At 39.3% G+C, this 69,495-nt stretch overlaps 1 protein-coding gene across 1 annotated transcript; it reads left to right on the forward strand.

Annotated features, from left to right (window-relative positions):
* Window positions 1-31,189: 31,189 nt before the first annotated feature.
* LOC125373310 lies at window positions 31,190-60,523 on the forward strand. The gene is made up of 7 exons (XM_048384314.1): window positions 31,190-31,227; window positions 33,984-34,048; window positions 55,403-55,462; window positions 56,637-56,702; window positions 57,235-57,533; window positions 58,932-59,036; window positions 59,927-60,523. The coding sequence occupies exons 1-7, from the start codon at window positions 31,190-31,192 to the stop codon at window positions 60,521-60,523; spliced, it is 1,230 nt and encodes a 409-aa protein (XP_048240271.1).
* Window positions 60,524-69,495: the final 8,972 nt, after the last annotated feature.

The following is a 69,495-nucleotide window of genomic DNA, read 5'->3' on the forward strand; positions in this document are numbered from 1 at the left end:
TTCGTGACTATGACGCTCAACCAGAAACCGTACTTACTGTGTAAATATTTTCATTATCGCATTCTATCATCTAGTATACACCAATGATGCTAATAAAGTTATTTTCAAAATGAGAGTGGTTCATTGATGTGTAGCAACCACGTCATGGTGTTGGTTGTTGGTTGGTTTGTTATTTAACGCCACACTCAGCAATGTTCCAGCTATATGACGGTGGTCTGTAAATAATCGAGTTTGGATCAGACAATCCAGTGATTGACATCGTGAGCATCGATCCATGCAATTGGGATCGGTGACATGCATCAACCCAGTCAGCGAGCCTGACCCCCCGATCCCGTTAGTCGCCTTTTACGTAATGAGGTATATACGTGCTAAGAACTGATTATTACTAGACCATCGAAGTTTCGTTCGCTGCATTTTGTTTAACCAACACTAAATCAACTATAATTCGTACTAGATACAGATATTACTTTACTCTTTTCATCTCTTTCATATTTGTAGTTATATGAACTTACGAATGGCTCCGAAGAAGCGTAATATAAAGCTTGGGAATGTGATGGGAACCTTTGAAAATGAAATGTGTTATACCGTGTTAGTTTGTTTGTTGTTAAACGCAGTACTAAGCAATAATCCAGCTGTATGGCGGTGTTATACGATGTAAATATGTTCATTATGTTGAACTCCCTTTTATATACCATTTGTTAAATGATCACATATAGTTGCAATATGAGATAATTTCCTTTTATGAACAAATATCACTTGTATAAATGGTTCATATGAGTATGCATAAGTAAGTTAATGTTTATTAATTCTAGTTATAAGTCCACAAATAGTTTGATTCCCACAAGTAGCTTTTTTTTACTCAGTAAATTCATAACCATGCTGGACCGAAGTCATCGTGAACAGTACAATAATACACATATTCCGAAAAGTTGTATGACTTTCAGGCTTAATTAATGCATATGACAACGGCGAGGAAGGTGCCCTGATCATGATGCTAGAGAAATAGTGAAGCTGTGTCATGAGATTAAGAGATAGCAAGAAGTTTTAGTCGAAGCCTGGGAATGTCACGATCTGTTCATGTTTTGGCCGTTTTGCCATCATATAGAGGTAATTATGTAAGGTTTCGTTAGCGGGTTCCGGTATATAATACAGTAATAAATCAGAATAATAAAAGTGGCAAAACTACCTCCATAATCATAAGAAATATCCACTTAAACCGGTTTCCACTATATAATAAGTATGTGTTTATGAATCGGCATTAAAAAGGGATGAGGTGTTGGAGAAACAATGAGCCTATCCTGCACACACGTGGCAAATAATCAAGACAGTAATCACATGGATTTTAGTCGACATTTTATTTAGTGTAAGGACAAAAGCGTTACCTTTGTAGCCAATTTGAGTATGCAAGCACATTCTACGGGATAGAACGCCAGGACACAGTAAAAACGTATACTCTCTTTTCATGTATAAACATCTGCGTATGAAATGGAGTGTATGGAGTGTATGTGTGATTGAGTGAGTTGCGTGAATGAAGTGAGCTTAACAGTAGTTTGGTTATATTATGGCGATTTCTACGGTGACCCATAAGGGACATGGATTCTGTTTTTCAATAGTTTGATAGTTCACTTACTTTTATCGTAACCTATTGCAAATTAACACAATTTGTCATATAAATATGTGATAAATCATGTATAAAAACAACCGAAAGCATGGATAATGTACTTTCAAGCAGCTATTGAATTGCTGAAATGTGAACATTTATGACTCTGTTGTTTAATGTTATTTTTGATTCAGCTTACTTTCCTTCTAGTTGGTATCAAGGTGTGATAGTTCCCTTGCATAAGAAAGGTGATATGGACATGCCATCCAACTATAGAGGCATAACGATTTTGAGTATTTTCCGTAAAGCTTACATTTCCATTCTGAATACAAGATTACGGTTTTGGACCGAGGCGTATGATGAATTAGTTGAATCACAGGCAGGGTTTCGCACTGGTTACTCTACAACAGATAATATGTTTATCCTCGAGTCAGTTGTTCAACGGCACTTGGGTAAGAAAAGGGGTAAGATCTATGTTTTATTTGTAGACTTCGCCAAAGTATTTGATAGTATTAACATATCTAAACTATGGAATGTTCTAAATGATGGAGTTTCACCTAAAATGTTTGATAGTATTCGGTCTATCTATAAATGTGTTTTTTCTTGTGTTAAATATGATAACCATTTATCAGAATGTTTTGAATGTAAGCGTAGTGTCCGTCAGGGATGTGTCCTCAGTCCTTTTCTATTTGATTTATTCATAAATGACTTAGCAAAAGAAATTGAGTAAGGCTGTTCACCAGGAGTTCAGTTCCATCTAGGGTTGTTTCAGTTGTTTCTCTTGTTGTTTGCTGATGACATCACTCTTTTTGCTGATATTGTCTACAGTTTACGGAAACGTATTAATTTTCTCAAAGATTATTATAATAGGTATTCATTGACTGTAAATCTTGATAAAACAAAAATTGTTGTGTTTAAAAAGGGATGAGTTTTGTCTAAACATGAACAATGGTATTATGGAGATAGTCCTATAGAATATCTATCTTCTTATAAATATTTAGGTATAATTACGTTTACTCAGAATTTAAATTGAACTTAACATGTATCTAATGCATCATTACAGGCTAAAAAAGTTTTGTGTGTGTGTTAAAATCACTAAGGAATGTAAAACCTTATGATTATAATGTATTTTTAGGATATTTGATGCTAAAGTGGCCCCGATTCTATTCTATGGATCGGACATTTGCGGAGTAGATAATTACAAGGAAATTGAATCTGTCTATGTGTTAGCATGTAAGCAGTTTTGGGGTGTTAAAGCTTCCACATTAGACCATACTGTCCGGGGTGAATGTGGACGATATCCTTTATATCTCTCAATTTATCAACGCTGCATTTTATATTGGTGGGTGTAAGATTTTAAATATGCCCGATTCCCGTTACCCTAAAAAGAGCTACAATATGTTGTTTCTTGAAGCCTCTAATGGTAAATGTAATTGGGTGTCTAAAATCAAGTTGCTCTTGTAGATTTGGGTTTGGCTATGTTTCGGAAAATCAGGGTGTTGATTCCCCAAACTTGTTTATTACTGAATTTATATCACTCTAAAATGTATTTTTGTTAATTTGCAAAGCCTATGATAATTTAAGACAATAATATATCCATGAAAAGTTTTATGACCATCCTACCCTGGATAAATTTAATATGTTAATGTCTGACTGTAGCCAAACTAAAATTCGAAATAACGCAATGTATTTGTATTATGCCTTTATCTACCGTGAGTCAATAATTAATACTGTGGACCAATATATGTACCATGGGCCGTTGGCCTTCACATGTACGAAATAAAGAAACTGAAACTGATTTGTTTGTTTGTTTGCTTGTTGTTTAACGCCTCACTCAGCAATATTCCAGCAATATGACGGCGGTCTGTAAATTATCGTGTCTGGATAAGGCAATCCAGAGATTGACATCATGAACATCGAAATACGCAATTGGGATAAAATGACATGCATCAATCAAGTTTGCGAGCCTGACCGTTCGATTCCGTCTGTCGCCTGACGACAAGCATGGGCTTCTGGAGACCAATTCTAACCCGGATCGTCACGAGTGGTGCAAATATGAAAATGGATGCAACTTGAACATGAACACAGTAAAAGCTCTGTAGAATGAACATACTGCATGTCTTCGTGAAAACCAGTGAGCAAGTGAGTAACAGTGAACATTGATGTCAGCAGCAATTCAGCATTATCACGGCTACAAGCACATGATCGAGTCTTCACTAGACTAATAGCTGACGACTGTGTACACAGCTCATTACACCAGCTAGTATCCATGGGCCCAGCAGATATTAACCCCTATACCGTGACCATCTGTCCATACTTCAAACATGCGCATCGTGCATTTTTGTTATTATTTTGTATAATGGCCTTTGGTGATGGCCCCATTCAGCCAGCATACTTTGGCCTATATGGAATTAACTGCTACTATTAACCCCGTGGACAGTCATGTCCTACTACCCACACGTGCAGATTGGACAAAATGTATAAAGGAATAACAGGCAAGCATTGATTAAAATCTTCTAAACCTGACCTGGCTGACCGTTATTTCCAAAAATAAAATGAAAGTGACAGCCCTTGAAATGAAAGTGAGAGATTGATTAACCTCCTGTTAATGGGTTTAGAAAAGCGTGAAACTTGTAAATGTTGGGTATGACGATTGGAACGTAAAAACAATACAAACGGAAGTTCAACATGATCTGAAAACTATACAGACTAAGTCTAGAATTCCGAGGGTTACCGGGTTAGGCGCCATCGTCCACTGATAGCATCATTCATATATAGTTCCATTGAGCATTTGTCAGTAAACGTCGTGACCATAGATGTAGTTACATCTCTAGTTGAGGATAATGTGTCAAAATTAAAGAAAATTTCATCTGGAATATACGAAGAAAATAATATGTCAAATGTTTGACTTCCACGAAGTTAACATTTTTCTGAACTGTGGGAGTAGGACATTTAGATATTAGAGAAGTTGGCATCCCCATGGGTACCGGTTGTATTCCCCTCCTTGTTAATCTGTTTCGTTATGCAGAATTACTGCCTTGTTTGGCAAAGTCAAAACAAGGGAATTTGGCTAGATTCGTTGTTGTATTTTACTCTGTTTTTATAAAATATGATCGTCACGATATGGCTGAAATATTGCCGATGTGATGTACAATATTAACTCACTCACTATCAAATATGGCTCCCATCAGAATACGAGTCGTGATAACAACATGTTGCAGTGGGTCCTGGGGTTCAATCTGGTATATCTCGCGTACACAACGGTACGTCAACCTTTAACATATCATATAAATGTTGACTTTTTAATAAGTTGCAACTTCCAATTGGATGTCTTTGCCGGGTGAATGGAATGGAACAATCAGTGCTCATGGTTTGTATATTTCAGCTTTGTAAATGCCAGAGAATAACCAGTTTATCCGCCGAAACAGATTGCACTTCGCATTAAGGGCACATAGCTATGGAAATTGCATGAATTGACCACTAAAAATCAGGGATGACACCAGGCGTTCGTAAAAAAAGGGTCAGCATGTTCTGCCCTACCGCTAGCACCCGCCATTCACACAACTTGTATCTGAAAGTAAGTAGTTATTGATTGACGGTATTCCTGCCATCCGACGGAGGCCTGTAAAACAAACATGTTTAACATCAAGGATGTGAATATTCATAGCTGCTGTGACCCCATTCGTAAAGCAGCAGAAGAAAATATTTAGCATATATCACAAACCACACCCTACCTCACCCCAAATCTAAATTTGCCCGTCCTTAATATGCAAATGTTTTAACCTTGAAATCACAACAAGTGACTGGTTGAGATGGTCGCTCACAACACACACGAATGAACTTTTTTTAAATCATCCTTCGTGTGGTTTTGAACTTTTATATAATTATGTTTTTCATGTTCACCTGTTACAGATGGAGGAGAAGTCGATGGTTTCTTTTGTTGTTGCATCCACTGTCGTTTCCTCTGTTTTAGTTCATTTGTCTGATGGGAGAAAGAGACGATAGAACAAATACTCTCGGTGTGCACTGCGTGGGGCATTGATTTGTTTAAACATGTGTATTCCGTTTTGATGAATTTTAGATCTTTTGAACCTTTTGAAATTATGTTCTAAGAAGGATATTTCAGAAAGATTTAATATATACTTAATGAAATAAATTAGTTGAAATATATTATTATTTGCTACTAATCTCATGAGTTGTAACGATGCAGCGTGAACGATTCAAACTACTGTATACATAATTACTGCAAACTGTTGAGCAATTACTGACCCTGCTCAAGACTTAACAGCAGAATGACCAATGAATAAACCAGCTATCGTGTTGTGACACCGTATCATTTATTATGCGTAAGTTTGTTGGGTATGAGAATGAAGTGTTATATGTACATAAATAGAATAGGTGGACTGGTTTGACACATAACCATTGTTTCTTTTCCGTTCCATCAAATAAAATCAGCTTTGATGTCATGTTGAGAGACTATACAAAAAGAAATTAAGTGGAGTGGTAACACAACAAGTTTAACCATTTAATATCTAGGATAGAACAATAAAAGAAATATCAATATCCTCAAATTCTTTTCAGAAACCACATATTCGTTGATGACAAAAAATGAACGAAACATAAGATAAATAAAGAACACTGATCCATGTCTCTTGTTATGACACGTCACTCCTCACACGAGTACATTAGCTGTTGATTTATTTCCAAATCATAAAGGTTACACTCGTAATAGTGTACACATACCTAAAACATAACTTACACCTTTAGGTCGCTGAAATGTATATGTAAATTCTGCATACAGTGCAGCGTATTTGTTTTTAAATTGGATTACCAATTAGCTTAGAAATAGTTTCCCTTTTCTCAAATAACAATCATTGATATCAAGAAAACTTAAATATGAATAAATGGCACTGGCCCATGCCACTTGTTACGCCACACAATTCAAACTAGACATTGCTGACAGACCCAGAGTTGCACACTCAAAGGATTGAAAATAGGAAGTGGGATTAAAACGGTGTTCCAAGTTCTTGAAGACAAATATTTATCTCATTACCAGATTTGAAAACCGCAGGACTGTGGAAGGCGAACATAGCCAGGTGAGATCGTTTCTCTTAAATAACTTTCAATGCTCGCAGTTCGTTGCTGCAGATTTGCTTAACATGACCAATAACATTCATTTCAAGTAAGGCATGTGTGGAATCTAGTTGTCCTAAACCCAAAACCAAAACACCTGACGAAAGCCTGAACAATGTCTTGTCCACCATGTCAGGACTGAACCACGAGGATCTCATCCTCTTAATGGGCTATTCCCTGAGACCCCTACCGGCAGGAGGGTGATGTTCGTCACTGCCGCTTCCGACAACCACAATGAGTCTCAGGCTCTGATCAAGAATCTCCATCAGTAGGTCTTCCCAATGATTAATAACTACACATTTGCGTTCTATGGTGATATCATTACCATTGCAACAATGACAAATCTAGTAATACATCTACAATAAAACAAAAAATATTATTTCCCACAACATATGTGTAAATACTTCATAACTTTTCTAAGGCTAACTGAGTAGCATGTTAAAGACTGCATACTTAATAGAAGGTACGCGTGCCACTTGTTCCACCTTACCATGCAAAGGCAAAACAATAAATATGCAGACATCAAGGCTAGTTTGCCATTATCTTTACATACTGATGTCAAATATGTTTTACTTCTGCACTGTTATGAATAGGTTCATTTAGTTTTGGTTCTGTGTAGTCATTTCGGTTGCATACAACAGTGATGAAAAGATTCACACCGAAATGACAACGGAGAACCAAAACTAAATGCACCTATGTATAACAGTGCAGAGCCAAACATATCTAACCTTAAATCAAAAGAATTAATGCAACGCAATGCAAAAGGAATACACAGTTGTACAGTCCAGTCTGTAAAAAAACAGTACATACATCAGCAGCATGAAGAAGATACCATAATGTTTACAATCCCTATTCGTGTATGAACAGAATGCCTGGGCAATCCTTATCAGAAGCTCAATAGGGTAAAGAATAGGGTCTGGAGCTGACTCATGAGGCAGTAGCTGAATAATTCTACTGAGGAATAAGACATTATGACAAAGAAATATAACGAGGTGGCTTCTGGTATGGGTCAATAAAAACAATTCATCATAACATATGTAATATATGTGAACGATGGGTTCCTAGAATGCCATCAGGATGCAATGAAGGCTATATGGGTCACTACATTTTTATGCCCTGTTAACCAGACATAATTTTCATTTAAGGCTTGTTTGTTTTGTTTGTTTCTTGTTTAACATCACTATCACCCAAAGAGCAGATAAGAATCCATAAAGTGGAAACACTTAGTCGGGTCTCCTTAAGTTTAAAGTTCACAAATATATTAGGGCGATCTGAATACACATCGATTGTTTACCATGGTGAATATCATGCTTATTTCAAATAAGCGCGAGTCTGTCAAAGAAAAGCTTTTAACTTCGACGCGGTGTTTTCATCCTGTACAGTTATGTGGATACGAATGTCTATCCCATCCACCTTATTTACCAGATCTTGCCCCTAATGACTACTGCCAGTTTGACATAACGGGGACCAAGGTTACTGCTATTGACAGACCAGGATTTGACCTTCTACGAAGAGAGATAACTGAGATGGAGAATTAGTGAACTATATGGGAGACTGTTGAAATATAATCAAAGCTCACGACAAGTTTAAGTTCTATGCAAGCTAGGCTCAACTCGTTTTGATAACCCCTCGTTGAGTGAGTTGGGTTTAACGCCGCTTTTAACAGTATTCCAGTTATATCACGGCGTGTCAGAGGGGCACTGATCTAAAGCAATTCCCCGGGACTGGTGTTGCGTTTGTTATTGTTTTTTTATTGTACCCGGATGATACGCAACGCAACTGAGCGTGACAAGAGACTGGGCTACCGTTTGCAAGGACAGCTAAATAAACTTGGAGGCAATATTTGTTTTACGCATTTTTGAACACTGATTGGTTACCCGTGATCTATAAAGATTTCGACTTCTTCAGCCTAAACAAACAGACAAAAAGAAAGAGCTCATCTGATGTCGTCATTTGGAAATACCCCAGATGGTTATAGTTTTATAATCAAAAAAAATATCCATGCAGTGAAAGCATTTTCGGATTTCGGATTGCGTCGATAATACGATTACTACTCCCTAGTTGTCATCCACGTTTTCTGGTATAACCCTACACGGTATCTTCCCAAAACGTAGACCTGCCAAAACGCAGACCCGTTAAAACAACACCCGTTATGGCTGGTTGCATCAGTAATTAGTACCCTGTACCCTTGATTAAGTAAAATGGTATTACCCATGTAAAAAGAAAGAAAGCTGGGTAGATTTCACAATTTCTTATTCAGATGTTATTTCATTGTCATTTATGATTATCAGTCATTTTCACTGGTTTATCTTCAGTGGACCAACTGCATCCAGGTACTGAAGGGGTGTCTTTTCACGGTGATGAAGCTGTTCCCTGGGTCGGACAAGGCGATTTATCATCCCAAACTGGCCCCCACCGGAGATATCGCTTGGATTAGATCAAGCGATATCTACACTGTAGATATCGCTGCAATGAAATTACATCGCAATGCTTTGCAGACCATTGTGACGTCACTGGTTAGCATGACGTCACAATCAAATGCCATAACTAATGGCTCTGGTCTTTCTCTCTGTAGACAACCTTCCTGGGTGGCGGTGCTGCTCCAAATTGCATCTGCGCTAGTTTCGCTCTCTCCGAAATTTCTACCTTCTGGATCAGTTCGATAATGTTTGGATGCTTGTGCTGGATGGACTTGACTTCTAGGTTGTTGTTTGTACGGGGCCCTTGTGTCGCATGGTGATCCCACAGTCGAGGTGGGAACCGGGCATCGTCATCCACCCATGTCGTAACGATGTAGTCGTTCATGGCATCAGATTGGCGCACGTCAGGGCACTGGTTCATGGCTTCAAGCCAGGCATCTTGGATCTGATAGGACGACTGCCTTTGCTTCCGGGAGTTCCGGTATGAGTTTGAGTGCATGATGAATTGCCTCCAATTCAGCTGTGAATACTGACTGACCATCAGGCAAGCGAACTGAATGTGCTTGGGGTTTGGAGCTGTGGATATGGATCCCGTAACCAGCACTGTTCTTGATAGGATTCTTGGATCCATCAGTGTATATATGGGCCCAGCTATCCCAGGTAGTTTGAATTTTAGTGATAGCTACTGATCGTAGTAGGGTTGGGTTTTCTCTTTTAGTGACTTCTGATGTTAAAGCAGTGTCAACTTTGGGAGTTTGTAAAGTCCAGGGAGGGTGTAACCCTTTGTAGTGACTTTCTGGAGGCTGAATGTCATCGCAATTGTGACTTCGAATGAGTTCACGTACAAATATCCCAGATGGCTTTAGTGAGGGATTTTTTCGAGCTAGGGCTTCATCTCGAGTGTCTTTGTCTTGCCATATCTTTTTAACCAAAGGGTTTGATGTTCGTCCCCTGAACGATAATATTGCCTGCTCTCTTCTTAGTTTCAATGGGAGTTCTCCCGTTTCTACTTGTAGTGCTTCTAGTGAGGTGCCTGTTGCTGCGCCTGTGGCCAGCATTAGGGCTTTGTATTGTATTCTGTCTAGGCGCCTCAAGACAGTATTTGATGCTGAATGAAAAGCCTCACAACCATAGTCAATTTTTTTATCTGATAAGAGCTTTGTAGAGGTCCAGCTGAGTGTCCCTCGATGTGCCCCAAGATGTGCCTGAAATTGCCTGTAATACGTTCAGGTCTTATTGACATCTGTTTTCCACATATTCTATATATATATATGCTTGCGCCATTGTCCAGTGCCATTACTTACTTATGTTGGAGATTTAACGTGCGCTTTCCGACTGCAAGCGTATGTCGCACACGGGCCCGGCCAGGCCATTTAATGTGTTTCCAAAAAGGGGAAAGTGAGGTTGTTGGAAAGAATGCCAAGAGTGGATGGGGGACGAACTAAGGGAGCTGTGTGTGTTGGGTGGTTGTTAGATAAGGTAGTTTTGGTTTTAATATTTTATTTGGGGTTTAAATGCGACTAATTAGTCCTGTTTTAATTAGGTATATGCCTAGGGCTTTGAATTTTTCTAATTTATTTTGTGGATTTAGGATTGATTCTAGTGTAAGTCCCGTTTTAAGATTAAGGGTGGTCTGTAGTGTTGTTCGGTGTGTTTGGTAGTGTGTGCAGTGAATGAGTACGTGTTCTGGTGTTTCTTGTTGTTTGCAATACTGTGCCCTTTTTCCTATTTTGTAGGACGTGGAGTAGTTCTTCCATTGTGAGATGGAGATTAATTTCTAGGTTATTATCTTTTGGCTCTTTGGTAAATTTGGTTTCTGATTTTAGTTGTTCCTGGAATTTTTGGTTGAAGTTGCTATTGCTACTGACGGCCGAGAAGTGATTTGCTAGGTTATTAGCTTTTTGAGTGGGGTTTGTTGGATTGTTTATGTTGGGAGTTTTCTTATGACGTTTAATGCCCCTAATGGCGTGGATTTTGCGCCAAACTGTTAATGCGTCTGTATGATGGTTAATTTCTTCGCAAAAAAATTTCCAGTCTCTAGTTTTAGCTGTTTTAACTAAGCTTTGTACTTTGTGATTTAGTTCATGTGCTATATTTAGGTGTTTGAAGTCACGTTTGGCTTTATTGAATGCGGATTTGCGTTTACGTCTAGCTTGTTCTATCTCCTCGTTCCACCAAGGAACCGAGGGTTTGCCTATGTTGGTTGTTTTGAAAGGAATGGAGTTTTTAGCTGCGTTTATTATATAGTCAGTGAGGTTTTTACAGTAGATTTCGGGGTCGTTACTTTCTAGGTCAGCTAGGTTAACCTGGTTGCAAATTTCCTGAATTTTGTCCCAGTCGGCTTTGTTGTAGTGGAATTTAGGTTCCTGGTTTTGGGTTGGTGTTGGGATGTTTACGTCTCCTATAGTTATATTTATGGGGAAGTGGTCACTACCTAGTGGTACCCCGTGTACTTCCCATTGAATACTTTGGGCTAAATCTGGGGTGCATATGGTTAAGTCGATAGCCGACATTTTGTGGTGTATTTTGTCGTATCTAGTAGGTTGGTTGTTATTTAATAGTATTAGGTCATTTTGTTCTATCCATTCTGAGATGAGTTTTCCGTGTTTATCTATTTTATCTTCTATACCCCAGGTACCAGTGCCATAGTATTGTTCCCTATTTTAACTGATAGCGACCACGAAGCTGTTCTTGGTTCCTTACTTACTTTGGAGATTTAATGTGCGCTTTCCGACTGATGCGTATTTCGCACACGGAAATACGTACTTACTTACTTTGGAGATTTAACGTGCGCTTTCCGACTGATGCGTACTTCGCACACGGGCCCGGCCAGGCCATTTAATGTGTTTCCGAAAGGTGCGAAAGTGGTGTGTGCAACCCAAGAGGGGGCTTTAGGGGTTACTTATATAGAATTTGGGAATTTTGAGATTTAGAATAGATGCCGATGGGATTGGGGAGGAGGGTAAGGGAGCTGGGTATGGTGGATGTTCGTTTGTTTATGTAATTTTGATTTGGTAGATTATAGTGTTTTTAGATGCGTTTTATTAGTTCCGTTTTAATTAAGAATACGCCTAAGGCCTTGAAGTTTTCTAGTTTATTTTGTGGGTTTAGTATTGCTTCTAGAGTGAGAGCCTTGTTTAGATTGAGGGTGGTTTGTAATGCGGTTCGATGTGTTAGGTAGTGTGTGCAGTGGATGAGTGCGTGTTCTGGGGTTTCTAGTTGTTTGCAGTGTGGGCAGTTACCTGTAGTATGTTTTTTTTTTAAATGTTAGGTGGTTATTTAGGTTGGTATGTCCTGTTTGGAGTTTAGTAATTACTCTGTCGATTTTTTTGGACGGATGTAGAATTTTTGGTTTGGTTAGGTTTTTTTTTAGAACCTTTTTGATTTGGCTATTTGAGTTTAGATATAGGTTATTCCATTTTTTGGCGATTATCTGACCTTTGAGACCTATTTTTTGAAGTTTTTGTATTAGCCCGTCGTGCCATACCATGTCGAAAGCTTTAGAGAAGTCTAAGAAGATGCCTGTGGTATATTGTTTATTTAGTTGTCCTGTCTTAATATCTTGCCCTAGTCGGGCGAGGACACGGACATACAATAAGGAGGGCATTTATATGTTATACCATACGCAAGAGAAGGAAGTATTAGAACTACTTCCGTAGGGCTAAAAAGAAATTTAAGAAAACTAACACTATTGAAAATAGAAAGCTTTTCCGAGAGCAATCGAAGGCATATAAGAAATGCTTAATAGACAAACATATCAAGAAACATAGAAACGATTTATGTAATTTATTCAGAGCCAATCGAAAACATAGTCAACGTGAATTCTGGAACGCTCTGAACAAAAATAAGAGTAAGGTAAATACGATGAGCCTGCTATCGAAACGTTTTATGAATTCTATAAAGATATAAATAAAGACATGAATACAGACACAATTATTGATGAAGAATATCCAAATTCTACTATGCACGATGATGAAATGCTCAATAGTGATATCACAATAGAAGAAATACGCAAAGCTGTAAAAAGCCTGAAAAATAATAAAGCTTCTCGTATAGATCGCATTGCAAATGAGTATATAGTAAACTCCTTAGAATTATTAGCACCCGTATATCTTGATTACTTTAATGCCGTGTTCAATACCGGAAACATACCAGATGCATGGCTAACCGGTGTGATCAAACCAGTATTTAAAAAGAAAGGTAACCCACTAGATCCAAACTCCTACAGACCAATCACAATTTTGAGTTGCTTGGGGAAACTTTTTACGAGAATACTAAATACACGATTGTCATCTTTCACTGATAACAATAACATCCTGTCTCCCGTACAAGCTGGATTTAGGAAAAACTACTCAACAGTAGACAACATGTTTATCATCAATATGTTAATGCAGAGCCTTAAGTATAGCAAACAAAAGTTGTATTGTGCTTTTATAGATTTCACCAAGGCTTTTGACAAAGTGTGGAGAATAGGTCTTTGGCACAAACTGTTGAATAGTGGCGTCAGGGGTAAATTTCTCATCCTAATTAAAAATTTGTACAACAGTATTAAATCGTGTGTTGTTGTTAACAACGAAATATCAGCTTTTTTCCCAAGCCTTTCGGGAGTTAGACAAGGGGTAAATTTATCCCCATTACTATTTTCATTGTACATAAATGACCTCGAGCAATCTCTATTGGAACATAACTGTCACGGTATAAATGTTGATTATAATCTTGGTGATGACGCAAACGTATTATTACAATTTATAACTTTACTGTTTGCTGATGACGCAGTCTTATTTAGTCGATGCCCCGCCGATTTACAGAAAACCCTTGACTCGTTTAAATTATACTGCACTAAATGGAAACTAGATGTTAACATTTCAAAAACAAAAATTATTATATTTGGCAGTGGTCCTGCTAAACGAAGTAAACTCAAGTTCATGTTTGGTGGAAAACACCTCGAGATAGTAGATAGCTATGTTTACCTTGGCATAACATTCCATAGAAATCGAAGGATGATAAGCGCAATCAAATCTATTGCCTCTAATGCCAAGAAAGCTATGTTCTGTCTCCTGAAGAGAGCACGAAATATCAATCTACCTCTCGATTGCGTTATATCGGCGTTTGATTCTATGGTATCACCTATCTTGTTATATGGTACAGAAATATGGGGGTACGAAAATTTACAAATTATTGAGCGTGTCCATTTAACATTATAAAATTTGCTACTGGATTAAGAGCATCAACTCCAAACTTTATGGTTTATGGCGAATTAGGCAGGGGACCTCAACGCATAACTATCTCAAAACGTGTAATTAAATTCTGGCATAACATCGCAACACCTATGTGTGATAAGAAACTTTCACAAATGATTGATCACATTGTTGAAAGGAATCATGATGTAAGCAATCCCTGGCTAGAATGGATTAAAACTATATTAAATAACTGTGGACTAACTCATATATTCTATAACCTTTGTACTTGTAATACCACATGGCTGGTTGCAAAGGTAGGCCAGATACTACAGGATCAATTCCTACAAGAATGGAGATGCAATATGGCATTGAGCAGTAAAGGCTACTGTTATCAGTATCTGACAGAAAAACCAAAATTTGAAAGATACCTACTAATGACAAAAAATATGTATATTCCAATCTTAAAATTCAGAACTTTAACCATAATCTACCTATTGAAACCGGCCGTTGGAATAATGTAAAGAAAGAGGATCGTGTATGTGAACTGTGCAACTCTCCTTCAGTTGCAGACGAATTCCATTATCTGTTTAGATGCCAGGCTCTGTCAAAACATAGAAGTGTATACTTAATTACCAACTGCTTACCAAAATAATTGGTCTAATTTATATACAGTCAAGAGGTGATTATCCAGCCAAAACACGAGGTATCTTAAAAACCTATCGAGATTTATTGATAAAATATTTAAAGCAGTAAGAAAACACAAAACAGAAAAGATATAACATATTCATGCATGACATACTGTCATCTTGTCACAAATTAATACTTTGTTTACATGCTTGTACTTTTGTACTCTTTTGTACCACCGACGCTGGTTTGGAGAATAATAAACTGAACTGAACTGAATTAGTGATTGAGAACATTTGGTATATTCTTACACAAATCCCACAACTTGTTTAAAGGTAATGTTTGAATAAGATTTGTGATGTACCGGGAGCAGATTAAAGAAAGGAGGAGTTTTTTTAAGACAATGTTGTTGTTGTCAAATACTGCTCATTGTCTCAACATATTGATAATCCCTCATAGCAGGGGAGTGGAACAGTCTATTCATTAATTAGGTGTGACCAGCATGGCCCAATTAATTAGTGAGCTAATTTTAACCGCTTTTTGGGAGGTCTGCATTTTGGAGATCTGCGTTATGGGAGAGAACCCCCTACACTTGTGTATTTGTCGTCATTCACTTGATGCTCAGTTAATGAATTTATTACAGGTTCAATTTGTGGTAGCACCACTTAGATTACCCGACAAAGGTTCCCATTTGGCATTTATTGTGTCTGGGGTAATTATTCAATCTAAATCCAGGTTTGCAGTGAGGTGAAGTGTGTGTTATGTAATATACACGTGGCAGCCCAGCAAAAGATGAATGACCAGTTGATTTACTTTTTTTGTAAATCAACGGATCGTTCCTAGTCATCAAAGGATTAACAGAAAACAGGTTGATTGATTAATCAGAGTTATCTTGCACAGTAGATATGTCAAAAGTGAGTGTTTACATGTCTAGTTTTACTAAAACAAAGGGAATACACTCATATCATGGCGTGAAGTGCCGATGTAAAAACAACATACTTTGTTCAAAGGGTTAACTGATAATGCGTTGATTGATTGCTCATTGTTATCTAACTGAATGAATTTTTTTAGGAACCGTGGACGTTATGAAAATAGTTGTCATGTCGGACTTTCTCAGCCGACCCTTGAGACTTGACACCTATGTGAAACACCTGAAACAAACTAAGTGATCAGTTGAGAAACGAACACGTGTTATAATAACCCGGAACGATATATATCTTTTAAAATATTTGATTGTTACAGAGACACGTGACATGGAGTAAGTTTCTTTGTACAGCTGCAGACGAGTGGGATTTTGTTCCTTTGTGTTGATATTCACGAGTACATTCCTCGAACAAGAAAGCTGCCTAAAATTATACACATAAATTTGGTAGGTTGTAATTATGGTATTTTTGTTTTCTTCATTTGCTGTAGCATTGAACCGATTCGTTCTTGTTCCTCTACGTCTTGCAATTGGTTGGGAAATTCTTCAATGCGCGATAGACGTTATTTTCACAAGTCTTTTCCTTTGCAAGCGTGTATATATTACCGTCAATTTGTAAAATGTGATTCTCACAGGCAATTTATAAAATGTGTAAATATTTCAGTCATTTTCACTGAAAAATCTATCCAGATTGACTAAAATTTATTAAGACGATGAAAAGGGCCTAAAAACATCACAACAGATTATTATGTAGGATTAGAAGCCACAGAAACAACACAGAAATGTACTTTTCAACGTAACATTTTCAGTCTCTTGGTGATGACATTAAACATCAAAATGATTGGAATTCGTTATCATAATAATACAGATGGAAATGTTTTCCAGTCAATTTGTAAAATAACTGAATGTAGGCGTTTAATAAATTTGAAAATGTTACACATTTTGACAGTAAAAAAATATACACACTATTAAAAAAGCAATGCTCAGGTAAAATATTTACTTTGTGTTGCAAGTCAAAAAAGTGTAAACGAAAATCGCAAAATTACCAAGCAAGTGACTTATCCAAACTTCGCCACCATTACCGATGCTACCCACAAAGATACCTACATTTCCATATTATCTCGAAAACTGTATTTCATTTTGTTGATCAATGTGACCATACGCCCTTATTGCTACCCATAAAAGTGACAAATGCGCTTACGAATGGCGCAGCACAGGTCGCGAACTAGTCTAGATTTCTACTATACATCCGGGGACTCACTGGGAAAAAAACAATAACAAAGGCAACAACCAGTCCAGGGGAATTGCTTTAGATCAGTGCCCATTTAAATTAATTTCATTGCATAAACGACATTTCATATTTACATTTTGATCGAAAATCACTCATTGACGGTTTTGAGGGGGAAGTGTCTGGTCCTGAGCAGCAAACAGAAAGCCTTCTGTTTCATTTTTCAGGCCAGTCGACTTCATCCAAGCGAAGGACTCTGCAGGGTTGCTGATCTTCTCAACGCATTGCACATACACTCGATGCAGTGGTCGTTCAGATTAGCCTCTCCTTGAAAAACTGAGCCTAGGTCGATTTGATATGGCACTTCGCTTGGTTGACACACATTTCTGTACCGTCCAGCAGATCCAAATATGTTTTTTCAGGTGAACAATTGACTTGTCTCTGTGTGGGACAGGGTACGCTCAATGTGTTTGATACATTTGTTTTTGACATAACTTTGTATTTGTGACTAAATTGTGTATTTATCAACTTGTTCTCGTCGCTATATAGCTGGTCAAAAGTCGATAAGACTTTAAATTTAACTTTCTCGCTCACTCAACAGATCAGCGCATATGTCTTCATGATTCCCAATATACCTTACTATTTTGGCATAGTACATGATGCTTCTCCACGACAGCCACGTTTTATTGTGGACATATATATTGGAGTACATTTCCAAATTTGACGTATCTGGGAAAAGAATTATGTCCGATGCAATTCACTCTTTTGATTTGTACCATATATGTTACCGTGTCTTTTCAGATGAACAATTGACTTGCCTTTATACGCTCACCTTTTCGCGAACACCAGGTATGATGTATTTGCTATTTGATAGCGATTCATAAACACATGGTCATGATATAGTCGGATTCGTACAATCGTCTGTGCTTTACACAGATATTTCTATTGCATACAGAAATGTTTTGTCGCATTTATATCCTTCAGGTGACCAGCTCTATCCTTCAGTCCTTTTGCCAAAAGACATTGTGAATAAAAAAATGTTAATGAAATATCGAATAACTAGCGATCGCCCTACCTGTGATTGGAAGTATTTCAGTCACAAGGAGTCCTATCGACAAGTTTACAGGGGACAAATTCGAAGAAATATGCGCACGTGACTCCGTCACAACGATGATAATGTAGTTTTCATAAAACATCTACTCCACACACAAAAATCATTTTGAGAAAATTCTAGATGTGCATCTTCTAAAAATGACAAGATGACGCCGCGGTATTTTTTGTTATCATTGCTCCCATGATGCATGTTAAATTACACTTGTACAAGACATGGACTCTGTACTGGGAAATGTATACAAGTTCTTTACACTTAAGAGAGATAGAGGGAAACCATTTATTAATTTAGAATTACCGAACTGCCCAAGTTATGGTGTTTTCAATTCATACCATCAAGTCTACGGTATGATAAGAAAACAAAACAGGTATAGGTGTGGTCTCAAAAACAAAACTGGGAAGTGAAAGGATATTAGACAGCTTTGATACAGGGTGATTAGGCGTATAGTGTACGAGCAGAAGGTAACCCTGACTTGTAGTAGAATTTGGGAGGAATTAAAGATACAATTTATGTTTTCCGGACTGCACTCACTATTGCTCTCCAAGAGATGGGATTTCGATACACTGCGCGTGGCTATGAACGAGCACTTTTCAGGGGAAAATATTCCATCCTGTCTTTGAGGTCACATTATCTCCGAACCATTCATAACTATCACAAGGGAAAATTCCAATATATGCAAAATATACAATTTTGTATCTTTGGTCTTTCCAAAATATACAATTTTGTATAGTTGGTATATCCAAAAATATACAATTTTGTATATATGGAGAGACTTTACTACTGCTTCATTGAATTTCTTCATCCGTAGATAGGTATTCTTGTAGTTGATATTGAAAATATTACTAATGATACCGAACAGTATTATTGCAAGTGAAATAATACTTTAATACTATTTTTATTATGACAACTATATTTGGAGTGTTATGAAATAATTTGCATCTATTTATGTTGACAGCATTTTACATAAGAAATAGAACATTTGTGCAGATTTTAGTAACAGATCAATAATATAAAAAATACCGCTGTCTTAACGGTTACATGCCATTAGTAAGACATCCCATTAGTGAGACACCCATTGTAAGACAGTGGATTAGGTGGGATTAATTAAACAAACACAGCCAGTCTACCCACTTAACAATGATTAGCGGATTAATTAATAAGAATAGGCCAGTAATTCTGTTTGAATATTCTCAGGAAATAAATGAGTTAGGAGCTAGTAGGAGCTTACTCAAAAAGTTGAGATGCATGTTTTGTTAAAACTTACTTATTACACATATAAATCCCCCCCTAGTCTGTGAACATAATTCAAAACCTAATAAACAAAAAAATAAGCCCCAAAAACCAAGCCCTAGCTCGAAAACACCCTCTACTTACTCCAATATCCCAAAGAATAACCAATTACTTAAATGAACACCAAATAAACAATCTTAAACAAAACTGTAAAAAATCAAATATCTTCACCCCAAAACTTAAAACACCCAAAATAGACATAACACTAGCTAGCACAATAAATAAACAAACCGACCCAAACATAGCAAAAACCACCACACTAGCATACATACATGAAAATTGGCCAACTTGGTGTCACATTTACACAGACGGATCCTCAGATCCGATCTCCAAACACACAGGTTTCGGAGTCCACATCACACAACCAACTAAAGCCACACAATCCTATACCGACTCCCAAACAATCAATCAATATTCACGGCCGAACTAATGGGCATGGCCTCAGCCCTTCATAATCAACAATCTAAAAAACACCAAAAAATCCTAATACTTACCGACTCGCTCAGCGGACTACAAGCCCTACAAAATAAAAACACCAAAAACCGCCCTGAACTAATAAATCAGATACTAAAAAGCTCAAACGATTTAACTAAGGCAGGCAAACAAATAGTATTCATTTGGATCCCCGCCCACGTAGGAATATACGGCAATGAAAACGCCGATAAAGCAGCTAAACAATCCCTTAAAATCCCAGAAATAAGCTCAAACCTACCCATCTCCAAATCAGAAATTAAAAGTGTTAACAAACAAAAAATCACCAAAAAATGGCATAACCTATATCAAAACTCAAATAGCCAAATAAAAAGGTTCTAAAAAAAACCCTAACCAAACCAAAAATTCTACATCCGTCCAAAAAAATCGACAGAGTAATTACTAAACTCCAAACAGGACATACCAACCTAAATAACCACCTCAAAATAATAAGAAAACACGCAACAGGAACCTGCCCACATTGCGAACAACAAGAAACCCCAGAACACGCACTCATACACTGCACCCACTACCTAACACACCGAACTACACTACAAACCACCCTAAATCTAAATAAGGCTCTTACTCTAGAAGCAATCCTAAACACACAAAATAAAATAGAAAAATTCAAAGCCTTAGGCGTATATTTAATCAAAACAGGACTAATAAATCGCATTTGAAACCCCAATAAACTACCAAAACCAGACCACATAATCAAACTAACAAACTTCCATACTCAGGTCCCTTAGTTCGCCCCCAAACCCTCTTGGCATTTTTTCCAAATTTCCAAATTTCCAAAATTCTATATAAGTAACCACTAAAACACCCCTACTGGATTGCCAAACAACTTTTTCCCCTTTTCGGAAACACATTAAATGGCTTGGCCGGGCCCGTGTGCGAAATACGCTGCAGTCGGAAAGCGCACGTAAAATCTCCAATATAAGTAAGTAAGTGAACATTTCATGCACGATCATGGCAGGTTTGCAGCAGGTTGAGTTCATTACCAGTCAAAGAGGTACTCTCCAGGTCCTCTTTCAGGGATATCTCCACTACAAGAACAAAGTAAGACAAACTGGTACTCATTGGCGATGTACCGTTAAGACCTGCATTGGCAAATGTACAACAGTTGGAAATTTTGTTAGAAATGTCACTGTACACAACCACCCACCAGAAGACACCAGCAGAATCCAGTTCCTTGGCAGCTTAAGGAAGAGAGCAAGAGAAGAACCAACCACTCCTATGCCAGCCCTCTACAACGACGAGGTCTTGAGACATGATCCGGAGGCTGCAGCTATATTTCCCTCCTTCAGCTCAGTCGGCAGCGCCATGTACAGACACCGCAGTCACACCATCCCGAAACTCCCTAAAACCAGAGCTGAAGTCGACATTGCAGCACCCTGGAGAGAGACCCATGATGGTAAGCGGTTTCTGCTTTTTGCCGACGGTGAAGAAGACAAGATGCTGGTGTTTGCAACTGATGATCAGATTACAGTCCTCCAGTCAGCTTCCATTGTCTACATGGATGGTACTTTCTCCGCCTGCCCAGATCTTTGGAATCAACTTTACATACTGCATGCACGGAAAGGAAGCATTATCTATCCCCTACTCTACGCATTGATGCCTGATCGTCGGACTAAAGCTTACCAACGCCTCTTTGCTCAGTTGAAGGTCCACATCCAACAACTACTGAACCAACCATTCAACCCAGAGACATTCCAGGTGGACTTTGAAGTTGCTGCGATTAGAGCCCTCCGGATAGAGTTTCAAGGTTCATACATCAAGGGGTGTTTCTTCAACTTTACCTAGGCGATTTGGCGGAAAACAGGAGCTTGGTCTTGCTGTTGGATACAGAGATAACCCCCTTGTTGAACAGTGAATCCGACGAGCTGCTGCCTTGCCTCTGCTGCCTCTTCAACAGGTTATGGATGGATGGATTGACCCCATGAACCAGTCTCCCCATGTACCCAATGCTGACGAATTCAACGACTACATAGTCACAAACTGGGTGGATTATGAAGCCAGATTCCCTCTTTCGCTGTGCAACCATCACCTGACATTCGGCCCAAGGACCAACAACAACCTGGAGGGTTTCCACAGTCGCCTCAATGCATCACTGGATCATCGTCATCCTAATCTCTACAGGTTCATCGAGATCATCAAGAAGATTGAGAAATCTGAGAAGACCAAGCTATCTCAGATTGACAATCGACTTTCTAGACTGAAGGATCAGCTATCCCAGGGTGTCAAGACACCACTCCAGTTCTTGGATGCTGTTAGCAAACTTCTGAAGATGGATTAAGGTTGTGTCAGTGTGACAACCTCGATGTGAACTGTGATGTGAACTGTGATATTAACTTTAACTGAACTCTAAGTGGCGAATATGTTAAAACAATGGATTTAAGGGATGGATGAATTAAAATGTTGAGTGAAATATAGTAAAAGAGGGTATCAAGCATCTTGAGTAATTTCTTTTTTAAGACAAGTCCATTGTTGTTGTTGTTGTTGCATTAGGTGTTTAAGAGGTCGCCTTCTGCCTAGGCAATTTCGGCTGACCTGTCCCTCTTTGGGACTCCTGTGTGTGAGAAGGGTTCACATATCTATTGTGAGTTCGGTGTTCACATAATTTCTGTTTTTGCATTGATATGATTTCTATTTTCTTATATTGATATGATTTCATTTTTATCCTTGGCTGCTCTGTTTATATACGTTCGAGCAGCTGTCCATCTCTCAGAAATAGAGTTAGTTTGGCCTTCGCTATTGCATCTCTTGGCTTTAGGAGATCTATGACAGATAGCGGATCTAACTGCAATTCTTGTTTTAACCTAGCCCGGGCCGGGGCATGGTCTTGACATTCTAGTAACAGGTGGTCAATGGTTTCAGCCTGATTGCAAGATGAACAAACCTTGTCATAGTGCTTTTTGTGACCAAGTCTGAGGCGTGAGATAGCAGTTTCAATTTTCCTTTCATTTGAGTATGAGTTTGGCTTTTGTTGGACCTTGGGTTGAATTTTGTATAGCCATCTGCCGATCTTACTTGCGTCCCATTGGGTTTGCCATCTTTTTGCTATGGAGGCTTTGATTTTGCTTTTTATCTCTAGTTTACTAAAGGGAATAGGCTGTATATCCGCTTTGTCTAGAGCTAGCTTCGCCAGTGAGTCTGCTTTTTCATTTCCATGAATATCTATGTGAGAGGGGATCCAACACAGCTCCACCTGTTGCCCTTGGTCCGATAGTTTTGTATATTCGTATAGAATATTGTTGACTGTGTTTGGCCTGGAGTTTGAGTTTCTTCCACTGATGGCCTGAAGTGCACTTAGCGAGTCTGATAGGACGACTGCCTTTGCTTTCCGGGAGTTCTGGTATGAGTTTGAGTGCATGATGAATTGCCTCCAATTCAGCCGTGAATACTGACTGACCATCGGGCAAGTGAACTGAATGTGCTTGGGGTTTGGAGCTGTGGATATGGATCCCGTAACCAGCACTGTTGTTGATAGGATTCTTGGATCCATCAGTGTATATATGGGCCCAGCTGTCCCAGGTAGTTTGAATTTTAGTGATAGCTACTGAACGTAGTAGGGTTGGGTTTTCTCTTTTAGTGACTTCTGATGTTAAAGCAGTGTCAACTTTGGGAGTTTGTAAAGTCCAGGGAGGGTGTAACCCTTTGTAGTGACTTTCTGGAGGCTGAATGTCATCGCAATTGTGACTTCGAATGAGTTCACGTACTAATATCCCAGATGGCTTTAGTGAGGGATTTTTTCGAGCTAGGGCCTCATCTCGAGCGTTTTTGTCTTGCCATATCTTTTTAACCAAAGGGTTTGATGTTCGTCCCCAGAACGATAATATTGCCTGCTCTCGTCTTAGTTTCAATGGGAGTTCTCCCGTTTCTACTTGTAGTGCTTCTAGTGAGGTGCCTGTCGCTGCGCCTGTGGCCAGTATTAGGGCTTTGTATTGTATTCTGTCTAGTCGCCTCAAGACAGTATTTGATGCTGAGTGAAAAGCCTCACACCCATAGTCAATTTTTGATCTGATAAGAGCTTTGTAGAGGTCCAGCTGAGTGTCCCTCGATGTGCCCCAAGATGTGCCTGAAATTGCCCGTAATACGTTCAGGTCTTTTTGACATCTGTTTTCCACATATTCTATATGCTTGCGCCAAGTGAGGTGTTGATCAAGGATAACTTTGATAGGTTTGCCTTTTATGGAGACACGGGGTATCATAGCATCTTTCCCCCGGCGTTTAAATAGAACTCCAACAGTTTTTTCACTTGAAAGGGTGAATCCCCATTTATTGCACCATTGATCTACTCCGTCCAGGGCTGACTGGAGTTTTTTTCTGATTTGTGAGATATCTCTGTGCTTTACCCATATTGCTCCATCATCAGCGAACTTAGAAGTTTGGGTAGGAGAGTTGACATGGTCAAAAAGATCATTGATCATGATATTAAACAGGGTTGGGCTTATAATGCTGCCTTGTGGCGTGCCATTGTCCAGTGCCATAGGATCCGATCGATTGTTCCCTATTTTAACTGAAAGTGACCTGTCTTGCAGGAAGCTGGATATGAAGTTTGCCATGTTCCCTTCAACTCCATTTTGTGATAGTTTTGAGAGGAGTCCGTCATGCCATACCATGTCGAAGGCTTTGCTGAAGTCCAGAAATACTGCGGCTAGGTATTGTCTGTTTAATTGGGCTTTTTTTATTTCATTTTCCAGTCTTAGAATATGATCTAGACACGAGTGTCCCTTCCTGAAGCCACTTTGGTCAGGTTTTATGTGGTTGCCAGTTTCAAGATGATGCATGAGCCTTTTTGTAACCATGGCTTCCATGGCTTTGCACATGTTTGAGGTGAGTGAGATCGGTCGATAAGAGTTCGGTAGGGCTTCGTCTTTCCCTTGCTTTAGCAGCGGGATAACCGCAGCATGTTTCCATGCTTTTGGGACTTCTCCTTTGGACCATATCGTGTTATACAACTCAGTGAGTAAGCCTTTGGTTTGATCAGGTAGGTTTTTCAATATCTCGTAGCTGGTTGTGTCAAGACCAGGTGCTGTGCCTTTTCTATGTTGTATCGCATCATCAAACTCTGTCACAGTAAATGGTATATTGTATACCAGATGCTTGCTTTGCGGCCGTTTTGAGATCTTAGGCATAAGCATTTTTGCCTGTTTGAATTCTTCGCTGCAATTTGTGTTGCTGCTGACAGATGAGAAGTGCTCAGCTAGAATGTTGGCCTTTTCTTTGACTGTATGGGCGTTGGCTAACTTGGGAATTTTTGTGGGTTTACGCTTACCCCTGATTGCGTGTATTTTGCTCCAGACTGTTTTAGCATTTGTTTTCTCATTAAGGGATTTGCAGAAGGTCTGCCATGACTCTTTTTTAGAATCGTCTATGAGTTGTCTTACTTTCGTCCTGGCTGCTCGGACTTGGGCAAAGGCTGATTTATCCCTTTTTGACCTATTTAGGGCTTTCTTTCTCACTCTCCTAGCTTTTGCTATTTCCCTGTTCCACCATGGTACCAGCGTTTTGCCAGTTTTGTGGTCTTTTTTTGGAATTGATTTTTCAGCTGCGGCAATAATTGCTGAGGTGAGATTTTGGCAAAAAAGATCAGGATCATCCGAGGCAATTTCTGAGGACTTGAATGATACACATTCCTTCCTGAATTTAGGCCAGTCAGCCTTTGCATAGTCCCATGTGGGCTGAGGATTGGGCTGTTCCTCTAATTGTGGTGGGCTACCTATGTAGGTGAGTATAGGAAGGTGATCGCTTCCCCAAGTGTCGTCATGGACTTGCCATTGGCAATGTGAGGCGAGGTTTTTGGTGGCAATTGTGAGATCAATTGAACTCCATGTGTTGTGGACTTGGTCATAACGCGTGTGACTGCCGTTGTTCAGAGTTATGAGATTGTCGTCCTCAACCCATTTCTCTACCATTTTGCCATATTTGCATGAATCATTCCTGTCTTCCCAAAGAGGGCTGTGGGCATTAAAGTCACCAAGGATTATCCCATTTTTGCCTACTATTTGAGCTAGTCTTGTTAGCTCTTCCATGTTCGTTTCATGTGTAACCCTGTGATATATGTTAGCTATGCGTAATTCGTTGCCATTTGCCAGTTTTAGGGAGATTACTTGGGTTTCAAGGTTCCCTACATTTGCTTCAATATTTTTGGAGGTACAGCTGTCGTGGACAAGGGTGATTAGTCCTCCTCCCTTATTGCCTGGCATAAGTCTTTTTCTGTCTTTTCTATATTGGGTATACCCAGGTAGTGTGAATTTGGCTTTTTCACTGAGTTTAGTCTCCTGTATTAGAATGACATGAGGCTTGATCACCTTTTTTTTGACGAGTGCAGTCAGTTCATTGCCGTGGCTCTTAAGGCCATTTGCGTTCCACTGTAGTAAAAGCAAGTCCATGATAATTTATAGATGAGCGCTTATTGAGTTTTAGGGCATACCCTATTTAGGAACTGTTTCTTTGTTCCTTTGTATTTCATTATTTTGGAAGCCAGTTTGAGGATGCAGGTGGCTTTGGCTTTGACACTCATTTTTCTGCTTGTAATTTGGATCAATGCCGTGGCAATGAACTCTACAACTTTGTTTGTGTTCTGAGCCTTTTGTGTACCATGAGCTGGTGTTTTCTTTGCCTGACTGATTCGTTTGCTGTGTTCCTCAGTTTGAGGATTAGAAGGCATGGGGTTTGATTGGGAAGCTTGGGTCTTTTTTCCCTTGCGTTTTGCAGTGGCTTTGTGCCTGTGAGTAGGCGGATCAGTGCTCACAGTTTCGATTGTTTGCTCAGTGCTCACAGATTCCATTGTTTGCTCAGTAGAGTGATCAGTAGTCGCTTGGGTTTTTTCGACCTCAGTGGGTTGAATAGATTTGGATTCAGATTGCTGAGTAGGTATTTTATTTATACGTTTGCTGATGAGCAAGCGTTTAGGACATTTCGGCGCCAAGGATGAGTGACCTTCTTTCCTGCAGTTTGTGCACCATGTGTTGCAGTTTTCTTTGCAAGAAACTCGGGAACAGTTTTTGCACTTGGGTGGCTGGTTACATGATGTTTTTGTATGTCCATAGAGCATACAGTTTGTGCACTGGGTTGGCCTTTTCCTGTATGGCATGGTTTCTATGTCCTGCCACCTAGATTAAGGTGGCCGGGGACTGACTGTCCAAGTAATGTGAGTATTACTACTCGTGTGTTGTTTGTGCCCATTGATTTGATCCTGAATGCCGACAGGATTGTAGGTTGAGTGACTTTCTTTTGGGCTTGACAGACAATTTGATAAAGCTCGTCGTCATTAATTTTTTTGTCTAGATGTACCGCACATCTGACATTGCTAAGCCACTTTGGGGTATCCCATTTTAGTTTGATCCCGTTTATGCTTTTGGGCATATCAATTGACTCTGTGAGGTTGTCCCCGACAACAACATACCCTCTTCCACACTTATTTATTCGAATAATATTTTTGTGCTTCAGCTCTTTGGCAATATCTTGAGCTGTTAGGATCTTATTAAGATCTTGGGAGAAGTCTGCGCTAAAGACTACTTTTTCCCATTTGGTTTGTGGTCTTCTATTTTGTTGTGTCTTTGATTCTGATGAGACCATTTTTTGTCGTTTCTGTACCATTTTAGCCTTAGGTGGGCTAGATTGAGGCTGTTTGCGTTTAAGCATGCCTTGAGCCCATAGGGCACTATAATCAATATTTTCTTTGTTTTTAGTTCCTGAGAACGTGAATCTATCCTGAAAACGGTCAGGGACATTTAGCGCGGCTTGACTATAAGTCAAGTTGGCTGTTTTTTTGGCAGTTTTTCTCGTGACCAGAGTGAAGGGATTCCCTTCATTTGGGTTGGGCTGACCCTTTCGAGAACTGGGCTGGTTCTCTTGAGAGTTGGGCGAACTCTCAACAATTGTAATTTCTGGACATAAGTCCGCCATCTCCATTTCCAAGTTCATATTTGTCAGTCCCAGGGGCCTGGGTGATTGACAGCCGTGCAGTTTAAGCTGGTGAGCGAACCGAGCTTGGTAGGCGCGGAGGGTTGTGTACAGTACGGGACCTGTGAGACAACTGACGACAAGTCCAGTAGTAGTATTGTAGATTTTACGACCGCTTCAGCCGTTGGCTATTTCGCAGTCGGGGCCAGACGGGTTTAACAATAATAAATAATAGTGGGTAATACATAAGTAATCGGCTGGCCCAAAAAAATGTAAGTTTAGGGGGGTTAAAGAAGAAAGAAATATAGTAAAGGGGTGTGAAGGGGAAAGAAGTTTAGCAGTAGTAATGTAGAGCTGAGAGAAACCTAATCTAAGGGAAGTAACTAGTGCAGAGACTTGATATAATATATAATCAGTTAAGCTGATATGCTAAATAATAATATGTATTATAAATGAAAAATAACAGTGGGGAAGGTGAAAAACCTATCATAAAAAGTTTGGACTTACTGGCTGGGGTAGGGAGTCAGGAGAGGGGGGGGGGGGGGGGGGGGGGGGTGGGTATAGGCCGTGCGCGTGGGAGCTGAGCTTGGGTTGGTGGCTGGTTGAACGGTCATGTTTATTAGAGTATGGATATGGGCGAATTTGTCGCGCGGACGTCGGAGAAGTCGGTCCGCGATGAGAATTTGGATCCCGATCCTAAATTGTAAATGTGTGGGTTTTAGACATAGCGTTTATGCTGTACTTTGTTGGGATTTTCCTAAAGTTTGCTTATTAGATTTGTAGTTTTAAGGAATGTAGCTATATGGGAAAATTTAGTGGTATGGTTGAAGGGATCTAGAAGGAGTTGGATGTTGTTTTTGAGCTGTGGGGGGAGAGAGTTGTAAAGTTGTGTTTGTTGTTGTTTATATTGTGAGCAGTGGTTGAGTATATGGTCTAGTGTTTCAGGTGTATTGCAGTGAATGCAGTTTGGATGTGGGTGTCTGTTTTGTTTGTAGAGTGTTTCGTTTAGATTAGTTTGGCCGCTTAACATTCTATTAATGACTTTATCTGCTAAAATGGACTTTGTGAAGTTCCGACACTTAGTGACTGGTTTGTTAAAGAGGGATTTTGTCAAGATTGACTTACAATTTTGAATATTAATTTTGAAATTTTGAGATAATGTGTTTCTTTTGATTAATGATTTTATCTCGGCTTTACTGGTGGTGAAATCAATACTTGGTGATGGTTGGGTGGTGGCTAATTTTGCTGCTGTGTCTGCTAATTGGTTACCTGTTATGCCAGTGTGTGCAGGTGCCCATAGGAGAGTTCTTGTTTTATTTGATTGTATGAGTTTTGTGTGGATGTCTATGATATTGTTTATAATGTCTTGCCTTGATTTCGATTGTTTATTATGAATTTGGGTTAGTGTACCTAATGAGTCTGAAATTATAAGGAAGTTAGTGTCATTGGATATTTTTATATAGTGATATGCACATTGTATAGCCAGTAATTCAGCTGTGGTGGTATGTGTGTAGTTGGTATAGTGGAAGTTTGTGGTGATTGGTGTAGGTTGTGTGATCTGTATGCCGAGTCCTGTTATGTCATTATTTGTCTGTGATGCATCAGTATAGATATGGGTGTGGTTGGGCCAGTTTTGATGTATGTAGTTATTAGATATTTCTTTTTTATCAAGATTTTTAGGGTCAGGATGTGAGATGAATGTTTTGTGGAGTGAGAGGTCTGTTTCAGGGGGGGGGTTGTCATTTATGTATATGTTTTGGGGGCTTATGTGTTTAATGTTTTCTAACTGATGTGTTCTTAAGAGTTTGTAGAGATGTGTAAGATAGGGGGCTAGGGTATGATTGTTTTTGAATTTCTTTAAGGTTGCAGGTCTAAGATTGTTGTATTTAGTGATGATTTGTTTTAGGATGGGGTTTTGTTGGGCCCCAGCCCAGCAATTGAGAATGGTTTGATTGCGGCGGAGTTGAATGGAGGTGGTTCCTGATAGAAGCTGAAGGGTATTTAGGGCTGTACCGGTTCTGGTACCCAGGGCTATCTTTAGAGCTTTATATTGGATGGAATTTAGTTTGTTATTGAGTGTTTCTGAGATGGAGTTGAGGACCGGGGCAGCATAGTCAATCTTAGATTGAATTAGTGACTTGTATATATTAAGCAATGTTTGTTTGTCAGCGCCCCAATCAGTGCCGCTGATGGCTCTCATTAAATTTAGGTCTTTTTGACATGATGTGACCAAATTATGAATATGGGAAGCCCATGTTAGGTGCTGGTCAAAAGTAATTCCCAGAAATTTGGCTTCCTTTTTGAATGAAATGGTTTGATCGTTAAGGGTGAGTTTGGGTGTACAATTTGGCATATGTCTATTTTTGAAAAGTAGGCCGATGGTTTTATTAGTATTAATTTGGAATCCCCACTGGGTTGCCCAGAGTTCTATGTGTTTCAGAAGGGGTTGAATTCTTTTTTGGATCTCTTTTATAGATGTTGACGACGTCCAGAAGGAAATGTCATCTGCGAATTTTGCAGTAGTTGTTTTTTTAATTTTAGGTGGGAAAATGTCGTCAATCATAAAATTAAAAAGTGTTGGAGAGATTATACTACCCTGTGGGGTACCGTTGTCTAAAGGATGTGGGTCAGATAGGGTGTTGTTGGTTTTAACTGTGATGTTTCTGTCTGTTAGGAAAGAGTGTATGAAATTTAGAATTCTACCATCTATGGCTTTTGCTTTAAGTTTTTGGATTAGGCCATGATGCCAAACCATATCAAATGCTTTACTAAAGTCTATGAAAATGGCCACAGTATATTGTTTTTGGGCGAGTGCTGTTTTAACGTCATGTTCTAAATGTAAAACGTGGTCTAAAGTTTGTCGGTTTGACATAAAGCCACTCTGGTCCTCATTAAGTAGTTTTTGGGATGAAATTTGGAATTTTAGTCTATTGTTTATGACGGATTCCATTATTTTACAAATATGGGAGGTTAACGAGATAGGGCGGTAGGAATCCGGTTCTTTGGGGGGTTTGCCTGGTTTGAGAACCGGTACTACCAAAGCTGTTTTCCATGCATGGGGGAGGGAGCCTGAGGTCCAAATTTGATTGAATAATTGAAGAAGAAGTTTTTGAATTTTAGGGGGAAGGTGGTTAAGGATAGTATAGCTAATGTTGTCTGTGCCTGTGGCTGGGGCTGTATTTTTGTTATTGATGGCTGTTTGTAATTCATGTATGTTTATTGTTTTATTGTATGACATGCTTGTGAGGGGTGGTCTGGGAGAATAAGTGGGGTGGTTTTTAATAGTGTCTTGCATGATGGGGGTGTGGTTGGCGGAGCTGCTAGTGGCCGAAAAGTGAGCAGCCATGGCGTTAGCCTTTTCTCTGTCTGTATTTAGATTAGGGAAGGATGGGGCTGAGAAGGTTTTTGAAGTGCCCTTTATGGCTTTAAGTTTTTTCCATAAAATTTTGGTATTTTGTTTCCCCATTTTCAAGGAACTGGTAAAAGTTTGCCAATGTTTTTTTTGGCTGCTCTTATAAGTTGTTTAGTTGAGTTTCTGAACTGTTTTGCCAAGGGGAGTTTGGTTATGTCCCGCTTGGCTTTATTAAGTGCCTTTTTTCTAAGTTTTCTAGAATTATCTATTTCTGAGCTCCACCAGGGGACAGTGATATGGTGCGGTGAAGTTTTAACTGTTGGGATGCATTGGAGGGCTATATTGTGAATTTTATTTGTGAAGTTTGTATTGAAGATGTCGTTGTCAATGTTGTGTATATTTTGTATGTTTATTTGATTGCAGAGTGTGTGGAATGTTTTCCAGTCAGCCTTTTTAAGATTGAACTTGGGTTGCTGGGAGGAGTTGTCTAATGGGGTAGCAGTTTGGGATTGGGGTAGGGGTGGGGTTGGGGTGGGTAGGCATAGTGAAATTTTGATGGGCGTGTGGTCACTGCCCCAGGTGTCCGAATGGGCCTCCCAGCAGAGTTTAGGATGGAGATGGGGGGTAGTGAAGGTAAGGTCGAGTGCTGAGGGGGAATGTAGGTGGCTTGTGGGGTATCTAGTAGGTTGGTTATCATTTAGGCAAATAAGGTTGTTTGATTCTGACCATTCTTGAATTATTTTACCGAATCTATCTGTATAGTTTTTTGTGCCCCACAGTGGATGATGAGCATTGAAATCGCCTAGAAAAATGGTGTTAGGTTCAATGAATTTTGATAAGACATTAAGGTCTTCAGCCGAGAGGGGTGTTATTTTGCTATGATAGACATTTATAATACTGATTTTAGTTTGGTGTATAGTTGTTTTGATGGCCAGGCATTCCAGATTTGGAGTAGGAATATCTATTATGTCATAGTCAAGATGGTTTTTGATGAAGATGCCCAGGCCGCCATGTGGTGGTCCTGGGCAGTTAGTGGGTTGGGGTCTATCTTTTCGAATGAGAACATAGCCTGGAATTTTGAAGGTCCTTTTGGGGGATAGTTTAGTTTCTTGGACTGCGATTAATAGTGGAGAAATTTTTTGAAGGGCGATGAGGGCCTTAAGCTCATGCCCATTGGTGGCGATCCCGTTGCAATTCCACTGTATGAACACCATTAGTTGGTTTTAGAATAAGGGGGAGGTTAAATGGATGGTGTTCCGGGGCTAATTTAGAATAATGTGGACAGGGTTTCATTTAAGGGTCCTTAAGGCTGCCTGGAATTGTTGTAGGGTTTTTTGATATATGTTTGCTTGGTGGGCTAGGGAGTGGAGTTTCTTGGTGGTGGGGTTTCTGAGGAGAATGGCTGCTGATATGAATTCTATGATTTTGTGCGTATTTGAGTGAAGTTTTTTGGGTGTGACTATAACTTGAGGGGTTGTTTTGAGTGTTTGGAGTTTGTGGGAGAGTAGTTGTTTCCGTGTTGTGTTGATCCTGTAGTTGATTTGCTTGTTTTTGTGTTGGGGTTGGTTTGATGGGATTGGAATGGCTGATCTAGCTGGGTAGAGGGGTTTGGGAAGGGACAGGTCTGGTTGGGGCTGTATGGGAGGGGATGGGACAGAGGGGGGGGGGGGGCTGTTTGAGTGGAGAGGAGGGCCGGGATGGGGGGTTTAGGGGGGGGGGGGGCGGGACAGGAGGGATTGTGAGGAGGGGTTGGTGGGGGGCTGGGAGCAGGTGGGGTTGGGGGATGGGTAACAGAGCCAATTTGGGAGCTGTTTGGGGTTGGAGCCTGTGGGAAGGGTGTGGGTATGGTTGGGGGAGGGGGGTAGAGGAGGGGGGTGGGGAGAGGGAGGATGTGGGGGCGGGGGTGGGTAGTAGAGAGGGTGGTGGTGCTTGGGAGGGGTTGTCATTCCTGAAGAGTTGTTTTCGTTTTCTCCCTTGGGGGCGGGGCGGGGGGGGGGGGGGGGGTAGGGTTTCTGGGAGGGAGCTAGACAGTGAGTCAGTTGTAGAGTCAAGGTGGATGAAGTCGGGGATGGAATTGTATATGGGAATTGTAGCTGGTTTGGGTAATTGGGCTTTAGTAATATGTTTGTTGAGCTTAAGGATGTGTGACTGTTTGATCGGGCAGGTGTTTTGGGTAGCTGTGTGTCCCTCTGTCTTACAGTGTATGCAATAGGCGGCCCATGTGCATTCTGTGGCTTCATGTCTGTATGAGCCGCACTTTTGGCACATGGGTGGCTGTCTACATGTGGATGTTGGGTGGGTGAATGAATGGCATATGGAGCATTGGGGGGGGGGGGGGGGGGGGTTCTAACTGGGTTTACTTTGAATGTAAGTGTGCCGAAAGTAATGTGTGTGGGGAGTTCAGTTGTTTTAAATGTAAGAAATATTGTTTGGGTTGTTGTCCTGCCCGGGATGGGTGTACGGTTGTTTATGCTTTTGAAATGTATGATCTTTGGTTGGGTGTGAAGTTTGTTTGCCATGTTGATGTAATCTTGGATGTCTTCTAGTGTATCCCTGTAATCTATGTAAATGACCCCTTGTATTTGTGTAAACCATTTAGGCACCTGCCATGTGATGTTGAGTCCGTCTATGATTGGTTGTTTGCTGGCATGTATGAGTGTTTCATGGTTGGGAAATGTAAGTTTGTATCCCCTGCCGCATTTGTTTATGTATTTGTATGTAATGTTTGCTTTGTGCAGGCAGAGGGCGAATTTGTTGGTCGAGAAAGTGTCGTTTAAGGGTGTGGATGTTGTAGAGAATGCGAGTAGAATGTGTTTGGATAGTGTAGTTGTTTGTGGGGGGGGGTTGTTGGGAGCAGGATTTTTTGGTAGTTTGTTCTATTTCAGGGGGTGAATGAGAGGGGCGTTTTGTTTGTTTGGGTGATGGATGTCTGTTATCTGATGGGGGTTGTATGGCCTGGCTTGGGGTTTGGGGTTGTTGAATTATAATATGGGGTTCAATGTGTTGGTGGGAGGGGGGTTGGTGATTTGTAGTGGTAGGGTTTGGGGTGGGGGGAGAGGGGGATGTACCTGACGGGGGTGGGGGGAGGATAAGGTTTAGTTCTTCCAGGTCGAGGCCGAAATCAAAGGGGATTGGGTTTGTGGTGTGTGTTGGGGTGAGACCTGGAAAGTGTTGTTTGCTGTTTATGGGTGTGGTGAAGAGGGAGGTGGAATGGGGGGATGGACAAGGGGGGGAGTCCATGTTGTAGGTGGTACGGGATGGGGGTTGTGGGAGGGGGTGATGGCGATATGTAGTCTGGGGAAGTGTAGTATAGTAATAACAAAAGAAATTCAGAAATGCAGATAATAGGGTGAAAATAAGCATGCAGTAAAGGGAGGAGGGGATAAGGTATAGATACTTATCGGTGAAAAGATGCACTTTGCTGTTGAAATGGTATGATTTGAGGGCTGAGAGCCGAGTAGAAGTCCTAGCCCAGTAGCCGGCTTGGCCGGGGGGCGAGCGTGGCGTTCGCTAGGGAGCCTTTGGGGAGTTTAGGTTCGAAATCCCTTGGTTTTAAAACTGTTCGATATCCCGATATTGGGTTGGAAGGCGTTGATAGTTAAGATGCGACAAAATGGCGTCCGATCATTATGCCGGAAGTAAACAAACTGGTGTGTGGTGGTGTCCATTTTCATGATAGGGGTTAAGTACCTGATTAACATGTGCAACCAGGTATGACATTGTTGTTTTAAGGTGTCTCACAACTGGGCTGTCTTACTAACGGGAGGAGACCAGAAAAGCACTGTTTGTATAACGAAAAGCTGCCGCTGTTTTGATTAAATTGGGATTAGAAAAGCACTGTTTGTATAGCGAAAGGATGCCGCTGTTTTAACTAGGTCGGGGTTAGAAAAGCACTGTTTGTATAGTATACAACTGTTTGTCAAACAATATCAACCAATATTTTATTGAAGAAGAAAATATTTTATTAAGGTGTCGCATGATATACATACATAAGGACAAACAGTTAAAAACAATTGTTGTATATCATCCGGCCAATATGGCCTATGGGACACCAAATATCTCAAGTACAAATAAAAGCACATAGTGTGCTAAAAATATTTTATACCAATATTTTATATTTAGAATCAACATTACATGAAATAACAGAAACATAAATATTACATTTTACTTTGAAAACACCAGAACTAATGTCTTGAACGTAATATAATAGGAATTTATTCCAACAAAGTGTTTCCCATGTACGAGTATATGTTTCCTTGTACAATTTTAAATTAATGGATTTTTTATCTATTTATATTTTGCAATGATCGTGACAATCGCGAAAAGGCTACTCTCTTGTTATTCCGCTTATTGGTTATTCTAGTTTAGACAGCGACAGCCTCTCGTTATACAAACAGTGCTTTTCTAACCCCGATTTAGTTAAGACAGCGTCAGTCTTTCGCTATGTCCATTGTGATATTTCTACTTAAGGATGTTTGTTTAGTCAATTGACATGCGTTTATTGTAAACAAGGATTAGTGTGAAAGGATTACTAAGTTTGTCATCCAGTATAATAATGCACTTCCTCGATTAGCATATTTTACATATTATTTACGCTTCCGGCTGCTCACATTACAATGCTAGTAACCAATATTTGTGTCCCAGGGAGTGAATACCAATTCGACCAAGCCAGCTCTACAGACACTGACTCTCTCAAAGACAGCAAGGTACATTATACAGTTAATTGAAAACATATCTAATGCTACTTCAACACTTTATCATATACTTAGCAGTTGAATATTCTCTATAATTGAAATTAATCCTCTATTAGTTTACAGTGACGATTCTTGCAGGCTATATAATGCAGGCACGGCCCTTTATTTATAATTCATCAAATATATTCAGTAACGTTTGTTGTTGTTATTTTCCTTTTTGTTTTGTTTTGTTTGTTTGTTGTTGCTTTTTTGGGGGGGTGGGTGGTGGGGGGGGGGGGGGGGTTGTTCCCCCATGGTTGTATTCATTGTGGTTCAGCAAACCTGTCTACTGCCCACCACGGAGCACATTTGAATTTAAAACATCATTTGGCCAAGACTAAAACAAATTATTTCAACATTTTGACAAGATATTGACGCACATGGACCGGGCACATCCTACCACCCGTCTTGGCAAAGTAACAGTCAAAGTGGTCGGTTGGACAAAGGGACTTTTTTTAACACCATTGCCGTCGCCCTCAACCACCAGACTCCCTTCCTCTGCCGACACTGAAACGCAACCCATGGAAAACAGGTCGCCTATTACGACCAGCAGAGGGGTGCTGGGGACACATTCCACCGGGGGTGGCCCCCACAGGCTACCTACATGTATTTGTGAAACGTAGTCCAAGGGTTTTCATAATAATTTATTTTTCTACGTTTTCATCCACTAATCGAACATATGTCATTCTCTTTCTGTAACTACGGTAAACGAAATCTCGTGTAACAGGTGGAAGGCTAACCTACAATAGCAAACAACTTCAAACGAGTCCCTGATAACGTTTGCACAGTGTTTGTGGTCTTCGCAGTTTTCACACCTTATCTCGTTTGCGAAGATGCTTCGTGGGATGATTAGACGAGTTAGAGCAAAACATATTTTGAGTGAGTATCTAAAACCACATTTATCGTGTTGTTTTCTGTTACTGTTATATATCATTTCAGTTTATTCATATATAACTGTACGGCCACAGGCCCATAGAACAGAATACATGACAATGTGGAAGCGGTTATAATGTTACAAGCATTCATTTCTCAATAACATTGCATGGTATATAAATAGAGATAGATTTCGTATAGCCGTAAACGTTTATTTGCTTGGTGGAACATAGTATTTTTGTTCCATATATCATTTCCTTAAGTTATCATGTTTACAACATACAAGTAAAAAGTTAAATTCATCTTCGACGACATTGAAAGGAATGGAACGATATTTATCCGTTTTGGAATATATTTCTAAACGGAATGCATTAAATGTTGTGTATAAGTCTCTTATACCAAAAAACAAAATATAATTATCTGACGAAAAATCAACACGGAATATGTGCAATTTACAAGTGTATTTGTACTAATTATTGGTACTGATCGAAATAATATAATGTAATCTCAAAAATGTACAATGCAAGTACAAGACGTTCACAACATATTGCTCAGGGGACAAACGCTGCCCCCCGTTTAATGCAATTCGGAGGACAACAAGATATAGCATGTTGCGAGTAGAAAATATTCTGGTTTATAACGAACGTTTATGTACATGGATACATCAATATTTACAACAAATGGATGAAGCGGCATACAACTATATTTATTAACTTTAGTTCTATATTCCATGATTATCAATATTATTACACACACACACACACAAACACACACACACCTATACATTTTCATTTTCTTCTTTTCAGTTGATATATATATATATATATATATATATATATATATATATCAACTGAAAAGAAGAAAATGAAAATGTTTAATGTCAAGGTTTAAAACAACTGCATGGCAATGCATCATCTTATTCCTGGAACTACGGTTGACGTGGACGTAATAACAACTTAAGTAAGGACAACATTTGCGCACTGCTTGGGACAATAATGGTCCATATGATCAATCATTTTGCAAGTAAAATACTATTATTATAATACTATTTTGCAAGCTATGGGCGATGGATTGATTCATACACATCTGTCATTATTCATCGTTTCCATGAGATCGATGAGGGTAATATTTTTGAGAAGCTCAAATATTTTAATTGTGATAATGCACATACGTACAAGCAGAAATCCGACACCATGTTGTAGGAGCATCTTTATTGGCATACCACTTTGGATTCGTGTTCTCAATGCATGTACTTTTCGATCTGGCGGTCATGATACGACAATTAATCTTCTGTTCAATGTGTATCGACATGCACTCTATTTAGACATTTAGAGGCGTGTGTTAAAAGTATAAAATAATTAAAATTGTCAAGTATATAAATAACCAAGGCTATGGGACTCAAAAATAATGTTTTCCTGCACAAGTACATGTAAGTAACGTCATGAAGACTAGTGGAGATATGGGAACCCTTGATCTTCAACAATCAGCTTCAATTATTGGGGAGGTGGGTTTCGAGCAGTTCGTCAGTAATACTATCGTTATCAGCCTATTGTGCGAGAAACGTTAAAATATGCAGTTCTTAGGCGTTTACCGCTGGGATTTATGTGCGAATCCAGACTCCATTCATGGACACAGCTCTGCATAGCGTGTCCAGATCGCCATTCTGAGTGATGTACACATTATACCTGCAGTTTCCTGACGGAATGCTGATTTGAAATATTGAAAATACGTCGTAAACTCAATTCTCAGGCGGAACATTTGCATAATCGCATAAACAATACAGTTACAGAAGGAACTTTGTATACGTAATACACTCAGTCATTCCCAGTTACAGGGAACAAGTGCTATCGATTATATTTGACTACTTATGAAATCACTTAACGTAGTAGTATTGTTAATATACTTTCAAATGTGAGCTTTGTGCATTAGTCAACTGTAAAGATTATAGAGAGTGCGTTACACTGGGAATTATCATCATACTGGATTATATGTTATATCTCCATGTTCACGTACATTTCAGCTGTCGCTAAGGCAATGGTCCATCAATTACAATTGTTCAGGAAAATGTCTGTCAGCCAGTGCCTACCCAATCAAGTTTTCATCAATTTCAAACATATATCTGACATTTTAAACAATCATCTGCGCCATTGGCACGATCATGTCATCAAAATCAACCTTCGAAAGATGTCTATTTTACGTGAAATTAACGCCACAGGCCTCATGGTTTGAAATCGCTGTACGGGATAAGCAGTGGAGATAACGGTTTATCAAGAACTGCCTTAGCTGCAGCATCGGCTTTTGAGTTACATTTAATGCCTACACGAATTGGCAACCAGCAAAAGTCACATAAACCAAAAGCTTTGTTTTAGGATTTTTTTATTTGGGTCAGAGTGAGGTCTACCTCTGGCTTCACCATCTGCCAGGGAGGGGAAGACAGAAGATCAAGTTTAGCTGCGGTGATGTGTGGTTGAATTCTGATTCCAAGTGGTAGAACCAGGTTTGATAGATTTTGAAACAGGTTTTCATACTGAGGGTGGAAAGCACAATTGTATGCTGGTTTTGATTTATTTGAGTGCCATTTAGTGACGAAATGCAGTAAAAGTCACTGTGAAGTGAAGGTTCGTCGGCCTCCAATTACAAACCGTTCACAGTTTGTTTTTGATTTTAAGAATTTAAAACCGTTTTCGTTGGCCTATTTTGAATTTTGGTAAGACAGAGCTGTAGCTGTCTTTCTATTGTATTCATATTCTTACCACGACAAGAAATGGTGAAATCGTCCTCAAAAAGTGAACCATCAAAGGTATTGTTAAATACTATAGTGACACTGTTATTTTTCATACTGAAAAGTGTGACTGATAGTATGCTGCCTTGGGGACGCCCTGATCTTGATCGAAATGACCAGACAGGGTAGAGTCCACTCGTACTTGAAATTGTCTGTTGTTTAAAAATGGAGATGTGAACTGAGGTAATCTGCCCCTCAATCAAAATTCATGCTAATCTTTTAAAATACCATGTTTCCACATTGTATCATATGCCTTCTCTAGTTTGAACAAGATTGATACAGTATGTTGTTTGTGACAATGGAATTTTTAATAAATGATTCTAAACGCACCAAATGGTCAATTGTTCTTCTGGGGTTTTTTCGGAAACCACACTGGATGTCACTCAGGAGGTTATTGGTTTCCAGGTACCAGACTAATCTATTGTTGACCATGCGCTCCATGGTTTTACAAACGCCTCTAGTTAATGATTTGACGGTAATTGGATGGATCTGTATGATCCCGTCCAGGCTTTGGAATAGGAATAATAATAATTGTGCCACGAAGGAGGAGAATTTCCGGTTGTCCATATTTCATCAAAATTAAATTCAGTAACGTTTGTTGTTGTTATTTTCCTTTTTGTTTTGTTTGTTTGTTGATGGGTTTTGGGGTTTTTGGGGGGTTTTTGTGTGTGTTTTTTTTTTTTTTTTTGGGGGGGGGGGGGGGGGGGGAATTTGTTCCCCCATGGTTGTATTCATTGTGGTTCAGCAAACCTGTCTACTGCCCACCACGGAACACATTTGAATTAAAAACATCATTTGGCCAAGACTAAAAGAAATTATTTCAACATTTTGACAAATATTTTGACAAGATATTGACGCACATGGCTTGGCATGGCCAGCCGATTTATAAGACCGGGCACATCCTACCACCCGTCTTGGCAAAGTAAGAGTCAAAGTGGTCGGTTGGACAAAGGGACTTTTTTTAACACCGTTGCCGTCGCCCTCAACCACCAGACTCCCTTCCTCTGCCGACACTGAAACGCAACCCATGGAAAACAGGTCGCCTATTACGACCAGCAGAGGGGTGCTGGGGACACATTCCACCGGGGGTGGCCCCCACAGGCTACCTACATGTATTTGTGAAACGTAGTCCAAGGGTTTTCATAATAATTTATTTTTCTACGTTTTCATCCACTAATCGAACATATGTCATTCTCTTTCTGTAACTACGGTAAACGAAATCTCGTGTAACAGGTGGAAGGCTAACCTACAATAGCAAACAACTTCAAACGAGTCCCTGATAACGTTTGCACAGTGTTTGTGGTCTTCGCAGTTTTCACACCTTATCTCGTTTGCGAAGATGCTTCGTGGGATGATTAGACGAGTTAGAGCAAAACATATTTTGAGTGAGAATCTAAAACCACATTTATCGTGTTATTTTCTGTTACTGTTATATATCATTTCAGTTTATTCATATATAACTGTACGGCCACAGGCCCATAGTACAGAATACATGACAATGTGGAAGCGGTTATAATGTTACAAGCATTCATTTCTCAATAACATTGCATGGTATATAAATAGAGATAGATTTCGTATAGCCGTTTTGCCAACATGTGATATTAAAGAGGTAAACTTTTATTTGCTTGGTGGAACATAGTATTTTTGTTCTCTTATACCAAAAATGTACAATGCAAGTACAAGATGTTCACAACATATTGCTCAGGGGACAAACGCTGCCCCCCGTTTAATGCAATTCGGAGGACAACAAGATATAGCATGTTGCGAGTAGATAATATTCTGGTTTATAACGAACGTTTATGTACATGGATACATCAATATTTACAACAAATGGATGAAGCGGCATACAACTATATTTATTAACTTTAGTTCTATATTCCATGATTATCAATATTATTACACACACACACACACACACACACACACACACACACACACACACACACACACACACACACACACACACACACACACACACACACACACACACACACATACATACATACATATATATGTAGAGAGAGAGAGATAGGACGGAGTAGATCAATGGTGCAATAAATTGGGATTCACCCTTTCAAGTGAAAAAAACTGTTGGAGTTCTATTCAAACGCCGGGAGAAAGATGCTATGATACCCCGTGTCTCCATAAAAGGCAAACCTATCAATATCGAACAATCTACAATATTTCTTGGGGTGATCCTTGATCAACACCTCACTTGGCGCAAACATATGGAATATGTGGAAAACAGATGTCAAAAAGACCTGAACGTATTACGGGCAATTTCAGGCACATCTTGGGGCACATCGAGGGACACTCAGCTGGATCTCTACAAATCTCTTATCAGATCAAATATTGACTATGGTTGTGAGGCTTTTCATTCAGCATCAAATACTGTCTTGAGGCGCCTAGACAGAATACAATACAAAGCCCTAATGCTGGCCACAGGCGCAGCAACAGGCACCTCACTAGAAGCACTACAAGTAGAAACGGGAGAACTCCCATTGGAACTAAGGAAGAGAGCAGGCAATATTATCGTTCTGGGGACGAAAATCAAACCCTTTGGTTAAAAAGATATGGCAAGACAAAAACACTCGAGATGAAGCCCTAGCTCGAAAAAATCCCTCACTTAAGCCATCTGGGATATTAGTACGTGAACCCATTCGAAGTCACAATTGTGATGACATTCAGCCTCCAGAAAGTCACTACAAAGGGTTACACCCTCCCTGGACTTTACAAACTCCCAAAGTTGACACTGCTTTAACATCAGAAGTCACTAAAAAAGAAAACCCAACCCTACTACGATCAGTAGCTATCACTAAAATTCAAACTACCTGGGATAGCTGGCCCCATATATACACTGATGGATCCAAGAATCCTATCAAGAACAGTGCTGGTTACGGGATCCATATCCACAGCTCCAAACCCCAAGCACATTCAGTTCGCTTGCCTGATGGTCAGTCAGTATTCACGGATTGGAGGCAATTCATCATGCACTCAAACTCATTCCGAAACTTCCGGCAGCAAAGGCAGTCGTCCTATCAGACTCGCTAAGTGCACTTCAGGCCATCAGTGGCAGAAACTCCAACTCCAGGCCAAACACAGTCAACAATATTCTATACGAATATACAAAACTATCGGACCAAGGGCAACAGGTGGAGCTGTGTTGGATCCCCTCTCACATAGATATTCATGGAAATGAAAAAGCAGACTCGCTGGCTCTAGACAAAGCGGATATACAGCCTATTCCCTTTAGTAAACTAGAGATAAAAAGCAAAATCAAAGCCTCCATAGCAGAAAGATGGCAAGCCCAATGGGACGCAAGTAAGATCGGCAGATGGTTATATAAAATTCAACCCAAGTTCCAACAAAAGCCAAACTCATACTCAAATGAAAGGAAAATTTAAATTGCTATCTCACGCCTCAGACTCGGTCACAAAAAGGACTGTGACAAGGTTTGTTCATCTTGCAATCATGCTGAAACCAATGATCACGTGTTACTAGAATGTCAAGACCATGCCCCAGCCCGGGCTAGGTTAAAACAAGAATTGCAGTTAGATCCGCTATTTGTCATAGATCTCCTAAAGCCAAGAGATGCAATAGCGAAGGCCAAACTAACTCTATTTCTGAGAGATGGACAGCTATTCGAACGTATATAAACAGAGCGGCCAAGGATAGAAATGAAATCATGTCAATATAAGAAAATAGAAATCATATCAATACAAAAACAGAAATTATGTGAACACCAAACTCACAATAGATAGGTGTACCCTACTCACACACAGGAGTCCCAAAGAGGGACAGTTCAGCCGAAATTGCCTAGGCAGAAGGCGACCTCCTAAACACTTAATGCAACAACATATCTGAAAAATGGGACTAATCGACTAATATTTCTTTCTTAAACACTGTCCGTTACAGGCATTCTAATCATTATAATTATTATACTTGGTATAGTTTAAAAGTTGAGAAATATTGCATTTCAAATAATGGCATATTGTGTATCTTTCTTCATTTTGAATTCATTGTAATTTCTGCAATAAAACAGATAGTGATATATACGAATATGATCTATACTGTGATAAATGAATTATTAATTTCGTATTATGAATTAAATAAATTGAAATATGATAGTACAAACAAATTATTTTAATCTGTTCGTGTTAGTAGGTAACAAACACGAACGAGGCAACTCACTAACGTAACCATTTGTAAAAATTGAAATATTAAAAGTTTAGGGGTTTGAATATGTGCATTGAATGACAGACAACGCAATGATTAAATTATGAATCAAATTATTTTATACATAAAACTGAATATATAGAAAATAAAAGTTTAATTTCTCATTGTTGGAAGGTGTTATAATAATAATAGTTTTTGTTTGATTGTTGTTGTAAAACGCCGCACTCAACAATATACCTGCTATATGACGGCGGTTTGTAAATAATCCAGTCTGGGCCAGACAATCCAGTGATTGACATCAAGAGCACCGATCTACGCAATTGGGATACGATGATATGCATCAACCAAGTCAGCGGGTCTGACCACACGATTACGTTAGTTGCCTTCGTACAAGCATGGGTTGTTGAAGGCCTATTCTAGCCCGGATCTTCACGGGTATTTTTTTAATAATAAGGTACAATGAAATTCTGTATATATCCATAATACGTGTGTATAAGTAAATGGATCATAATATATCCATACACGCCAATTAAATGGGTTAGAATGCATATGGTTCATTGATGCACTCTTTTACAAGTCCATATTTCAAGACATGTATTTGATGTTCATAATAACTTCACAAAAGCTACACAATGGCGACAAAACGGTACCAGCATCACAGATACCTTTAATTCATTTTTGAACACGAGATACATATACTTACTTTAAGGTTAAATCATGAATCTAAATCGTAAATTAAAAGGATTAAAAATATACGCCTCCGACATTTTTCGTATTTTCTTTCGTTTGGAGAGAGAAGTAGTGACAGTAGTGACTGGTATCTGATGGGTGCAAACAGGTGTCGAGTCGCTGTCTCAGATGGCTCTAGTTTCGTAGCTCTAAAGATCACGACGGCGATACAGACCATGAAGTAGTTTGTCTCACAGTCCCTGAACAATATTATTTTCTCTTCCGCCCAGGCCTCACTGCAATGCCATAGCCCCAAATGAAACAAGCCTAGATGTTCAACAGGTTCAGGTTGAAATTTCCATCTCACTTAGGCTCCTTTTAAATTTAAATATAGTTTGTCGTTTTAACCAAAATAATATATTTTCAGAGACTAAGCGTTAGTCTAACCGTGAAGTACAACTATCCAAAAGATCCCATGATTGTCTATATTTCTTCAGACAGACTCTCCATGTTCCTATCGATATGTATCAAAAGACAAATGAATATTGAATGGGTTTTATGCGCATGTCAACGTCGATCCTACAGTATCCTTTTGCGCAAAATACATATATATTGATGAATTAACGTTGTAATACTAGGCAAATATATGTCCAGATGTATACATCAGTTTTATCTCGTGATCTTTATTCGTGCGTTTAGCTCTTTATCTACAGGAGATTATGGGGTGTTACATCACACCAGAAAGCCAGGTCCAAACTCAAGTCATGGTCCGTCTTGTATGTTGGAAACCAATATCGCAATATGGCTGAATATGGCTAAACGTGGTATTTACCTGATTACTCACATAATTATTCCATTTTCTTAATGCACGCTCTACAATCATCTACGATCACTATCTATAAGGAGGTATATCTATATTCATCCAAATGTCCATGCATATATGTCCACATACATATGTATTAAGCAGGTCCCACATTCTTCCTTAAACGATAAATGCTAAACATTTCCTCTGTATGTATTTATATATGTAAATATCGTTTTTATGTCAACGCTGATGCAGTGAACGTACCACAGACCTGATGCTAGAATAACATCTAATCTCAGAAATGAACATATTCAGTTACAGAAAAAAAAACAGTTGTTAAACAATAGTTGTTAAATATTATGAAAAAGAGCCAAGAGATTTTCTTCATTTTGCCCAATTTTGGGCTGTATTGGATATATTTGTTTCGGGGTCTGTATGGCAGACAAACCTAATGCTTTTAAGTATAAAGATAAGTAAGTATAGCTGTTGTATATATTCAAATATGTTTGTGATTAACCCGACCTTGAAAAATATTGAAGGATGAGTGGTAACTATTTATGTCATTATTTCAAATAAGAATGATAGCACATCAGGAAAGCATGGCACTTTAATATACGTATCTTGTTAGCCCAATAGTGTTTTAAGTAAGAGCAACATGTATATCGAGAGTAAAGGTTTGGTGCGTGACTTATCACACATTACTGTCAGAAAGTGTGCATATTCTGTTTATCGGCAATAAATGACATATGGCGATTCCTGCGGGTAAATACGATTTACTTCAGAACTAGTATAGATTACTTTAGGTGAAACTTTGTATGTAATTAACAGAACTTTGGATTTCGGCAAGCTTCGTGCTCAGGGGGTTGTTTGGGCGGGTTCAAAGGATTCGGGTCCTGGCTTGGGCTTTGTGTTGGACGTGTAGACGGCATTTCCAGGCTTGACGTATCAATGACCAAAATGATGTCTGATGCAATTCTCTATTTTGACTTGAACCGTGTGTTTTCGTGCCTTTTCGGGTGATCAATTGGCTTGCATTTGCATGTGTTTATGGCGAGTGCCACCAGTGGATCGGGATGAGCTCGCCTTTTTGCGAGCACCAAGTGTCATCATTTTTTATGGTGAATAATGAAACATGCTCCTGGTGTTGTCGGAATCGTGCAGTTGGCGCTACTTTTGACAAGGGTTTCTTGTGATGATGGAATGGCTTATGTCGTTTTTGTCAATTGATAAACATGTGATATAATGTCAGTGTATATGGTCATGTAATTAAGAAACAAACCGCGAGTGGGAGTTGTTTATTGTACGATAAACAACGACCACGACTCGTTTATTTCTTATATGAGATATCAACATTACGTACAGCCTCTTTAAGGGTGTTAAATTAGGAAAAAGTACACGCTTTAAATTTTTTTACCCGTACTTAAATTATGATGACTCCCTGAATAGAATCCGACCGCGTCATTGCCAGATAAATCCATTTTATGAACAGGCCTAGGAGGGGTTAAATTCGGTCTTTCCCGCATATTCTCACAATTTTTTCGTCGATCATCTGTACCTTTTCTCCCAATACCGATTGTCATTTCGCTCTCACTTTCGGATGCGATTGTTCGTGCGATTGCATTTATCTACCTTCCCCAGCTACATCTATTGGGAACAACTCACAAATAACGTCAAATTTACGACGTCCTCAAGCTGCGAGTGCATGTTCGAATCTCCATAAATGACGTCATGATAGAACAATGTTTTATCGTGAAATATATATCGGTTCCTTAAGCTTCTTCTTTGTTCTTTGCGATTTATCGCGTAGCTGTCTTGGTTTATGGACAAGCATAGTCGCCTATATAACGGCATTCATTGGTAGCTGAAGACCTATTCTAACCCGGATCTTCAAAGGTCAGTGGGATTCAACTGATATATTAAGATGAAATAAAACTGAATTATATGTGCTGTTTACATATCAAAGTTTGCCAAATTGTTACAAAATGTTTGGCCACAGCAAGGCTACGTATTCACAACTTATTGTGGTAGGCACAGTATAACTCATGCTACTTGACTGAGGGAGGGCCGTATTCCTCCTTGTGGGTCACCTGTGTGGCAATATGGGACGGGAAAACTGCAGGGGGTGAGGGCAGTTATGTTGATGTTGATGTGTGTGTGTGTGTGTGTGTGTGTGTGTGTGTGTGTGTGTGTGTGTGTGTGTGTGTGTGTGTGTGTGTAAAGGAGAAGAATTGTACAGCATAAAAATGGATACGTAGTTCGGGTAGATATGTAGAATGCCCGGCCAGTATGACCTTTTAGACACCACATCTTCAGTCATTAAAATGCGTAAAACATTTATTGAGTAAAAGAAAACATTATAAGTGAATGAAACAAAAGACATCAGTACAGGCACATCCAGTCCCCCAACACCAAGTCTGCACTTATGTTCACATTGCATTGCATGCATCGAATTACACGTTTAAAATATCGTAAATATTTTATAATATGTACATATTAAATATCAGCAAACAGAGAGTATTATAACGCAATAGATATCATCCGTCAAAACATCACAGAAAGAAGGGCAGCCTGGAGTAAAAACTTACTCCTTCATCAGGTGAATTAACGCTATGAGGTAGAGAACATGTATATGTACCTGTAAGAACAACAAAAGTAAAAAGATATCAAAGGAGGAAACGTAACAAGGGAAGCCAACAAGTAATTGGCCCATTGTCCATTGCCCATTACCAATCATTCATAAGATAAGTTTTGGCTTTAATTTGTCCATTGATAATCAACTATCAACGTCTATTATCTCAACCCTAAAAAGTACGAGAATCTGTACTTTACTGAGAAAGTGTTATCCAAATATAACATTTGTTACATTTGACCACGTTCTTAATGGCATTGTGTGTTCGAAGCTTTCGGCCATGGGAGCCGTGCCATTTTTCACTTGTCAGAGGGGTACACAAAGTACGTGATCTGGACTAAAAGTTGTCTGACTTTTATTTTTGGTGGACGCCTCGATGGCTGGGTTAGATCGCTGACTTTGTGTGCTGGTGATTGGGTGCCTCACTCACAGTGAAGGTTCAAATCCCGGACGGGACTCAACCCAAAAACGTACGAGCATCTGTACTTTACTAAGAAGGTGTTATCCCAATTATAACATTTGTTGTCAAGAAAGCACATAAATGTATATTCGGCCTTGGATGGGTAATAATATCACAGACATTTACGGGTATTGATAACGACTTGAAGGATCTTCGTAACGCAAGTCTTCTCAATTCAGGGATTGGTAACTGCGGTCTGTAAATATCGAGTCCGGACAGACAATCTTGTGATTGATGTCATGAGCATCGATCCACGCAATTGGGATACGATGACATTCATCAACCAAGTCAGCGAGCCTGACCACCCGATCCCGTTAGTCGCCTTTTACGACAAGCATTGTCGCCTTCTATGGCAAGCATGGGTTCCTGAAGACCTATTATGCAATGACATATTTCTTATCGCAAGGGATCACAGGTGTGATACCAGTCTTCCTCAAGCTGACGTCTGATTAAACTCTTTGCTTCGTCAATGCTTCGTCTTGCCCAAACTGGTAACTGGTACCACTAGCAACGATACAATGGCGTACAAAGACTTACAATGAGTCAAGCATCCGTCACTCGATTACCATTTTCTTGCATTAAGAAAGCACGATTAATTGTTTTATTGATAAATTGTTTGAGTTAATTGATAATTGAGATTGATTGAGTTAGCTGATTGAGTTGTTTTATTAAATTGTTTGATTGAGTTGTTTTATTGATTGATTTACTTGTTATATTGATTATATTGTTTTATGAAGTTGATTGATTGTTTAATTGATTGTTTGAGTCATCCGTGCGGATAGCGTAATCTCGATTAATGTATTCAGGAACCTCTCGTGAACAACATTTATTGAAAATGCTACCGAAGAATCAAACAACTTAAAGATTTGGCTTCTGTGGAGGAATCATTCTAATATTTCACATAACCGTTAACGTACTTCTTGAATGTTGTCACGCCATTCATTCATCACCATCACCATCACCATCATCATCATCATCGTCGTCACCATCATTATCATCACCTCCACCATCAGCATCAGCATCGCCACCGGTATCGTTATCACAGGTATATACGGTACTCCACACAAAGATTACTGAAGGGCATCTATTTGATCAGGGGTTATTTAAATATATATATATAGCTGTGTGTCAGTATATCCAGTTTCTGTCAGTGCAGAAAAATACCAAGTCGGTCATCTGTGAACACGGTTCTTCAGCATCGGGCATCAGCTGATTTTCTTACGTCCTTGACACACAAAGACCTCTTGACATGATATAACTTACCAGGAAGAGGGGATAGTCGGATTGCAGACACGAGGTGGATGTCGTCCCAATCTCATTAATATCAGACCTTAGTTCTCGCTACCGCTAAACAAAGATGAGGACATCCCATTAGGGGTCACGTCAGAACGACCTTTCATCCGACCAATCAGTGCGTCGCTTACCAGATTATGAAAGTGACAGTCGGAATTTGATTTCTAATCATGCAATCTCTAAAACTTTAACACGGGGTATTCCGAACGATAGTAACGGGTTTAACGACTGAATCCTTACAATCTAGACCATATATTAGCCAATCCAGAATGTTATTTTGTTCAGGTTTCAAATTTGTAATCGAGAATTTGTCAAAATATGTTTCGAAGCGTAGTCGCCAATTTGAAATTTGTGCTGTAAGCTGCCTTCTGATTGGTAATTCCTTTTGTCGGTAAAAGTTCGCGCAAGGTAGGTCTGACGTGGCCCGTAATGGGATGTCCTCAGATCTTTGTTTAGCGGTAGCGAGAACTAAGATCTGATTTTAATGAGATTGATGTCGTCCAAATAGTGTTACGAACTACCAGAAACCGTTTCATAGATCATGCTTTCTGTCTAGGAAACTATTCATTACTGCTGTACAGTATCAAATATATTAGAACAGTAAAAGAAAATAACGACACCAATTCTCAAACTGTTTAAAATTATATGCCCAAGATATATATATACACAACCGGGCAAAAGAAAATGCCTGCCATTCTAATATCAATCTTGTGTACAGTGAAATTGCGATCCCCGTGTTCCTTAAGACGTCATGTGCACGTCACCTGTTGTGAGACACTCATTGATATGATGCATGTAGTATCGCCTAAGATACCCGAAGCAAATATATCTCCATCGAATAACCATTTCTTGTTTGTTTCATTTTTAACCAGCATCAAACATGGGTGCATACTTACTTTTGCCCGGCAGTTTACACAAGTTACAATTACTTCCCAATCGTTCGATCACTGAGATGATTGGAACATGGTGGTCGCAATTACAAATTGTGTGTGTGTGTAAATGTTGGTCTGTTGGATATTACATAAAACATTCATCTTGAGCGGGATGGTAGTTCGAGTTGGATAAGCATGTTAACTATGATTTTCTTAAGGTAGAGAATGCCGCGCATGAATGTATTAATGTGATTCCCAAGTACATGTACATGGGGGCTTTTCGGCAGGGATCTCCACACAGAGGAGACTTAAATTGGGATCGGGTGAACATAATGTGGTACCTGGTAGATTGTGTGTCATCAAACCGGACAACTTTGGTCTTTGACTGATTGTGGCGTAAAACACACTTATTCATTTACTTGTATCGGAAACTGAATGTTCATCTTAATTGTTATTGATGAACACGTAATATATTTTTAAAAAAGTAAAACAGTGACATAATAACTACAACTTTATGTACGAATAGCTCTATTGGAGATGGCCATGGAGATGAACAAGTGTTATAAAGTTGTAAGCTTCTTCACAACCGTGTAATCATGAATTGACTTTATTGGGTAATCCAAAAAGACACATCGACCTAAAATAGCCAAATATCATACGATTTCACCGGTTCACCATCTTGGATGCAAGGCGAAAACATTTCAGCGCGTTTGAAGCTACTGAGAATGCCCCCTCAGAGTTGGACGAACATTCTGTAGTAGCGCGGCGGTGTTGACCAGAGGTTATCAGCAGTATTTCCTGTCAAGGTTATTTAGGTCCGTTGTGTGTGTGTGTGTGCGTGCGTGCGTGCGTGCGTGCGTGTGTGTATGTGTGTGTGAGGGGGTGGGGTGTGTGTGTGTGTGTGGGGGGGGGGGGGGGGGGGTAATTAATTGTTATGGATAGTCACGGAGCCGTGATCCAGAGAACAAGGTGTCATTAGATAAAAATGAAGTAATAATAGGATTACCAGAAAAACGGGTTATAACACCCAACCCAATAAGTTTCGCCCAGGAACACCAGAGTAAGTCAGTACAAGATTGAAAACTGCCCAGTAAGTAAGTATGACTGGCTAGTCGGGTATTGCTACTTGTATATGTGAAAACAACGTTATTAAAATGAATAGCAAAACTGATGAAAGTCACCAATAAACGTGTATGAGCGTTATGTCGTCACTGCAAAAATAATGAGTGTTTGTCTTAAGTATTAACATTCAAATACGTTATATCTCTATTCGCGATATTTTCTACGTTCTACCGGTGAGTAAGCGTTAGGCTTACTATCTCGTAGTATAAATGTCCAGTTTGGAATTTGAAACTAATCTGTTTACAGTAACAGGACACTGCTTAAGTGTCATGTACAAATGAGAAAGAGGAATCCCGTCAATTAGGCGGACGAACCTTAAAACTATTAATAAGCAATATCGGAAAAATGTATATGCATATAATATCTGGCAATATACATCAAGATCACCTTCTACAAAAATAGGTTTTAAAAGCCGGTTGATATTCGTTTGCGTATTTGACGATTATATAACTTTCGAAAGTATAAATCCTTTTCCTATACTCAGACGTTCCTGAGCCTTGCGCCTTCCTAATTATTTTGACTAAAATCATTACCGTTATCATTGTATTAGTTAAAGGGAAATGCGTACCGATCAAGTACGCGCCATAAATTAAAGCGACATTGTACGATTCCGAACTTATCACGAGGCTGTTTATGAATCATTGTCAAAAAGTGGTGACATAGTGGAAACAATACGCGAAATCGCGCATGCACAGAACAGAAAATTTGGACAAGGCATTAAGCAATCCGCATGCGCAGAACGACTGATTTCAGTGCTTCAGCTAAGCGCTTCGAGTACAGCGTCAAACTCGGGGCTGTAATCTAACATGCGAGAACTGACAAATGAAATCTGAGAAGTAGGAATACCGGTAGACGCTGTTGCTTGATTGCCAATGTCAATCAAGAAAGGGAGGAGCTTGATGATATCGTTCTCTCCCAGTAAATTCCGATGTCAAAAGACGACGTTATTTGGACGGAAAAACGATGGTTTGAAAGCGTCCAAATAACGTCGTTTTCCCGTCCTATGACCATATTCGGAAAAAAACGACGTTTTCGTGTTTGCAGTGTCATGCTAGTTCGTTATTAGCCTAACAACTGCGTTTTTCCAACAGAGGTTAGAATGTCACCTGCTGTGATCAGCACAACGTGTATTTGTTGAAGGACATTCAGCCCCTGTAAGCCCAGATCTTTGTTTACCGAATAAACACATTGGCCGATGTTTTGTCACATAACTAATCACGATATTGAATATTGGAGATATTCGAGGAAATGTCCTGGCTACTCTCCATGGTTTTGTTATGGTTTTACAAATATGTATATGCTGCCCTATCTTGATGTATATTTAATAATGCGCATTGAAACACTAGATGTATAAATGATAAAACAAATTTTTAGGACATGCTTTCACTGTCGCTGATGGATTACAAATGATCCCTGGTCATAACACATTTGTTGCTTCTATATGTGTATGCACGCACGCCACACACACAAAGAACTTGTAAACTTACTTGAATATTAACATGAATGTTACTGAACAGTTAGTGAGAGTTTATACATATCCGCTTAATAAGAAATGTTGAAGCTATTCACGTATATTACAAAATTAATGAAAAATGAGTTTACTTTCATTTTACTTGTCAGAGAGGTAAACAAAGTTCGTGATCTAGACTACCAGTTGTCGAACTTTCATTTTCTGGACCTCTCGGTGGCTGAGTGAGTAATATCGCTGACTGGCGATTAGGTGCTCACTCTAGAGGTATGGGTTCGAATCCCGGACTTTGGGAATCTTCGAATTGGTGAACGGTGTCAATGCACATAAATTGGAGCAACATTTGTATAATTATACGTTCTTTATATAAAAAAAACAATATTAAATATGGAACTTGTGTGAAAGTAATAATGTGGAGGTTAACTGTTCCAGGTGTAGCTGTTGTGATATTGTTAGCTTCTGTCATTGTCTTCAGGAATAACATCAAAACGTATGCAGGCGCATATGTATGGACATGTGAGTAGTGTTTCTGAACTCGTACTGACAGCTGTACATGTAGTCATCTGTAAGCTTTGGTCCTTTAAACATCAATAATCGTTATTCAATAAAAATGATTCCGTAAATCAACTTGTACACATATATGTGTACATTAATTTCCTTTTTTAGCAATTCGTTTTCAACAATTCAGTTATTTCTTTTATATTCGGGCGAAAAAGGACTTTGTTTTACTATGACCTTATTGCTACTATTTACACCAGACATGAAATCGCGATCGACTCTAGGTTGTTTTTGGTTTCAGACAAAACAACACATGTCAACGAATGTACACATCTTGCAGATCTACAAGAGGAAAGAAAATCAGGTACCACGTGACAGTCCTGTCCAAAGGCAGATACTCTTGCATGCATATGCACACACACGCACGCATAATGTATATATAACCAATATGATATATTCTAGTTAACTTAATTTGTATTGGAAGGTTTGATATTATCAAATTAACCTGATTGTTTTCCAGTTCCCCTTGGGAATGTCAGCTTCTCTGTGTTGCTGAGAGGTGTTTCCAGCATTATAAAAGGTACGGTTAAAGGGGGTGTACACGCAAAAATTACTTTCTTTCTTTTTCTAAACAAAACGCAATTTTAGAATTAGTTAGTATCTGTGTTTGAAAATATACACTCATTTTTTTCACAGTGAAAGTAGGAAACTCACAATAGTGTGAAAATGATATGCCGTTATGAGGCCTTCGTTTTTCGAGCTAAACAGGCCTGAGTTATCTCCCTTAGATTATGACGTAATTGGTGCCAATTCAACTGGGTCCCTGTCTATTCTGAACGCAAAAGATATCAAGTACAAGTTTTCGGTAAAACAACATGGCCTACGACACACTCCGGCGCAGTGGTGACTCAGCATAACACTATGTTGGCTGGCATCTGAGACGCTAGAATCACACACCTGTACCTACACCACGTGAATCGGCTCTAACAAAGGATGATGACGTCATAATGTTTATTAATTGGCACCAATGACGTCATATTGCAAGGGGCATAAGCCATGGTGTTTTTGTTATAGAAATAGAACACTTGGTAAATGTGAAAAATATAAATAGCTTTAATGCGAAAATTATGTTGATTAATTGTGATATTTTTATATTTTTGTCTATGACACTTCTAGGTTAACACTTTTAATGTGGAAAAAGTACAAGAAAATTAGGTTCATTTCCGTGTGAACTTGCCCTTTAAGTAGTGCTCCGAATAGTCCAGGTATTTGACCTGAAAAAAGACCAAGCGCAATAGAGCAATGTTTATGAGCGAGTGAGAGAGTTTGGTTTAACGCCACTCTGGACAGTTTTCAGCTTAAGGGATGAAGGTCCTACACATTTACCATTTTGATGAAACTCACAAGCATGGATATGGCTCTGACAATCCCGGAATGATAATCTGGGCAAATCTTGGATTCGAACACAGGCACGCCCATATAATAGGGAATGTTGGGAATCAGAGCAGCGTCCTCGGTGTGACGGGAACACTTAATTATAACACTCGACTATCTTCACTGTCCCTCTCATACTGTATCCCTTACTAACCCAAATAACGACTCACAGGCAGCATAATCAATGAATAACCCGGCGATCGCCATATCATTTATTATATCATAAGTTTGTTGGGTGTAATTGTAATTTGAACAGAAATAGAAACGCTGCATAACTGCCATTCAGGAGAAAGAACTTGAAATGAATTGGTCTTGATAATAAAAAAACATTGTTTCTTTTCAGTTCCATTAAAGAATATCAGCCTTGATGTCATGTTGAGAAACTACGAAAAGAAATTAAACGGTAAGGTAACGTGTACAAGTTTAACCACTCGATAGCAGTTATGATAAAAACACTGAACAAAGAACAATAGCCCGTATTTACATCCAGACCTTAAATTACTGGAGACCGAATAACCAGATATTCTTGAGAAAACCAGATATCAATTTATTTCGATCCTACCTGCTATAGGACGTATCTAATGTTTTTCGAATTATCCCATTAGCTTCGTCAGATACCCTTGTCTTACATTTTATGATATTTAATTAAACACAACGCAAAAGTGCATATTGACACAAATGATTTACATTGTGTAAATATATTTGACACCAAAGTGTGGGTCAAGAGGCGTACGTGGGATTGATGTTCTGTACAATTCCCTACTTCGCTTGTATCGTCTGTTCCTGAGTTCTTAAGTTGGAACATGTCGTGCATCAGTTAATGAGTAAAGTGTGTGTGTGTGTGTGTGTGTGTGTGTGTGTGTGTGTGTGTGTGTGTGTGTGTGTGTGTGTGTGTGTGTGTGTGTGTGTGTGTGTGTGTGTGTGTGTGTGCTCGTCCGGGCTAATGCCGGTTTCATACAGCTATTTATACAACTGATCGATACCATGCCGCACCTTAACATGAATACCCCACTCAGACACGGTATACTGACTCAGAGCCGGTTTAGCCCCTTAATACCGAGCGCCGGGCAGTCTACCATCAAGTACCATCTTTTAACGTCTTTTGGTATGAGGCGGAGGCGGTCCGCCGACATGAAACGAAACACCAGAACGCCCGATAGTGATCTGGTGTTATACTCAACACTCGCATGAAGTTCATCGCCTTGGTCAAATTGTTAAACAACAACAGGTACAGGAAGTCGTAAATGTGTCACGTATTGTAAATTATCGCCTGTGTAAATATTGCCTTCATGTTAGGCTAGCAGCGAGCGCGTCTTCAGTCATTTGGTTGCTGAGATGTTTAGTCAAAGTATAGATTTAGGAATCATCTTGACTTGTGTTGCGTGTTGCGTGTTTTTTGTCCTCACTGTGATCTGGATCTGTCAATATTTGTTCAGGTTTTCAATTGGAAACCGTCTTCAAATTGCTAATATGCCTCACAACAGGTAATTTGAATAAGTTGCAACACGATAACAAGGGCGATTAAGAAAGTGTTCGTGCACTGTTGCAAACTCATGTTTATCTTATTTTCACCACAGATTTACAAACCGCAGGGCTATGGAAGGTGAATGATGTTAAACCGTGTGAAAAGGAAAACCAAGCAGGTAAATACAAAACATCAACGCAAGAGAATACTTAGTCTTGACAATCTGCTGAAACATATTCAAAAGGGCGCAAAGGGAAAGGAGTATGAAAAATAATATGAATAGATCAATGAAAATCCCCGAGGTGCTCGCGAAAGGATAATATTAACATGCTCTGCTTTACCGGTAGCACACACCCGTCACACAATTTTCAGGGAAAGTGCCAGTCAGTTGGGAGGCGTGAAAACACCTTGTTAAGTTCAAAGCAGGGGAAATGGATCACGCATGATGTTGACAAGCGACATATCATATTCAATTAATTCCTCTGAATGTCAAGCATAACATTTCTGGACTGACATAACCAGATTGCGAAATATGAGTCTTTACATGCAATTTGGATAAAATGTACATTCTTTTAAATACAAAATACAAATCAAGAAATGTAGACGACATGAGCTGGAGCATTTGGTATATTGATTTTATAATCCCTCAACAGCATTCAATACCAAAATTTATTGCAGATTAGCTTTATATCTGATAAATTTCATTTCAGGTAGAGCTTGTGTGGAATCCAGTTGCCGCGAACTCAAGCCTGCTACACCCGAAGAAAGCCTGAAAAATGTCTTGTCCACCATGTCAGGACTGAACCCCGAAGATCTCGGACTCTTAATGGGGCTGTTCCCAGAGCCCCCTACCGGCAGGAGAGCAATGTTCGTCACTGCCGCTTCCAGCAACCACTACAATGAATCTCAGGGTCTGATAAGGAACCTCCATCAGAATGTCTTCCCACTGATAAATAACTACACATTTGTATATTATGATCTCGGATTGTTGCCATGGCAACGACAACAGGTGATTTCAGTAACGGTTGTTAACTATGAAACTAACTTCTAAATCTCAAATCCAGAAATTCACGGAAAGAATATGGTTGTATTGCTTCATCCCTCTCTTACAGTTAACTGAGTAGCATGTGAAAGGCTGCATATTTATAGGCACAAGTGTCACTTGCTCAACCTCTCCATGCAACGACAAAGCAATATATATCCTAACACGGCACGAACAATGCAAACGCGATAATATGTTCACTTTGGAATGAGAACAAAGCAACAACAACACTTTATTTATATATTCATATATAAGCAAAACATACCAGCACACAAGTGAAGTCAAGTAAATGCCACCAAGTATCTACAACTAGGAACACATACACATATACACAGACATATATAAACACCAATATATCAGTAGCTACTGCAAAAGCAACCTCAGAGCTTACAATCCCTATTTATGCATGAACCTGACAATGGAATGCATACGCAAACTTTACCGGAACATCACATTTAACAGATACCTGTACAATTGTGTTCACTTCGAAGGCAGTAATAGTGATGAGTTTTACTTTGGAAGACAGAACTGGCAAACAATTTGAGTGTTCGGGAAGCTTTGTCGTTCATGTTACATACACCCACATGTTATTTGATTATCTAATCATCTCCGTAAATATATACTGGAGAATACAGAGTTTTTTTTATCACAGTTCTAATAAGTTGACTCCAAGCAGTTCTCGTGAAGATGCAAAATAATAACGGTCGACCACCCATATACTTGCCTTAATTTGCCTTTGGGCCACACGAGTTATGACTAATCACGGTGTGCACAGTATGGATACATAACTATAATGCAAACAAATATATAACTTTCATTTCGCAATCCAAACAAATCACTGTCTGCAGACAAAAACATTAAGTACATGTACAAATGGAACATGAAAGCTAATCACTGTCCTCCAGAAAATGTAAACATAATCCCTTTTCGTAGCAGTCATACTATCGCACATACCAATGTCAAAACGTATTAAAGTAATTTCCAGTAGATATCCATTTAGAATTCCAACCAAAGTATTGGAGTGGGTGAATCTGGTTTGAGCCATAGTCAGCTTAAAGGTGCGTCAGATTGCAAATAATCAAACCTGGACAGGCAAACCAGTTGACAACATAGCAAATATCAACACCATCGTATCACCATGACATTGGTGTACATTAAAACAGCCCGAAACACTCAATTGAATGTGTAGACAAGCATGAGGTACGGGTGGCCTATTATTTCCAAGAATCGAACCCAACACATCCAAATGTTTGCACCAACGTACCAGATTAAAAATACATTTGATTGGTATGTATTTGATGATAATTAATATGTTGAAACATTTCGATTTTTTTCGTATTTCATAACTTTCTCTCATTCCTTCAGCTCAAGAAACATTGTCGTTGTGAAGTGAGGAGCTTTCCGTTGACGTTTATGCCGTCCAGGTTGCAGAATCTCAAATGCTACACGTGGAAACCAATGATTGTGCAAGTATGTTCCTTGTTGTAATGAAACTACGTACATTCATTCTGTTAATGATGTCAAGTAGTAGCTACAAGATTACAGCTGATATCAAATGAACACAAATACATGACAAGATTAGTTTAAGAGCGGACAAGATAATGGAATTAGAATTAAAAACACAAAATTATCTTTCTGTAATTTTTCAAATGAACATATACCTACCTAGGTTTATCCACATGTTTCTACCACCATGTTGATTTGCAAGCCACATTATGCTGTCAGGAAAACAATGCAGACATTGTGTAAATATTATATATTCCATAATCATAAGACATCTCAGTTAAAACAGTGGTCTATTTTACAATCCCGATTTGATTATAAGCATGTATGCATCACCATAACATAGTCATGATAGGAGGTGTTCGCAAAAAAGATGACCGTATCTAGATCTTACCCTACGGAGGGCACCGTCACAAAAACTTGCAAAGACAAGTTAATTGTTTATATAAACAAACACGTAAACATTTGGTAGAGATCAAAACAGGGAATTGCATTTGTCACATGTTCTCCACATATCTACCATAAACTTAAAAGCTTTATTTCGGGGCCTAGAATGGGGTAACGTTGCTCAAACAACATTTGAGCAAAAGTCGAACGACTCTCTATAAAAGTTTTGCAGAAAGAGCAGAATCCAAACCAAATCAACCAAACTATACCATCCTTAAAGGTTGAAACCTTTCTCCTTACCATTGCAAATTTTGCCAAACGATAAACTGACCAAAACTGCATACCCAACAAGAAATATACCGATTACTGGAAATGGTGATAGTATCTCTGTCTTGCGAAATCTTGATGATGCATTGTAATGCTTCGTGAATTGTGAATGTCTTAGAAAAGGTAAATAGTTGTGTTTTCAGGCTAACCTACCTAAAGCAGACATATTGGTATGGATGGACGCCTCTGTTAGATTTTCAAACAATGACATCAAACCCCTGCTGGATGACGTAGAAAGACGTGGCATGGTCATTTACCCAGGTGGGCATTCGGTTGCACAACATACTCTACAGGTTGCAATGAAGTACATGAAAGAGGACATCTGCAGCCTCGCTCCAGTCCTTGAACACCCAGCAACATTCATGGTGTTTGGGAACGAATTGCTGATAAGAGAGGCTGTTGTCAAACCCTGGGTGGCCTGTGCCATTAGTCCCAATTGTATGTGTCCCCGAGACCCACATCTTGACTTGTTCTGTAATACTAACATCCACAATTACAATAAGTGTCATCGATTTGATCAGTCAGCTATCAACATCATACTTGCCAAACTGTTTCGCGGTCACACATCTACATTTTATTCGACATACGGCATGCACCCAAAAGTAAAGTTCATGCGTGGTCAACGTGATAATTACTTTCATGAACAAGAGCAAAAACGCATTACAGGAAAATATGATAATTCATTGACAAGTGGCCATCTCGTCTCGTTGGACCACGTTATGCAGGATCAGTTGTCATAGTAGCGTAGGTCCATTCTGACATGTTGGATGTTTTTAATGTATATTAATCAGCACATTAAATGTGTTTATGATGGTACAAGACCGTCTTCGTAGTCATTTTATCCTAATGGGTATAACTTAGCTCAATAAACATAAAACGTCAACGCCAGAGAATAAACAATCTCGATTAGCCAACGAAACAGCTTCCATTGGTCGTAACAGACAAAATAGCTGCTAAAATGTTATGAATGCATCACTGAAAATCAGTGATGACACCGGGTGTTAAGGAAAAGGCTAAGCGTGTCCTGTCCTTCCGGTAGCACCCGCCACTCACACAATTTGCACAAAAAGGTACATGTTTGTTGCTTGACACCGCACTGCAGTACTCCGGCATAAGTCTTGACTCGTTCAGTATTTCACTTTTCACGAACGACGGATGATGAAAGTCCCATACAAATTAAAGTTTATGAACGTTTCCATGACACCTCGAAAATGGCATAGATATATATCGAGAGCGTAAACCTCCTATTTGCGTCATATTATATACGGTTCCAGCTGCTGAAGGATTTATGGCAGATGATGCAAGAGATATTCTATCGTGAGAGGTCGGTTGAGCGTGACGGCCAGGATAACACGGATACGTTATTGATGTTCAGAAAATCCTGGAGAATTCGAGCAGTGTGCGCCCTGGAATTGACCTGTTAGAACGACATCCCTGCAACGTCTAATTGTACACAGATGATGAAAAGACGTGACGTGAAAAGGGTGAAACTCTCAGATGCATCCTCGAGCCAATACTCTCAATCGATTCGTCTGCATCCGACCATCAGGATGGAACACAAGCTGAATTTGGTATCCCTCACTGTACATTAACCTTGATAAATCAGGTCGCAGCCAACGTCGCATAGTTCCAGATCACTGATGTCTATTTCGCTGATAATGACGGGTCAAGGTTATTCCGCGAGGGGCTCTGTAGGCCCGAATTCCCACAGGACGTCGTAATCATCGTGACACTGTGTGTCTGCTGATGAGGCATCTCAGTTCATCAACACCATTGACGTCACCGTCAAGACGCAGCTGCGCAGATGAAGGTCCTCTTGTGGGGTAGTGACACCTGGTCTACCTGCGCGTGGCATGTTCCTTGTGTGCACAGTCTGGCAATGGTCAGTTGCCTGCACCTGAGCGTTCTTGCAATATGATCCTGTGCAGCCCCCTCTCAACGCCATTCCAAGACCCCACACTCTCTATTCACCTGATAACCTTGACATTCTTCTCACATGCTATTATGAGTTTTGATACTAGTATTCAACCGCTATCTTTTTATATCCTCGATGTATTTTCTCTTCTCCTGCTATCATCTTTTCTGTAATTGCATTATTAATGATCCTTGCAATAATTGCTGCAGTGGTTTACATTATGTGAGCTATGTCAATCAATCAATCGTTGATCAAGATCATTAGATTATTACTGCAAAGGATTGTAGGAATATGGAATCCTGAATCCGTTCTAAATTTTGGCAGTTGTTAAATATTTTATTGACATCCATCTACGCCAATATCTTGTTGTGTCTTAATTATGAGGCTACAAGATGCAATTACTGATTCATCTCCAGCGTGGTGAGAATATTATGTTGAAAGATTATCAAAGCCGTATATATGTCACGGGTATAAGGGGTGGCCGTTTTGTTAATATGTATATTTGTCAGATAACTGTGCTGTCACTGAGGTCACCGCGAATGGTGAATGGTGAGGAAAATAAATGGTGTTTTGCATTGTGAATCAAATCAAGATATCTGAAAATGGATTAAGTAAAGAACGAATAAAATCGTCTACCATAAAATCTAGGTTAACAGGCCGAGGCATGTTGATGTAAAATCCTTGGTGGTTTAAGAAGCAAGATTAGAAATATTTTCACGGTACAGATACATGTGGGTTGTCAAGACTGAAACGGGTCTGTGTGGTGCCTTTCCCGAAAGTGTTTATAAATGACAGTACTTGAGTAGGATCACGGTAGATTAGATCTGTTCTAGGTGTGTTCAGTTGATTCTGCTTTCATTCGTTTTTATCTCCATAAGCTGACTCACTGTCGGATTTACCTCCAAGAATGTACCATCCTCAGAAAGATAATAAAGCTCCCGGATTGCACAAAACTACTTGGTTTTTTTTATTTGGGTTGTGGGGTGGGTTGGGGGTTCCATTAGACCTGTCTAAGTTTAGAGTACATTTTCTAAACTTTTTTTTAATATATGAAACCAAAAAACACCAGACGCCAGGTGCACTATAGCAGCTTAACTACCTCTTCATGAGATACAAGGAAGATTATTCATATTGTTGATGGGTACCACTGTACATGTAACTGTCAAATAACTTTAACATGAGAGGTTTTATCGACATTGAAATGATAAACCATTATTTTATTAAATACTATTGAAATTTTTTTTATTTTAATATGGGCTATAAACTATTTTTTTATTCTAGAGAGAACTGTATATGTGAATTATGATGGCCAGTATGTGCGTACTTGAAGCAATAACGTGTATATAACTTTTACAATTTACTATGTCGGCCTCTGCACCTGTCCATATTTGATCAGACTTAGTATCGCCAGGCTGCCAATGATGGATGTATGACAAGTTGATCAGTGCAACTTCAACACAGAAATATGCAAGTGGCCTGATGATTAATGGAGTCTTCCCAGTAAGCCCAAGCTGAAATTCGGGAGGATTAAGGGGATTAGGACTGGGGGACTATAGTCTGTTCATGACGTTAGTTAGCTTAAAAGCTTAGTAGCTAAAGTTAGCACTTGACAGTTGAATTTTAAGTGAACATCTAGATCTGTCACCTCGAAAAGTTTTGAATAATACATTTGTCTTACAAACTATGTGTTGTTTCTGCAATGGTCAGGAGATGGAACAGACTATACTATAACCCCCCATTGTTCAGCCAATTTGAGCTAACTGGGAACTAACTTGATTAATGATCCCTAGACTGTTTCGTGGCAAGGACGCTCATCTAGAAACCCTACGAGCTGTAAATATACTGCACAGAGGATGTTTTGAATGTATCTCTGAAGGCGAAAATTACGACAAGCTTATCTTCTATTTGAAGGTGTTGTTATATAATTGTAAATTACCTTTCAAATAAAACGCACTATTTTAATTTCTTTCGATGTCAGTGTTTTGAACATTTATAGGAGTTCTAATAAAAAAACAGATTTCAATTTTGTTTTAACAAGTTTGATTTTCTTGAAAATATTTAGTGATTAACAGTGAGCAATATATCAACTCAGCCCACAGTTTGTCCTTTTTAATAATGCCTTCCACCATCGACGCGGGTGCCTTTGCTGTTTACGGAAGAAATCTTGATATGTTCTGGCGCTGCGTCCTTTCACATTAATATGAAGCACCAAACCGAGATCAACCGACAAAAGCACATCTTACATCCATGAAATGTCCAATGATGCAGCCACCCAATTGAAACTGCTGCTGCTGTTTAATTTAGCACATCAACATGTATACAACATAGCTCACAAAGTTATTATCAGATACATTTCACTTTTGCTTCCGCCCATGTATTGGTCCTTCTGTTTTTAGACATCGATTAATCAGTACAACTGTTAAGATCAACGCATATGGGAAATAGAAACGTGCAATACTACCGTGTTCCAATAAAAACTGTGTGTGATATACTACATCAAGGACATCCGGAAATGTTACTTCATTTGTTCCACCTTTATGCAGTGAGTGAGTTAGTCGGGTTTGACGCAGCTTAAACCTCCAGCTGGACAGAATGACACATATCGGTTTTTTTAACATTTGAAAAGCATTAACAGCAGTTAGGACAGTTGATTTGCCATGGATATTTCAAAACGCACTCTGGATTCTGGATAATCAGAAATGTTTAATTTGATTTTTTTCTTTTTACTATGTAACACTTTTTGTTTTTACAACGTCATTTTGTTCTAATTGGCAGTTATTTCTTTACGTTATTATATTATGACGTCACAAATGAAACATGTAGAACAATTCGTGTCGAGTGATTACTACTGTACACTAGCTAATCTCACGTCTGTATATATACTTAAGCATTCGGTTTCGAATGAAAATTGCAAGTATGAACAGAAGGTTTAACTCATAATGGCTTGGTAAATAGCACTGCACAACTATACAGTTTGTGTTTCGGCACGAAATCAGTATTTATATCACGTTGTTAATGCCTTAGTAATTATAAGTTGACATACCTAACCGACAGCAGGTCATTTTGACACACTTAAACTGAATAAAGCCTCTTGATACCTTTTGATGTTAACGTTTGTAAACAGTTGAAGTTATTTTAATTACCAAATCAGAGTACACGTGGAGGTTATTATGTTATTATGTGACGTAATAAATGTAAGGTACGTTCTATATGGGAAGCATTTTACTGATTCTTGGTAACTTAACACTGCATACGCAACTTCATGTTTCCAGTTAATGAAAAGTTTTTATCTCGGAAATATGTAATACATCGTACACGTCTAGCCGCCCTTCCGGATAATGACGATGGTGTTTTGTTGTTCTCGGGGCGGGGTGTTATTACTATACAGTAACCTGGGTCATATCTTAAATAGTCTGACGGAAAGTGCAATTTTCAGGGTTTTTTACGAACGACTACCAGGCATCGTGTACAACATGAACATTTATCTTGTGACAATTGTGCGAGATACGTCTGATGTGTGATGCGGTATTCACTAGCAATGTGGCAAGCAAGGAAATCATGTCACAAGTTTTGCACATGTCAAGGTAATATGTCATAACATGCGGATATTCTTCGGTAACTACGTGCAATGATCAGATGCATTCCAGTAACAAGTAAATGCAACCACACACACAGGAATTAAATTATTTTAGCAATAGGCTGGGAGTACTGACGAACAAATGTACACCACACACACACCTTGCCATGTTTTAGCAGCACGTCATAGCCCTACGTTGAGCATGGAGGCTTGTGTTCAGTATAGGTGTGATTACATTGTTGTTGCAAGACATAACACCAACGTTGCATGGCACATTTAGTACAGTTTTCGTTTACTCGTTGGTCAGTTGTCACAAAGAACTAAAGGTGAACCCCGCAATGTTATATTGGGTAAGATGAAAATGGTGTTAACTTCACTTGCAAAAATCGTGTGTGTGGTTGTTTATACACGTACCTGTGCCCGTATAACAGTGCTAGTCCACCGAGAAACCATGCCGCCCCACTCTGACACATTATTCTGACTCCGAGCCTGCCAGTCTTTGTGTTATCTATATAATCCGTTAAATGCCAGGAACGGTATCAACAAGGACTAGCTTCTGGTATGACAGCCAGTGGATCAAACAAACACACTCACGTTAGTTTCGTATTTGCGATAACATAGTGCAGTGCTCTGGAAGCTGGGTCATCTTGACAAGGTGATGCATTCATTTATATTCGATGTGAAACGCAAACGGACATAAGCCTGATATTGGTAAAATGGGGTTTAACGTCGCGTTCAATATTGTTTCTCTTATATATCGACGTATATGCACGTGTGTGTGTATGTGTTAGTTTGCTTGTGCGAGCGCGTGCGTTTGTGTGTATGTGTGGCTATTTGTAGTAGTCCAGTTTTATAGTGCTAGCCTACTAGGACAGCATGCTTCAGTTTTACATGGATTCCCCACTCAGACACAGTATACAGTCAATACAGTGCAATACAGGCACCCATGCTGAGACTCTTTCTTGTTTTACATGTAGGGGGAGACATATGGCCCGAGACTGTATATCTCGATCACATGTATAAGAAGTTCACAAGTTCCATAAGAAGTTAACTTTCTGGTCCATTTCTTGTTTACATCGGTGAGGTGAGGTCAAATTGTGTTTAACGTCGCGTCCAAGATTATTGCATTTATATAGCGACGTGCATGCACGTGTGTGTGTGTTTGTGTGAGTGTGTGGCTGCTTGTACTAGTCCGGACTGTTGCCGATTTATAGTGCTAGCACACTGAGATACCAGTTTAACATGAATACCTCACTCAGACACAGTATGCTGACGCGGCCGAGGATCGAACCCCGGAACTTCCGCTCTCCGGGCGGACGCTCTACTACTAGACCACGGAGGCGGTCTCTTGTTGACATCGAATAAATCAGTACAAATGTCAATCTTTGTTTGTTTGTTTGCTGTTTGACGCCTCACTCAGCAATATTCCAGCTATATGACGGCGGTCTGTAAATTATCGAGTCTGGAACAGACAATCCAGTGGTTGGCATCATGAGCATCGATCCATGCCATTGGGATACGATGCCATGCGTCAACCAAGGCAGCGAGCCTGGCCTACCGATCCCGTCAGTCGCCTCTTACGACAAGCATGGGTTACTGAAGACCTATTCTACCCCGGATCTTTACGCGTCAGATATCAATGAGCATGAGAAGAAAGCAAATGAGTGTAAGGAACGTGCATACTATCGTGTTCCTAACTGTAGGTGTTTTCATTTATGTGTGTGGTGTATGACATTAATGACATCTACATTCTTTACTTGGTGATATTATTGATACCACCCACATGTAGTGAGCGTGTGAGTCGGTTCTAATCCCGAGGCCATGCAGGTCGTGGGCCATGAAGCCCACGATCACGAATAGGATGCTGATTCACCAATGATTCATAATCAGAGTGAATCAGAACCGAAACAAGGATGCTAGGATCATATCACGTCTGAGGCACACAACGCTGTACTGCCGTATGTAATATAAGTCGATGCAATAACGTAATGTGATCCCTGGCAACATGCCCATTATACCGCGTGTATGATTTCACTGCCGATTAAAATCATATATAACGAGTATTTGTAACATGTTAGAACAAATTTGTGACAGAAAAATCTTTTCTGTTGTCTCATACACGAAGCTGAAATATGTGGACAAAATTTCGAATGAGTTTGAATTTCACAGCAGAGCGGTATACACACCTGAGTGTTATCAAATAATAATTACACCATATTAATTTCATGAATTGTCCATATACATCGGACAACATATAATTCCTGCAGTTTTAAGGAAAGATATTGTACATTATAATATAGAACACTATCTGATGAAGTTTATATTATATTAATTCATATTTCAGAATGCTATCGCACTGGCCCAGTGATCTGAGGCGAATCAATTTACAATCTGTACCAATAGTCAATTTCAAATACTGATTTTAAATCTACCAAACGTTCGCAGAGTACTTAACATACATGTGGTAATAAAAATGTACTTGGTACAGAAAACCATGGAAACACAAACGCGTTTAGGTTTCGAATGAAATAAACAAGTATCGCGAATCTACTTTCGACGTCTGTAACTTAAAAACAGAGTATGGTAACCTTTTAATCTGTTAATTGTGAATGACATTAATGCATGCCTACAATGTACTATATAAAGAGCGTGATTCTATGTGCCTGTCGTAGTAAGTGAAGCTGAGGAAAAGGAAATATGCACTAAAAAGATCTATGATTTGTTATCATGACAAGGTAATATACTAAACTTCACAAATATTGAACCATGTGCAACTCATGGTCCTTAGTGAAGCTTTACTAACAGTATAAAGAACAAACGCAATATTTTTGTGGAACAAAATGTGGGCGCAGCTCAGAGCATCAACAGGAGGGGCTTATCTCACTGGGGTCGCCACAGGTAGTAACCAAGTCGTCCATCTTCATTCATCGCTTGCCAAGCCACTTCACCTCAGCTCACAGCTGGTATAGTCGCAACTCCTTCCCAAATATTTACCGCCGTCAATTCTTCTGAGCCCAATACACATGGGAAGATCCGACGAACCAAATGTCTGAAAAACTATGTTAACAGGTTAAGCATACAAATGAAACGTAACAGTTCCTTTTATTAAACGTATTCTGATATATATTTTGAACGCATCCGTTTTCCACCTTCCCCAAACCTTGATGACGTCAGTAGGGATACCCTGCATAGCTGCATAGGTACATTGTAGCTGCACCGATGCGAAAAGATTGAGACTTGTATTTATCGTTCTCCAGACCAACAAACCATAATGCTTTAGATATCATTGAAGAAAACTGGTATCTTGTAACTGGAAGACCATCAATATGTATGAAAAAACTCTCTTGGGATGATGAAGGGGGTCTAAAATCCAAATACAATCTCAGCAATGTCACTGGGCAAATTGAAACATCAGCATGGATATCTCAAATCGGTTTTGTACATGCGAATTGTTGTATCAATATTCGATGAACTTAAATATAATATCACATCAGATACGCAGCAGTCCCTGATACGCTGGGCCTCTTTTACTCACTAGTTCACCTTCGCACAGAATCCACAGAATGCCAAAGAGAACATACTTTGAAACAGATTACAAGGCTTCTGTTAACTGTTTTAACAATGGTAAGGTGATAGGAGCTCTTGTATACTGCTTCTGAGAATTTCTTCTTATTCCTTGTAACAACTTCTTGATAACAAAATTATCTGTAGGGTCTGATAAAGATGCTAATTTATTATATCTCCTGATACCTGATATATGTTCATAAGCTGTTGCTGGAGACTTACCCTCCAAGGATGGCTATGTAATGAGCAATCTGCGAAACTGGAGCCAGCCAGGTTTGATCTAGGTTATTGCTGAAACAAAACTGTTGAATGCCATGCAACGCATACCTGTACGCCTTACTGGTGTTTTGAGGTACTGGCGTACTTAATAGCATGTTAGCATGCCTTCATATCTGCCATAGAGAACCGGGTATCGGGGTTGGCTGCGGACAAGCCCAAGGAGATATATTCCAAAACTGCTGCAACTGAAAGCGGGATAAAGTATCTGCTAAATATTGAGATTTCACGATTATACTAAGGTTAAAGCATTTGAGATTAACCAAACAGACTAAAACCATTACTTTCGGTGATGACGATGTTAACCTGTTCAGTATATGCACTACTGCCTGATTATCTGAATTAAATCACTTCCTTGTTTGTGAGATGTCCCCCCCCCC

The sequence above is a fragment of the Haliotis rufescens genome, unplaced genomic scaffold (genome assembly GCF_023055435.1).
Source record: "Haliotis rufescens isolate VD_foot unplaced genomic scaffold, xgHalRufe1.0.p SCAF_5, whole genome shotgun sequence".
NCBI classification, from domain to species: domain Eukaryota; kingdom Metazoa; phylum Mollusca; class Gastropoda; order Lepetellida; family Haliotidae; genus Haliotis; species Haliotis rufescens.

Coding starts and splice junctions, on each gene's coding strand:
- LOC125373310 (XM_048384314.1), top strand. CDS start 31,190: ATGGGGGTGTGGTTGGCGGAGCTGCTAGTGGCCGAAAA. Junction 31,228..33,983: donor GAGCTGCTAGTGGCCGAAAA/GTGAGCAGCCAT, acceptor TGCTTTGTGCAG/GCAGAGGGCGAATTTGTTGG. Junction 34,049..55,402: donor GGATGTTGTAGAGAATGCGA/GTAGAATGTGTT, acceptor GTTTCTTTTCAG/TTCCATTAAAGAATATCAGC.